The sequence below is a fragment of the Gracilinanus agilis genome, chromosome 4 (assembly GCF_016433145.1).
Source record: "Gracilinanus agilis isolate LMUSP501 chromosome 4, AgileGrace, whole genome shotgun sequence".
In the NCBI taxonomy this organism is placed as follows: domain Eukaryota; kingdom Metazoa; phylum Chordata; class Mammalia; order Didelphimorphia; family Didelphidae; genus Gracilinanus; species Gracilinanus agilis.
This window is the reverse complement of record NC_058133.1, coordinates 90436588-90508676: the sequence shown is the minus strand read 5'-3', so window position 1 is coordinate 90508676 and position 72089 is coordinate 90436588.

The following is a 72089-nucleotide window of genomic DNA, read 5'->3' as shown; positions in this document are numbered from 1 at the left end:
TAATTGTTAGAGAACATTTCAAAAAACCAAATGCAACAAAACATTTTCTTTCTACAACTATTAACCTGCATTTCATAGATATAACCTCTGGGATTAAGCAGTATGAGTCTAGGATCATAGATTTAGAACTTAATGTAAACTTTTGAATCATCTAGTCATTCTTTGTAGGAGGAAACTAAGACACAGGAGGAGGCAATACTTGACCTATATGACCTGATTACTAGGTGACATAGCTGAAAATCAAATCCAGATCCTTTAACTCAAATCTCAGGTCTCTTAATTAATAAAACATGCTATATGCTATCAACTCATCCTGCAAATAAGTCTTTCTTGCTTCATTTCTTTCATTAAATATTCATTTGATATCTTCATACATTTAAAGTACTTTACATTTTAATGTGTTGGGTGGCAGGGATCTTCAACATCTGCTGAAACCATTTTTGGTAAAAAGATTCTATTTTATATGAATTTATTGAGAACATTATAGTTTTTAAATTGCTTTTCAAATAAATGTTTCCTTACTCTTCCCTTCACTTTTTTTCATCTTATCTCATTTGCCCTCATTTAATTGCATGAAATTAGGAAGGAAATGTTCATAACTGTGTAGCATCATGATGACCAAACATTCTGTTCCAGTTATTTTCATCTTATCACTGAACACAGTGACTAGTCCTTCCTTCCCCTTCCTATTATTTTTTTCATGTTATATTCCTCCTTTAGAATGAAAAACTACTTTAACATTACATTGTTCTTTAGTTAAAGGTGATTCTGCCACCATCATTATGTAATAATCATTTTTGTTGTTACCAGAATTATTTTCAGCCTTCATAATAACTGAATTAGAAATCACAGCAATTACCAAATGCAAAGGGTACAAGTACAAGTACAAACTCTCTCATCTCTCTCTCTCTCTCTCTCTCTCTCTCTCTCTCTCTCTCTCTCTCTCTCTCTCTCTCTCCATATGGAATAGATGGCAAGAAATATCAAAGGAGAAGGCATGGGCAGAAATGTTGGGTGTTGAGACCAAAAAGACCTCTTCTAGAACATAGTATTTGAGATTTGATTTGAAGGAAACTAGGAGTACTAAAAGGCAGAGGTGAGGAGGAACAACATTCCAATGACAGGAGATAGCTAGTGAAAAATGCGACTAAAAATCAAGGAAGAAAGGAAAGAAACAAAGATGTTCCATATTTAAATGCATCGTGGTAGCTTACTAGCAAAGATTATATTTTTGTGTTTGGGCAGAAAAAAATCCAACACAAAAATTATCCCTTAAATTTGTATAATGACTTAAAATTATAAAATATTTTACACACATTATCTCTTTTTAGCTTCTTAGGAGCTCTACAGAGATGATATTATAAGTAGTAGTATTCAAATTTTATAGAAGAGAAAATGGAGGCCCACTGTGAATGATTTTTTCTGATGTTATATTGTTAGAACAATCAGAACCCCAGAATGCAGCAACTATCTTACTCCAAATTTGATAGTCCTTTCCCTGTGGCAGGCTGGCCCCTACTATACCTCCCTATGCTACCATTAAGTCAACAAATGTAAGTATTGCTGAAATGTGCACTACTCAATCACCGACATTTCCCAAGGAAACTGAGAAAGTTGTGAGTTGTTCCTTTTTGTCAGCAAGTAGCAGTGTGTATTTTAAATTGTGGTGAGCAATTTCTCTTCCTGTCATTTGATACTCCATTTCTTACAGGGCTTTAAAAAAATGAGCACTGTAAAGGAGGCCAATTTTGGCATTCAATTCTCATGACAAAATATTAAGTGTTTTATTGTTGACTGGGGGAAAAATACCGAACACACTTTGGATGTTTTTCAGGAAAACTTAAATTGACTAAGAGTGGCTCTTTTATGTGGGTATGAGTGTTTCAAGGTCGTATACTAAGATTTAAATTTGGGTAGGGAAAATGTTTGTTAATTGATGTCACAAATAGGCAATTAATCATATTTTACTGTCCTTTACTGTCAAGTATGGGGGGTTCTAATTAAATTTACCAAAATATAAACAGTCTGCTGGTAGAATTTATCATATATTATATTAAAATATTAAAGAATATAGTCAAGGTTATCAAAGCTACTCTTACTAAGAGGAAAGCTAGAACAGTCAATCATCAAGCATTTTTCTTTACTATTCTCAAAAAAAAGCATTCCCAATAAACTATTAAATTATCTAGCCATGAAGGACAAACACACCTCACTCTAAGAATCTATTTGTGAATAGAGTAACACAAGGGAAAAAAAACAACTAGTCAGGTAAAATTTATATTTGAACCACATGGCTACTTCTTTGTGGACCCCTTCTTCTTAATGTGGCTCCTTTAAGCCACAGCTGAAAACAAATCACTACCATCTATTAATAAGAAAACGATTGAAATATTTAACAGAAGGGTTTAAGGACTCAAGATTATATGAGATAAGAGAAGAAAGGACTTAGCCCAGTGTAATATAGAAGAATTCAAACATAGTATTGTCACTATTATATGTTTCTACTAAAAACTATTAGTACTATTATGTATCTCTACTAGATACTGTACTGTTATTACTGTTAATACTGAGCAACCAGGAGCTACCACCAAAAAGGGTTTTGTCCCAGAGGAAAATGTAGAGTGCCTATGTTTGTATTATGCAACTCTATATGTACCATCTGAGTATAATATATACACATATGAATATTTATACACATATAAATCAATTTATTAAAATTTTAGTTTAATGGAACTCATTTAGTTAAATTGGACTCATTGATTAAATTAATTAAACAAATTTAACTTAATTACTTAAAATTAACTTGCTAATTAAATGGAGATTTGATTTTTAAACATAATATTGACATAAAATGCTCCTTTTGGAAGATAAATTGAGCTATAGATTTGGGGATTTTTTTGTTAATATAATGAAATATATTAAGGCAGATGTGATTATGTGAAATTACAAAGGTTTGATATTCAAATAAAAGGGCTCATATTAGTGATTCTATCATATTCTGAAGATTGCTTCTTAAAAACACCTTTCTGAAATTACATGTATATATGGGTATATATGTATACTGATTTACATATATCCTGCGAGATTATTTCTATTTTTCAAAAGGGCATGATGATAATTAGAAGATAGAAAGACAGAGTTCCAATGTGGCCTCAGACACTTTCTAGCTATGTGGCCCTGGGCAAGATACCCAATTGCCTATGCTTACTTCTCTTCTGCCTTGAAAGCAACACTTACCATTGATTCTAAGTGAGAAGGTAAGGGATTTTTTTAAAGGACATGACATATTTGTATGTATTTTCATTATATATCTATCTTTATCTTTAGAGAGAGAGATGGACAGATATAGATGAAGAAAAAGCGACAGAGATAGCATGGAAGCTTTGAGCCATTCCATTTCTAATCTGAATGACTTTGCCCCACTTTATCCTGCTGACTTTGTGGTGGTAGTACCATATTTTTTCTAAACTCAGTGTGAACCATCCTGCTGCTCAGAACTCCAGAAATAAAGTCATCCATGATATTCAGTCTCCTCAATAACAGGAAGTATACTATATGTTGGGTAACTGCCACCCTTCCCAGCAACTAAGATACTTTAAGAAACAGTCACAAGAGCTGAGGAAATTCACCACAATTTTAAAAATATGTCCTTAATCATCAGTTTTCAGAATGTGATAGAACCCTCAATAGAAGTTCATATAACCTGGATATCAATTTTGTGATTTGAATATATTTCACTATAATAAAAGGATAAGTATAATATTACTACATTTACCTTCCAAAATGAGTATTTGATGCAAATATTTTATTTAAAAATCAAACATCTATTTAATTAATAAGTTAACTATATATTATTAGTTTCCAATAGATGTTCTCTTAAATACTAATGAATTTTCTAACATTTCTTTATAATTTGAAGTTTAATCCATCTTTAAAACCCTAATTATTCTTTAACTACTATTAGAGATTTAATTAATTACCAAACTTTCAGATTGATCTCCTGTGTTCCAATTATACTCTAATAAATATTTATACCATCATCAATTTTTAATGATAAAGGGAAATAATACTGTTAGACCTTGCGATGGTCAGTGAAAGTTACTTATTCTTTGACATTGATTTAATATGTAAACAAGAGCCAATTACTTTGTCTTTCGGCCATGCCCTTTGGAAAAAATTCAATAATGTCTCTTTATTATCTGACATGAAGTTCATTAATGCTTGCAAATTGTTAATACTTCTGGTTATCACTATTATGCTTTTTATTAATACATCAAATAAAATTATCATTAGTTAAAGCTATGCATTCAATTATTAATTAAATAAATTAAAATATTTTAATTGTGGCATAGAATCAGGAAAGACCTAGGTTCATGCTATTCCTCTGACAATTATTAATAATGTGACCCTGGTCAAGTCAGTGAACCTTTTAATTCTCCAGGGAGTTCTCTAAAATTATAAGTATTAGATGAGAAGAGAATAAATATTTACATGGTATCTACCAATTCTCCAGGTAGTGTGCTAAGCACATTTTTAATAGATAGTATCTCATTTGATCCTCACAACAATCCCTGAATGTAGGTACTATTGTTATCTCCATTTTTACAGATAAAGAGTGAATCTGAGCCTTAAGTGACTTAGCCAGGGCCACAAAGCTAAATATCTGAAATTACATTTGAACTCATCTTCCTGATTCTAGGCTCAGTATCTATACACAGTGCCTCCAGATGCCTCTTAATTTACAATTTAAGTGCATCACAAAATAGTGTCTACAGCAAGAGATCTTCAAATAGATGAACTTACATGAAAAGTGCAAAAACATAAAATAAAAAATATTCATTTTAATAATACTAAATGGAAATTAAAGACTAGACTAACAGTAACCTCAGAAAATATTATGTTTCCCTCTTTAAAGCCAGCTCTATATTTCTGCTAATAATAGTATACCTTCTAGTGACAGTCAGATTGATAGTTTTCTTTTACAAAGTGAGATCTCTGGCTTTGAAAATGCCAGGAACTTTTTGTGACTTGTAGTTCATATGACAATGATGGAGTACCTACTTAAGCTGGCAGTATTCATTGGCGAATAGGTGTGTTGATGAATTTCCTTGGGAAAAATAGCCAAATTAGTCTTCAGTGTTTAGCTTCCTCTTTGTATTGTCTTTATTAAAGCATTGATTAATAAATAGCACATATAAGCTTATAAATAGAGTTTAATATTAATATAGTCAGATGAAGATAGCAATAGGAAAGTTAGGAAGGAGTTTGGAAAACATTCATCTACCTTCCAAATAATTAATCTTCAGAGAAATATATTGTTATCCATCTCTTTAGCTAACATCCTAGGGGAAGTAGATGCTCTTATTATCCTAAATTCATTATAATAGCATTTTATTTTTTCATCTCCTGGCCCCCCAAAACAATAAGCACTAAAACAAAAGCAATTAAAATATAGTTCATGTTTCACAATTTCCTCTGCTAATTAGCTTAAATAGAGAATCACTCTTTCACATTGAAGTACTCAGGTGTAATTAATCTTAAAGGAACAGGAAAAGTGAACAAGTCTAGCAACTTTATTCAGAAAAAGCATCAATCATAAGTGATCTCATTAGCCTCAAGAGCAGCATTTTCCCTGGGCCCTGTTAAAAGAAGTGGAGGGTATTGGCTTCCTTTGTTTAAATATTAATTTTGTTATATTTTGTGTGAGATTACCAAGCAATCACTTTGTCCAACAGTAGCACTGAATAACATTTTTAAGAAGCGAAATCTGTAGCTAAGAGAAGGATATAATAATGGACACAATAATAATGGCTGAATTTTACTAAGCACTTTAAATACATTGTCTCACTTGATCTTTATGATACCCTTGGAGACAGTGCTATTTCCCATTTGACAAATGAAGAAACACAGGTTGAGACTTACCCATGTTTATGTAGTTGGAAACAGACTATGGCAAAGTTTAAAGGTATGTTTCCCTGACTCCAAATTCAGTACACTATAGTTTATTGTACACAGACACTATCCTGAAGCAAAGCCTTCATTATTGATTCATTTATTGAAAAATCTTATAAATGTTCTCTTTCCCTCTGGCTGTCTCTGTCTCTCTCTTTTTCTCCTCTCTTTCTCTCTCTCTTTCTCTCTCTCTCTCTCTCTATCTCTCTCTCTCTCTCTCTCTCTATCTCTCTCTCTCGTCTCTCCCTTTTTCTTTCTCTCCAATTCATCCTTCATATGCTTAGATGAAGGACTAGAGATACATGGAATCTTTTGTAGATATAGATCTATGATCCTATAACCATCTAATGTTCCTACTAAAGAAGTTCAGGGGGCTATAAAATGTATTATATGCCAATCGAAATCCTTTGCAATATGCTGCTAGCCTATTTTCTAGGATTTTTTTCATGTTATTTCCTTTTATCATTCTCTCTTTCCATCCGACCTGCCCTATTGATTTTTTCTTTAGTATCTCCAAGGTTTAGCAGAATACCTGGAGTAGAGTAGGTGCTTAAATGTTTGCTGAATGAAATAATACATTTAAAATCAATTTCCCCCAAAAAAGTGGCCTCAGACACTTACTAGCTGCATGACCCTTGGCAAGTTACTTAATCTCTCTCAGTTTCCTCAGCTGTAAAAGTGGGATAATCATATCATCGACCTACCTCCTGGCTTAGATGTGATGATCAAACAAGTTAATATGTAAAAATGATTAGCACTGTACCTATGCACATGATAGGTAAGTCCTCTACATAATTTAAATATGGCAACAGAATCACAAATTTTAAGACTTAGGATGGATCTTAGCAATCAACAAATTAATATATAGATCCTCACTATGATATATCTGACAAATGATTGTTGAACCTAATCTTAAATGCCTTCAAAAAGGGGAAAATCAGGCTTTTAAGGCAGCCCATTCCACTTAGGACAACTCTAGTTATTAGAAAAAATTAGTTATTTCCCCCTCCCCCCCAACATCTAGACTCAACTTTCCTTTGTGTATATTTTGCCTTTTTTTGTACAATTTAGGGTCAGCTAGTAGTATAGTGGATATGGGCCTGGAGTCAGTAAAACTCATCTTCATGAATTCAAATCTTGCATCAATTACTTAGTAGCTATGTGACCCCAAACAAGTCATTTAATCCTTTCTACCTCAGTTTATTCAGCTGTAAAATCATCTGGAGACAGAAATGGCAAACCCCAATATATTTGCCAAGAAAACCCTAGATGGGTTCATGGAGATTAGGACATGATTTCTCTTAGATTGATGGATTCTGTGTAAAAATGGCATAAATTGAAATAACTGAGTTGAAGATTGTTAAACTCTTGATTACTCTTTAGCTGTAGTTTGTGAGGACCAAAAACTTGTCATAGATAAATTTTAGTCAACATAATAATTTAAGAAGTAATAAATTTTGACAACCATAATAATACAACACGAGATTGACATTGATGTATCTATAGAGGATGAAGTCTCACCAAGATAACCATGTAGAGAAAAAAAACAATAGACAACCCCTAAAATATAATGAATCTTTTCATGGCTAAGGCAAGGAATTTTGATATTCCAGTGGCATTTTGAAATAACTAATGCCAACTGCCCAGAATATTTGATTATTGGAAACAAGATGCACAACATGATGCTGTTTTTACTAATTAAGTGAAATATTATTTTTAGACTAAAAACAAGTAATAAAAATAAGATTCTGTCTTTTGTAGACATGCCACTGGTGTTGAGGTCGCTCACAGAGAAGTGAGAAAATAAGACAGACACAATCTTAAATAGATGGTATTCAATTAGTTTCCATATGAAAAGTCAAGGAGCAAAAATGAGGAAACTTGAAGAGCATATTTATTTTCCTTCAGAAAGGAAACAGGTAGTTAAAATACAATGGCTTTTAAAAATGATTTTACTGTTTTATATATAACACACTAAATAGAACTAATATATTGGTTTACCAAGGTATTTGGCATCCTATCCATTAATCTCATTTATACCTATTTCTGATCATTAAATTTTTAAAATAATTTCTTCAGTCATGGTTTTCCCAAAAAATATGAAGAGGTATGTTTAAAAGTATATGTTAATGATTAAATACTTCTAGTCAGAATTTGTGAGATAAATATCAGTAATAAACAAAAATAGGAAAAGATTTGTTACCAAATATATTTGCTCTGGTTTGCTACTATTTATTTTTTCCACATTTATGAAACTACTACAGTTGAAAGTTGAAATGATTACAATTCTAAGCTGATTATTCATTAGATACTTCAATACTTATGGTACTTGGCTTTGTTTCTAGTATCTATGGCAGAATTTATACTGCCATTTAAACATTATGTTATACATTTCATAATTTTTACTTATCTCTAGTTTTTTATCTTATATTTTTTCTTTGATAGTCTTTTTTATCATGAGTCTCTTGGAGTTTTCTTGAATAATTTTATTGCTGATAACAGTTAAGTCATTCACAATTGATAATCATTGCCTATTCATGTCCCTTGCCCATTTATCAATTGGGGAATGGCTTGATTTTTTATACAATTGATTTAGCTCCTTGTATATTTGATTAATTAGACCTCTGTCAGAATTTTTTGTTATAAAGATTTTTCCCAGTTTGTTGTTTCCCTTCTGATTTATATTAATGCTGTTACTGGTACAATGTTTTTTTGTTTTTTTTTTAGTTCTGTTCACTTATTGTAAGTCTGTTGAGGTGTTTTTGTGATCATTCTCTGTTATTTCTTATAGCACAACAGTATCCTATTATATTCATATCCTCCAATTTTTTTTGTCATATTAGTCAGTCTGATAGGTGGAAGTAGAACATTGGAGTTGTTTTAATGTACAATTCCCTAAAAGTGATTTGGAGCATTTAAAAAAATATGACTAAAAATAATTTTAATTTCTTCACCTGAAAACTGCCTATTTTGAGATGCCAATCATTTATCAATTGGAGAATGATTGTGCCCTTAAAATTTTGACTCAATTCCCTATTTAAGAAATGAGACTTTGAACAAGGACATTTGCAAAAATTCTTATCTTTTTTTGGTTTTCCTTCTAATCTTGATTGTATCAGTTTTATGCAAAACCTTTTTTAATTTAATGTATTCCAAGGTATCTGTTTTATATTTCATAATGTTTTCTATTTCTTACTTGATCATAAATTCTATACATTTCATATTTACATATGAATTTCATATATAGTTTATTTCCTCCTCATTACTTTTTGCAACTTAGCAACTTCACTCTCTGTGCTTCCTGCCCTCTAAAAGAAAATCAAGTATTTTTTGTGTTGACTATGTGCCAGGCACTATGCTAAGCCCTGAAGTATTAAAAAAACAAACAAAAATAATCCCAATCCTGCCTTTAAGGAACTCATATTCTTAAGGAATAGACTATATAAAAATTCAAACAATAGGAGATTATCTCAGAGGGGAAAGATTTAGCATTTATGGAGCATCAAGTAGAGTCTCCTATAAAAAGCAGAATTAGAGGTGAAACTTGAAGGAAGTTGGACAAACTATTGAGGGTTGTGAGGAAGGGGAATATTCCTTGGTTGGGAATATTACATATGAAGGCAAAGAGCCAAGTAGGGAAATGTCCTTGTGAAGAACAGCAAGTAAGCTAGTGTTCAAGGCTAGTAACTTGATCAGTGTAAAATGTAAGAAGCCTAGAAAGGCAGGAAGGAACCATGCTATGAAGAACATTAAGAACACTTGCAACCAAAGAGAGGACTTATATTTGATACTAGAGCTAATAAGATACTGAAGTGTATTGAAAGAGAATGTGGAATGGAATGAGGATGATACAATTAGATATATGCTTTAGAAAAATACTTGAAAGCTAAATGGTGATTGGGAAGAGCATGGAGTAGACCTTTGCATCTTTACTATTTGTAATTTGACATGGTACTTTTAGAATAATTATATTCACAAATGCAATTTAAAATTTAAAATGGTATCTTAGCAATATTTCTAAAAGTTAGGTGGAGGAATCTAGAATTATCATAGATTACGTGTGAAGGAAATTGAGTCTGAGAGGAATTAAATTATTTGTCTAAAATCATACAAAAAAGAAAATGACAGGGAGGAGACTCAGGCTTAAGTCTCAGGACTTAATAGGCAAAAGACTGACCACTTTGTTTTGTGGAATCCACAAATTTACCTTTGTACCTTGGGAACTTGCCTTCAAGGAACTCTCAGACTGTCTCTTGTCCTTGAGTAAATAATAAGCCTTCACATACCAAATGATCTCAGTCTAGATAAAATTAAGAGAAATAATTAAATCTTAAGTACCCTTTCATCTTAGAAGTTTCTCATGTTGTATCTAGGCCCTGTCCAGGTAGCCCAGTCCTAGCTGAAATCCTCCTTTCCTAGTCTCCATGTAAGCCATTCAATTGTCCTTCATTTCCTTTATTCCCCAAAGTGTATATAAGATCCCAAATTCTTCAATTCATTGGAAATGTTTATGAGGAAATTCCCATAATGGACATTCCCATTCATGGTGGATTTTCTGGAAGACATTGTTCCTAGACTCCCAGAGCTTGACTCTTTGTGGTGTATTTATGACTCTGTATGGTGGCTGTATTAACTCTGTCTCCCTTGTCCTGATTAAAGACTTGTTTAGTGGTTCTGTGTTTTTCCAGGCTGATAAGACTTAGGCAAAGACTCTCCACTCAACTGAGTTGTCTGTGACTTGTCAAGCTATCCCTTGCATTTTCAGAATCATTTCAGGATCATCTCCTCCCCTTCAGATTAAGATATTCACACACGCACATATAAATACACATATGCATATTATAAACATATATAAAAATATAAATATATATGTATTTATACTACTTCATCCTTGATGGAGGAATTAGAACATATGTAATATTCACTGGAAATTGTTTTTAACAAGAACCACAATTTTGAAATTTGTTTCATCTATAAAGCATTTAAAATAAAATGCAATTCGAGACCTATTTGATTTAAACTATTTCCATTCAATTTGGCCTATGGGACATTAAAATAAGTTCATCTAGTCAGTAGCAAAAATCTCTTTGGAATGAAACCTGTCAGTTTCATTTCATTAAAGCAATGACCTGAGTAGAAAATTGACATTGAGCTGTGTGTTTCTTTCTCAACACAATAAACTGAAATTTAGACCAGATTGAAAACATATAAATCTCCTATATGAAAGTTTCCCCCACCTCTAGGAAACTTTCAAATGCTTAATAGGCAGATGGTGGATGTTTTATTCTTAACAGCATTTTCTTTGAAATTTCTTCCACTTTGGAGATAATTAAAGAAGAGTGTTTTAGCAGACAAGTCATTATTCTCTTTTTGAAATAGAAAATAAATAGAATATGCCCTAGGAAAAAAACACTTGACTAAAGGGAGTAAGATGTGTACGTGAGGGAGAGGTTATCAATTGTATCTCTTGCTCTAATGGTGTTTGGTTTAATGTAGAAAGTGTTGGATTTTGGTTCAAGACTTTTCCCTGCCAATTATGTACTACACAATCTTGTGCCAAACTCTAACCCTCCCTGAATCTCAATTGTGTCAGCTCTAAGGAAATATAATACTACCTCTCCGACTAGTTTACAGAATTATATTAGCTAACTAGGGTTAATAATGAACAAACATGTAAGAACTTTATAAAATATAAAATATTAGATATACTCCTGTAATTTAGTGGGTACATCAATGTGTACAAAAAGTGTATAAAAACCCAGCATGTTCTTGGAGGCTTTCTTTTAAGCATTTTGACAATTGTTTTCTGACTTTGTGCAAGTCAGGTTCTCTCTTTCTCCCCTCCTCTCCCTCCCTGAGGCAGTAAATAGTCTAATATAGGTTTTATCAGTGCTTTCATTTAATACATCTTTGCATATTCCCCATGTTAGCCCTCCCTTTGTCAATCCTCTCTTTTTTATTCTTCCTTCACTTCTTACTACCCTATTGGGTAAAATAAATTTCTAAAACTGAGTGTGGATATATTCCCACTTTGTGGCAATTACAATGAGGGTAAGGTTCAAACATTGCCAACCACCTCCTCATCTTCTCTACTACTATACTGATTCTTTCATACTTCCTTATTTGAGGTAATCTACCCTCTATTTTCTCTCCTTTTCTCTTTTCACAGTGCATTACTCTTTCTTATCCCTAGATTTTAAAAATTACTATCCTATTATATTCAATTTATTCCCGGCTCTGTCTATATATACTATTCATTGCCCTAATAATAATAAAGTTCTTAAATATTCTGAGACCTTTAAGAATCTCAAGTACTTTGGGTATTTTAGGCATTTCAAATATCATAACTATCTCAAGTATCTTAGTTATTACAAATAGTATAATCAGTTTAAACCCATTTTCCCCTTGATTACCTTATAGTATCTTAGGAATCTTAAATAACTCTTGTACCATAAGTATCTTAAATATTCTAGTTATCACTTCCCCCTGTAAGGAATGTAATTAATTTAATCCCATTGCTTCCCTTGACTGTTTTAAATATATTAATTGCTTTAGGTATTTCTTACACTATAGAAATTTTAAATATACTATTTAGCATACTTATATTTATATTTATATTATATTATATACTTATATTATTTTCTCCCTAATTTGGGATTTCTGAAATTTGGCTATAATAGTCCTAGGATTTTAAAATTCATATTTTCTTTCATAGAGAAGCCATCTACTCCCACTGCTTCATTTGAAAGATAAGGTAGTGCAGGCTCAGATAAATTATTTTTAATTATTTTTATTTTTTTCTTGATTACATGCAAAAACAATTTAAAAATCATTTTCTGACATTTTGCAATCCATGTTTTTTCCCTCCCTTTCACCCTTCTTTTCTCTTTGAGAAGTCAGGTAACATGATAAAGTTTGTACATATCATACAGAATAATTTTTAATGTTCATCATGTTGCAAAATGACGCATAATGTTTACACTAGAGAAAAAAAATCATGAAGGAAATAAAATGAAGAATGGTACACTTTAGACTGTATTCAGACTCTATTGGAGTCTTTGAGTCCTCTTTGACATTGAAATTCAGTATAAAAATTCACTTTATTATATTAATTTTTATCTCATGATTAATGCCCTATTCAACCTTAAAAAAAGATTCTGAGGTTCCTTGAAATTCAGAATATTTCCATGATTATTTGTTGACTACTTTGACTCTTTAAATCAGTCAGGAATGTCTGTGAAATTTGCTTTTATATTTCACACAAACTTAGTCTCATATGATTTAGTTTAAAACCCTCTTGGTTATGTTTCATTTATCATAGTTATTCTTTAAATCACAATCAAGCCAGTCATAGTTAGCAATTTAAACATTGTCACTGGGTTACTCTTATAAAAGATAACCTATAATTTTCTCCTTTAAATCCAGTTAAGTTTTTAGATGGAGATAATTCTTTGAGTAGAAAAAAAATGAAAGCCATAATGAATCTTTCAATAAAAATGTCTTCAAAATCCTGTAATGCTCATTTTCCTTATATTTTCCTCTGAACAATATGTACATTTTTAAAGCAAATAAAGGAGGAAGATTTGATCATATGATGAACTGATTGTTTCTATGTTTGTATCCAGATTTTGTTAGAACCATAAGTTCTGATTTGATCTGTTCTGTTTATGTTATTTTCCTGGTTGAATTCTGAGTTAGTTAAGAATCTTCAATGACTCACAACTGGTGAAAAACATAACTTGTGGTTTATTTATGGGCGTTTACCCTGTTTTATGACTATAGAAAGTATGAGCATATCTCTTTAGGCAATTTTATATGGATTCCTAGTGAAGAGCTGGACTTTACAAAGGAAAAAATGACTAGATGTTCCATCATATGAGTAGTTATTTCATCACTAAGTTGAATACTTACCTATATATGTTATCTTAGAAACTTAATCTGCAGAGCTACTTTTGTCAATATTTTAATTATATATATTAATTATGTGCTAATGGAAAATTTACTTAATCACTCATTTTTTATAGACAAACCTTGAAGATTATGAGTTATGGGTGAATTGCCTAGTTAACTACCTAGAAACAACTGAGTGATGTGGACATCATGTTTGATCTATAATCAGAAAGAGATGATTTTGAATCCAACATTAGACATTTAATATCTTTGTAACCATGGGAAAATCATTTAACCTCTGCCTCAATTTACTCATATTAAATAGCATGTAAGTAGCAGCAGAGGTAATAGAGAAAGAAGGTCTGGAGTTTATCAAGGGAAGATGACAGATAAAATAAACAAAGCATTTGAGAGTTGATAATAGCATAGAGTTGAGCTAGATCTACAAAGGGTCAGTTGGGAAGGATGAAAAATATAATTAGAGTGCGAGTGATGGCCTGAGAAAATGAGAGATAAGAAGACCAGAGGCTACAGTGATGATGACCATCTTTTTTTAGGAGCGTTGAGACATAGGGAGAAATGGAAAGATAGCTGATTATGATTAGATAAAGCAATTTCAAAATTCTTGACCAGGGAAGTAAAATATTTTTGAGCAAGAATAATGTTATGATTATCTCTATGTATAGTTGTGATGAGGTGGAGGATTAAGTCATGGAAAAATTAGCAATTAATCTTGATTGGATCATAAATTTAGATCAAGTGATCATGAATATCAGTGGTAAATTGAGTATCTGCACACAGAGGAGAGATGGAGCCCCCCTCCCCCAATCTAATGTGCCCCTTTTCAGCCTGGGCATAGGCCAACTTTGGGATCCCTGGACCCTGACTAAACCAACAACAGAGCACTCCATACTCTCTAAGTCCCAGGCCTTGGCACCAGCACTTGGACCTTTAAAGCCTTCCCAGTGGTGAACACCTAGCCTTAGAGCAAAATAGCTCATAGGAAGCCATCAGCAGAGGAGACAACATCAACAGCTGTCAGAATTCCTAGTTCACAGACAAAAAAGAATGCTGGGAAAATGAGCAAACAGCAAAAGAAACACTTAACTTTAGAAAATTTCTATGAAAACCAAGAACAAAGCAGAGACAATGAGGATGGTGAGATCCAACCAACCACATACAAAACTTCAAAGAAAAATTGAAATTGGTCTCAAGCACTGAAAGAACTCAAAAAGGAATTCAAAAATCAAATCAGACAGTTTGAAGAAAAATGGGGAAAAAAAGAAAGTAATTTAAAAAGAAAATAGCTAAAAAGGGAAATTAAGAAAGGTCTGATTGGCAGTGTCGTGTGAAGGAAGTGAAGTCTCAGTCAGTTCCAGAAAAGAGGTATCATGATACAGTAAATGATTTGTTGGATTTTGAGTCAGAATACCTGGTTTTAAAACCTGGCTTAGGCTCTTATAATCGTGGGACCATTGGGTCAATTATTTAATCTCTCTGACTCAGCTTCTTCATCTATAAAATGAAGGGCTCAATTAGGTGGCTTTTAAGTCCTTCTGAAGCTCTAAATCTGTGATCCTATGACTGAAGGAACAAAAAGGGAGGAAATATAAAATGAAAGGAAGTTTAATCTTGAATTTTGGAAGAATCATTGGAATGCGCTGTCAGATCTAGAGTGGGAAATAGGCAAGCAGGTAGGATTAAAGTGCACATAGGAATAGACAACTGTCATTAGAGAATATAATTTATTCTTCAGCAGGAGAATGCTTGATATCTCCAGGATGCAGAAAGGGGGTCAGATTGTGGTAATTACTAGAGAAATGAGTCCATGCAGAATATTAGTGGATGGAAATAGCTAATAGGGGCTAATGATTAAAATGTTCAAGGCCTCAGTGTGGTTCTGACTCTAGGAGTCTCAGTATAATCCTTAATTTTCTATCTTCAGATGCTACTATGTCTTGCAATGCTAACATCCAGAATCCTAGTATGCTTAAATTCATATCATCGTAAAATCGTGTCCTAAGTACCTCCTGCATCCTTGTCTGAAGGCAGGAGGTATAGATGTGTCCTGGAAGTGTAAGAAAGCTCCAGTATGAACAATGTTGATGACCTTTTCCTCCTGGATTATTTCTGCTATTTGGGTTTTCGTGACACTTCTTTCTCTCACTTCTCCTAACTATTTTTTTTCACTTCCCAGTATCTTTTACTGCATCATTATCTACAGTATAACACTTAGCTGTGGATATTTCAAAATGCTCTTTACTGTGCCCCCTTCTCAATATCTACTTTCTTTTTGACTTTATCAACTCATAGGAGTTTAATTAGCAACTCTATTCAAATGATTCACAGATCTGTTTCTAGACTCTCCTGAGTTCTATCAGTAACTCCCTACTGAACATCTTTAATTGGATGTTTTGTAAGCATCTTAAGATCAACAGGTTCAAACCTGATTTTATCTTTCCCTGTCCAATCTGCTCCTTATTTCTATTGAGACAATCAGTGCCCTTCTAATTAACCAGGTTCGTATAGTAGATATTATTTTGGATTTGTCATTCTAACGCCATATGGCCAATAACCTCTTACCTAGACTATTGAAATAGACTCCTAATTGCTCTATCATTCCCGACTGTCATTCTTCTTCCTGTCCTGTCCTGGAATCCAGTGAATATGAGATTCTTGTCTTTGAATCCTTTAATGATTTTCACTTGGTCATACCCCTCCTCTAATCCACATGTCTAAGACTAGGTAATATTCATTTCCTTAAACTTTCTCCCCATGTGTCTGTCCCTTCACCATGTGCCCACATCATTCCCTTTCCTCTTTGTGTCTAATTTAATTATTGGGCCTTCTATTGTGTGAGTTAAAATATGCCAAACATGGAATTATTGCTTCATGTATTACTGGCCTGTCTAGTCTTTGTGAAAGCCTTTTGTTTCTGAGGAAAATGAGTTGGGAGTAATTGACTGGGATTGATTACTTTCACAAACCCTACATATAAAATACCCAAAAACAGCAACCTAAAATCTCTAGCTTAGTGAGAAGCTGGCATGCTGGCTGCTGGTGAATAGTCCTTGATAGATGAGTACCAATGGTTTTGTGCAAGAGAACTATATAGTATTTGCATACAAACAGCCCCTGACTTCTCTAAAATCATGCTCAGACTCAACCCTGACTCTTATGTCTAGAATTTGGTATGATACATGTTTATATAGAACAACAAATCATGTTCTATTGGAAATACTCAAATATCAGTAAGTTTATTTTTAGCAGGTAAGGGAAAAAGTGAAACTCATTTTGCATATCTCTTTGAAAATTCAAAACCTTAGGGGTAAACTACTATTCGGTTTCCCAGGGCTGACCTTGCCATGGGTAAAGACTGCTGATTTTCAGAATGCTGAAAAGCTAAAATGTCTGTGGAAAAAAAAGGCATTTGTACCTTTTCTGCATGGGCACTTAGTTATTTCTAATTCATTAGAGAGTTTCTACTTTAGAAGGAGAGGAATAACCAGAAATCATCCATTCCCTGCAATAGTTTAGAGGCAATGGTTGTGATATAAGAACAGAGTAGTATCATCACACACACACACAAGAAATGGAGTCAGTCTCCTTTCATATGCTTTTGGTATTCTTAATTTATTTGTTGTGCTATGTTTCATCCATTTTTAAAAGCCTTTCCCTTCTCCCTACAAATTACTTATCATATATATATATATATATATATATATATATATATATATATAACTCCTATGGGACTGAGTATGATAATGACCATTGAATTTTAGAATTGGAAGGGTCATAACAGGTCATTAAGTAAAAAACTTTCATTTCATAAATTAAAGTGAGTCTCAGAGAATTGAAAAGTTATGGGAAGTCACACAAGTATTAAGAAAAAAAGTTTATTTATGATACATGGTCATAAGATATATGTATTTCTTGGATGAAGAAACCAAAGCTTGTGTAAATATATGAAAAATGCTCTAAATTAATATTGATTAGAAAAATGTAAATCCTAACAACTATAAGATGCCATCATCCATCTATCAGTTCGGCAAACACAATAAAAAAGAAAAATGGCATGCTGGAAGGAATATAGAAAAATGGAGACACTAATATACTATTGACAGACATGTGAACTGATCCAACCATTGTGGAAAGCAATCTGGAATTATGCCCCAAAAGTTATAAAACTTATATTTACTTTTTGACCCAGAAATACCACTATTAGGTTTATTTCCTAAGAGGATCAGAAAAAAAGGGGGAACAACTTTTATGTTCTAAAATATTTTTAGCAGCTCTATTTTTGGTGGCAAAGAACAGGAAGTTGAGGAGATGTCCATCAATTGGAGAAAGGTTAAATAAGTTGTGATGTATTATTATAATGGAATACTACCGAGTTCTAACAAATGATTAATTTTAAAAATCTGGAAAGAACTACATGGTATAATGAACAGCAAAATGAGTAGAACTAATAGATTATACATAACTATAGATTTAATACTTGAATAATAAATTATAAATGTTATCTCCAGAGAATGAACTCAAAATGGAAGAATGAAAGACGTAATATGTATGTTTTCATTATATATATATATATATATATATATATATATATATATATATATATATATATATATATATATATATCCTACATGATGCCTTCTATGATGTGGGGAGGAAAAGGAGAATCTTAGACACAAGCATAAATTACATTTATAAACATTTTTGAATTAAAAAAGAGTCATCATATCATATGGTACTGCTTTCAGTACTTGAGATTCAAATACAAGCAAATAATTTAGTCTCTGCCCTCAAAGAGCTTACAATACATAAAAGAGGTTTGTAATTAAAAGAAGATTGAACCATGAGAAGATTCCAACAATACCATGGAAGTAGTAGTGATCTGGATATTGATCATTTAAGGGGAAAACTAAGCTATCAGAGCAAATAGACCCACTAGCAGAGTCAAGACTACCTGTGAAGAGGAGGAGGCAGAGGTAATTGAGCAGAGGAGGGATCACTTTTAATGTGATAAGAAGGAAACCAAGGAAAAACAATGCCATGGAAACAGGGAGATGAAAACATACAGGAAAGTGTAGGGGGAAGTGATGGAGTATAGACAAATAAATTTAATCAATTAATTTTTATATTTATTTTTATGCATTTTGTATTTTTGATCATTATATATATATTGGAACCAGTGACATGTTGATAAATGTTTAACAATAAGTTTTCCAAAAAAGTATCCCAACACACACTTAAATATGATGTGCATTATTTTCTTCATTTTCTTAAGTCTAAAAAATCAACCACATTTTTTTGTCGTAAGGCAAGCCACAATTTGTGTCATTTGCCTATTTCCAAGGTTTAAAAGCTCACATTGAAATTTTAAGTTAGCACTCTGACCTGAATGGAGTTAAGTCCAGAACATCATTAGATATACCCTATCCAATCTACCTCCTCTATGCACGTATATACATATATTTTCATGTCAGTAGAATATAAATCCTTAACTTCTCTAGCCATTCTTGATAGCTGGACTATTTTCTTTTTTTTTTTTAATCTTATATCCCCAATGCTTAACGCAGTTAAGACATTTTTTAATGAAAATTTATTTGTGGTATGAATTTGTATTGGCTAAACCTAGACAAAATAATATATTCAGTCCTAAATTCATAAATGCCTTGGTTGTGAACAAGTAGAGCTGGACACAGATTGTGAGGTTACAAATATCAGTCATTATCCTTGAGGTGTGCCTTTTAATGACTGTGAAGGCAATAAGGCTCAATGAATTTGGGAAAATCGAAGTAGTTAATTAAATATGAATAGATTGTTTACAAAAAAGATAGGCTTTCCCACAAAATTAAAACAATGAAATTAAGGGTGCACTAAACAGCATTCACTTTTTTTCAAGAGGTAGGCAATTGTATTATAAGTAAATATCAAAGGACAGAATAATTTCTCATGGAATCAGAGAATGATAAAAAGAGAAAGATTTAAGGTGTGATGGTCTAAATGTATGTGCAAAAATTATATCACTTTGTTTCCTTTTCATACTAATTGAAAAATTCATTCAACCAAGAGTCATTAAAATATTGTATAGTTATATGTTTCCAAATACCTGGACATTTTGTCATTGAGCAAACAACATTCAGATGTTTAAATGATTTTTTTTTACCTCTCATACAGATAGTTGTTGCACAAGGTTAGTCCAGTGTCACTAGTGAGAATAATTTTAAAAGAAATTGTGATATAAACGCTACTGAAATAGCATATCTGTTGCCTAACTGATTTGCATCTGTTCCACAAAGCAAGGAATTGTAAATATGTATTGTAAGAAGTAAGCCTGCATTATTTCTAAATTAATGGGCATTTTAATATCTTTAATTTAACATTCATTAGAAAAACTGATTTTCCATTGTTTATTTTTAAATTTAAAATAATGAGATTATTGAGGGGAAAGTTATTGGCAAATATGAAAGAGAATTCACTCAATACCTGATCCCTTGCCCCTCAACATGTAAAGATAGTTTATTTTTCTTTTATTATTAGATAAAATTGTTTAATTACTTAGTTCTATTAATTGGATAAATGGTTAGTTACATAGTTTTATTTCTATATATTGCTTTAAATGTAAGTTGCTTAAAGAGTCTATTAAAATGGAAACTACACTGAATTTCTGCTCTGAATATGAGCAGAATATGGCTATCTTTATCTACTCATGAATTCTCTGGGCATCCACTTTTTCTGTTAATTTTGGATACACATGTGCAAAAAGGTTCCCTTGGTTTGTGGTAGAGAACTGTCATTAATATATTTTTATCTACTCCGTGAGTGCCTTTTAAGTGAGCTATTTGTGTTCCCTAGTTATCAGAAAGGAAATATGGGGGTGCAAGCTTACAAGTTCCATTTTAGGAAGTGTAGATACTAAAATACGTTGATCATGGAATAGTGATTCCACAGGAAGCATAAAGTATGGGTAGCATTTTTTGTAACACTAATCCATAAGAGCATTTAAATATGAAACTTTGCTTTTGCAGATAATCCTAAAATTGAAGACATGAGCTTTACAAAAAAAGTAAACAAAAAACTTATACTAGAGAGAAAGTATTGCAACTCAGAGATCAGACTCATAATGAAAGAATATTGTAAAATCTGTAGGTAACCAAGTTTAATGTAATAATATTAGTTATCTTTATATAGTACTTCAAAGTTTATAAAACACTTTACAAATATTATCTCATTTAATCCTCTCAATAATGCAGGTAGGCAGTTTACTTTTATTATCCCCATTTTACAGATGGGGAAAATGATACTGAAAAGTTTCAGTGACTTGCCAGAATCACAGAGGTAGTAAGTGTTTGAGACAGGATTTGAACTCGTGTCCCTCACTCTAGGTCCTGCACTGTATTCGATGCACTACCTAACTGCCCCTACTAAGTATTTCTCAATATAATAAGATTTCATGTGTTAATGGAAATCATAGCTACCTGTAATAAAATTCAGTGCCAGAGTACAGAGTACTTTTCTAGGCTTGATAAAGATAGACAATTTAGTTAAAATGTATTCTTCATCCTCATGATGCCTAAGTTGAATAACATCAAATGCTATAGCTGATATATATGTACATATATATTTATATGCTATAATATAATTATATATTAGATCATATTAAAATATGAGAGATTTACAGAGCTACAAAACAAAGTGTTATGTAAAACTTGAAACCAAAAGGAAGTTATAAAGAGATCTTATTAGCTATGGAAAATCTTTTTGGTCTTCAATACTTATTTATTTTTACTTTACATTTTTTAATTTACTTATTTATTTTTACTTTACATTTTTTAATTTACAATTTTAACATGATTGGTTTTCTAGTTTTCTAGTCTACAGACAATTTGAAGTAGTAAATTGGAAGGGAAAAAGAAGTATTTTTTTTCATTAGTCAGGCAGAATGACAGCCTGTCTGTGAAAAGTGTGATAGCTAAAAGTCTGGAAATGAGAAAAGGCAGAAAAATGGTTGAAAAAATGTATGTAAAAATACAAAAAGCAAAGTGGAATGGGATCAACTTTGTTTTATAGCCCAGTGCAAAAGTTGATACCCATCCTGTGCTTCTGATTTTTTTTTTATAAAAATGTCAAATAAAAGTTAGTGTTCTCTGTTTAAGAAGGCATTTGGGAAAGAGGATTTCTTGTTAAATAAAAGATTAAAAATTTGTTTCAGAAAATATCTCTCCAATATTAAAGTAAATAACAAAATTTTGTTGCTTATAACAATCGGTTGCAGATGCCTTAAATATCTGCTTGTATATACTACTTTATTCCCCAAAGATGCCAGGTGAGTAAGATGTCATTGTATAGTACATTTTGATTCAATTTGAATTGAATAAAATGAAACATAAGGTAGTTTTCCCTTTGGGTATGAAAATTAAACGTGAATCTTCATCTCTGCAGGAGAAACCATATATTAAATATTTTAAGGCATATGCCTTGGGATTTCTTGCCTCTACTTAAACAAAGATTAAAATAAAAGTTGGGAATTTTTACAGAGTATTAAAGTGTTGTGAAACAAAGGCTGTTCTTACACCTACACACACAGACCTATACCCCTCCCCCAAAACACCAACACAGCACACATATAAAATTTGGTGATTTGAGGATCTCCCGTACTTTTGTCCTACCATCCACTCTCTTTTTTCTTACAATAATCCAGATTGAAGCCCTCTTAAAATTCTTGGAAAATTTCTGTGACCCAAAATGGCAGTATCTTTGAGCCAACCCAATGATAAGATTCTCTCAAATAATGAATATATAGTTGGTCACTGAATCCATATTCACAGTCTTTTCAGTTTTTCAAGACCTGACAGATTTCATAGTGTACTATCAAAAGTTTCAAGAACCCAGGAAATTCCCTATATTCTACTCAGGAATAAGAAGAGGACTTTAATGGAGGACTCACAAAAAGTACTTCCTGAAATTCCCAACAGAGGTGAATATAGAACAAAAACAATCCAGGTAACCTAATTTGGCTTAGAAAAACAACTGTGTTGTAATTGGCTAAATCATACCTCCTTTCTTAATTCCCATATTTATTGTAAAGATTGATCTACAGAAAATTGGAATAATCTGTTAAGTCAGTAAAAGAATTAGCCTGTGAAAATTTCTAATTGTTCATTAAAATTTTTGTTTTCATTTTAAGATTATGATATCTTATAGGCAGAGAATTTATTCACTATTTTAATCTTTTGCTTTCTCCTTGTGACTCAAAATTACTAATCCACCTTTTTAAGCCACTTTTGAAAAGGGTTTTTTTAGAGCTAGCACTTCTTATTCAGGAAGGAAGTGAATGTAACCCAATTCTCTAATTTGAGAGTTTAGAAAGCTGAAGACTAGAGATATTAAGCAATTCACCCAGCAGAGTTACAGGACTGGTAAGTAACAGACCTAGGATTCAAACTCAAATCCTGTATTTTGGAAGCCTGCACTTCAATTTTTCACTGCTGCTTCCACATATATACACATCCACATAATACACAATACACATACATACACATAAGATGGAGATCTATCTATCTATTTATCTATCTATCTATCATTAAAGGCACATAGGATTGTCATGAGGAACTTGATCCTAGTAAATTAAGAACCAGGCTGAATTGATGTTTCATTGATTTCTTGTTTGACTTTGGAAGTTTGAATCTGAGCATGGGTTATTAGAGGGTGTGCATCTATCAGTACACTGAATTAGAAGGTAAAAAGTAATATTCACAGCTTAAAAACTGATGACTGATGATACTGACACCCCTTTTGATGGAATTTTAACATTTATGCTGCTATAAAATCACTAAAATATTAATGTTGAAGATAATTTCCCTATAAATATCTATGTCAGGAAAGAACTTTAAAAAATCAAACTGAAGTCAATGAGCATCTTCTCTCTTAACTATACAGAGATGTTTTTGGGGGTGGGATGTCAGAGAACTCTGAAAATCAGGACTGTTAGCTCACTTGTTCTAGCTATTGAACATCTTACTGAATTTATATTGTTCAAATTATAATTTGCCTGAGTTCAGAGTTCTCAGACCGTGGTTTGACTTTCTTTCATCTATGACTTGCACAAATAAAACAAGAACCCATCACTATTTCTGAGGGAAGTGGAAATACTTCTAAAATGAAGGGGGAGGGAAAGTATCCTTCTTTGGAAATCTGCCTGTAAATTTTGACATGTTTTATTCTTTTACCTGAATTCACTGTTATTTCTCACACATTTTAGGATGGCATTATTATATTTGAGATAAATAGGTTTAGAGTAAACTCAGCATGCTAGGCAATGCCACTTTTTTACAGACATTAATTAGTATATTCTTAACAAAGAAAAATATTTTATTTTGGAGATCCAGTTAATTCAGTAACAAAAAGTATTATAGTTAGAAATGGACAAACTTTTAATTAAATATCAAAACCATTTAGATATTCTCTATTTAGATAGAAATTATTTTGATGTAGAAAACATTTTTATTTGGTTTGAAAATAACAAAAGGAAGATGTTTCTAACTATTGGTATAACATTTCTTATTGGATAAAGTGCTGAACTTTCAAAGAGGAAAATTTGAGTTCAAATCCTCCTTCTGAGACTTTTAATTTACCTAAGCTCTCTGAGCTCTATAAAATGAAAAAAAAAGCTTCTACAATCTCTTCAAGTGCAATCATTTAATCCTAACAAGTATCTTTAGAGAGGAATATGTTAAAAGAATACTTGTTCTTTGTCTGAATTAAAACTTGCTTTTTATCTGATACAATTTTCTTCTCAAAAACAGGTTTAAAAAAGTACAATTTGATATCGACACATTTCACATTTCATACTCCAATATTAAAGAGGCAGAAGCAATTGAGACCAAATTACAGTTCTTTGGAGGTAACTTTTTTAAAAACTTTGTCATTTTTCTTCAGATGATAATTTTGGTGTATGAAAATACATGTTCAGAAAACAGGTTTAAATGTTATCTCCTTTCAAATGAATATAATCGAGTCTTAATTCATAACTGCTAAGTTAACAATTAAACAGATACTTTTTATGAAGCAGTTTTGCCAGATTTATTTGGTATTTTTAATTAGTATATTAATGGACTTTGCTTTTCAAATTACATTTGTGGATACCATTTTGACAGCTTAAGCATCAGTAGAGCCTTTTATAGAGAGGCAAATTTTTAGTAATTTTTCATCTGCAACAGGCAGGTTCAATGGTTTCAAGTTTCTATTAATAATCTTTATACTTGTTTATTTGTTAGCCCATTTTTGCCAAAGCTATTATACTCTACATGTGTTTGTCCTTTTAACAAGCCTAAATTTACTTCTCATCACCTACTTCTCTTTTTTCTCCTTGTCCTACCCTTTGGTATTTTCCCAAGAACAGATCTGACAAGTGCTGGTGATTAGGTCAATAATGGATTATGAAAAGTCCTTTCCTGAGAAAAGAAGAGGAGAGAAGAGGAAAGAGTTTGAAGTCACAATCAAGGGTGCATAAACTGAAAGATCAGGCCAGATCTTTGCCATGTATTAAATAGAATATCAGTATTTCACATGTGTTCAAGTTCAAGGACTTGAGTGGTAAGTAGGTGTAATATATCTCCCACAAATTTCCATCATAGAACTTGCCTTCGTCCCAAGGGTTTTATTTTGTCTTAGGATCGGATAATAATTAAATAAATTTGCATAATAATTAAATTATATCATTTCCTACTTTGTTCTGAACCTCCAAATATAATCAAGGCAATCCATATGGCAGTTTTAAGGCCTTATGATCTTTATCCTCAAACTACCTCTGATATCTCCGTCAGAGGGTCTACAGCTTATTTTCTATTTCTGGCCTCTACTAGTCTTTCAACTAAAAATGCCCCTTTCCCTGGCATTTCTAATCCAATGAGCAGAAGGATGCTAATTTATGCAGGATTCTGCATTAAGCACTGGAAATACAAAAAAAAAATAAAAAGGCACAGAGCAGCTGTTTATTTTTTTAAGGAGGTCAGAATCTAATTAGGGAGTCAAAATATTAATAAAAACAAAGCTAAAAATGGGGAAGTGAGGGTGGGAAATTGTTAGAGGATGTGGGAGTTTTAAAGTTCATTTCCTCTTGCACAATGTTTAGTTGAAGGGGAACCTTGTTGGTGCTATCCTTAAATGGTAGAGGATCAGGGAGGAGCTCTCAGATTTTAAACTAAGGCTTTCTCCAATCATTAGAAGGGAGTTATGCCAGGGGCAGGAACTACAGGGAGGAATAATTTCAGAGTTAATCCCATATTGCAAAACGATGAGTTTATGGAGAAAGATGAAATCCAGGAAAGTAGTTAAGTGGGAAATATTAAGGAAAAATTCCTCACATTCTCTACTTAAATGTTAGAGAATCAGGCAATCTAAGCAAGCTATATCCAAAGAATTCCGTAGACAAACCAATGTAATATCTCTATGAAAGAAATAAATGAGATTAATTTGGCATCACATATTTTCTCTACTTACTAAGGATATCAACCTACCATTTGATGTTTAATTCACAGTAAATAGGAGACTAAGTTGAATATCTCTATTTTATATTCTTTATCCATTTTCATTATTTCATCAATCCTGAGCAGCAATCTTGAACCTTCTTTTATCATTTTTTACATAATAAACTTGTGCTGATTGAATTAGTATGATTTTATTAATAGATTACTTCTCCTTGTGATACTAGAGATTCAGGAACAGCATGAGAACATTCGATATTGAGAGAGATATTTGCATGTATTGGCTAAGAGTATTGAAAAGACATAGAAAAGGTCCATATAGATGACTGAAGAAAAACTTTGTATTCTTTACCATTAAGGAGAAGGGGTGGAGGTCAGGCAAACCAGTTAGGAAATCTGTAGGGGTAAGCAGATTTCAACATTTTCCTTTAGTTCCTGAATTCTAATATTTGCTTTCCTTGCATATTGGCTACATTCAATCTCCTCTGTAGGAGCACACTTATTTTCCTTTAAGACATGCCTAACCCATTACCTACTACCTTATTTTGTGATTCTAGAATTGCTTTTAACATTTTATTGCTGGGTGAGCTGAACACAAATTCTCATAATACCAATGGAGCCCAGAATTGAGAAAGATTCTACCATTATAATCTATTTCTCTACTTTACAGAAAAAAATATACATTTGAGGCGGTATATGACCAATTTAAAATGTCATCCGCAAATGCCCATTATTTTATTGTAAATTTATATAAATAGTATTATCTCCAAGGATCAAATTGTATTTAATTAATCACATGACATCAAACAGTACATATCACACTAGGAAGATGCATTATCAAATGGTAAAGTAATTTATTACTGGGAAAACATGCAAAATGAAATGTTATTAACCCAAGGTCACTCAGTTTGAAAAAAGGGATTTTAGAAATCCCCCTTTCCATCAAAATGTGTACAAAACTCCCATTACATTTGAATGGCACTGAGTTTTGTAACTTGCTTTCAGTTTCATGTAAATGCTCACGCTGTAGAGTTTCATTTGAAATTGTGATAGGGTTGCAAATATCTCTTTAATGCAATGAAATATTTCAACTTTGTTCTATATGGAAAGTTGTCGCTATCTAGAGATTAAATCTTAGATGCATTTCAGGTTAGAAATGGGTTCATGGTGGGGAGGAAACAAAATGTTTCAAGATATAATTTATACTGTAGACATTTTTCTTCACTTCGGTTTAACTATTCTACATATCTGAAGATCCACTCATGCTGAAAATCATATTCCAGTGTTCAACAAGTGATGTGTTCAGATTTCCTAGACCTTCAAAGCATATATATATATATACATATACATATATGCATATGGTGTATTACATTAAAAAAGAAAAAAAGAAAACTAATTTTTGCAATTAGTAAAACCTGAAAATTTTCAGAATTGATATACACTGCCCCCAACCACCACCATCATTGTTGTCAGCCAAAGTAGTCTTAGTAGTTAGTTTGGACTTTCTGGAAATTGCTCTGAATCTTTCAGGGCATAAAGAACTATGCTATGCACTTGGGGAGTAATTAAATTGTTTCTTACTGTAGGAGTAGAAGCCAGTTTAAAAAATACGAAGATGTCAGGCTAGGAGAGTGATTAATTTAGAATCTGGAGCAGAAGTCAAGCCCTAAGCCAGAGGAAGGATATGATGGAATAGAAGATGGGGCCACTGAAAATCTCCATTCCCAAAGTCTCACCTTGTCCTTGTTAGACAAATAAGTAGATTGATAACTTCTTATCAAATGTCATTTGGGACTACTAAGATCAAAATGTCCCCACCATCATCCTGTTAGATTCCTTCAAAATTTTATTAATGCACATAATCTCAAGGACCTTCTAAAGACAAATATAATTTGCATGGGCCTGGAAGGAGTGATATAACAAGAATTAATACATTTAATAGTTCATTACCACCTATTGTTTCCTAACAGATTGCAGGTTTCTAAAGGAATAGGACATTAATTTTAACAAGCTTATGACCTTGGAAAAAACAATTGACCTCACTTGTATGATTTTATGAGAACATTTACATATAGGAAAAAAATTCATGCTTGAGACTATTCAAATTTAAATGAATTCAGGAACCTAGTCCCAATATTTCACATAAAGGAAAAATTCCAAAAATAATGGAAAAGATTTCCCTGGTTCTCATAGAATCATACAATATCACTTATTTCCTTAAGGAATATTTAACTTTATATTAAATAGACTGGTGAGAAAGTAATCAAAATGTGAACAAAGCAGTGTTAGGTAGTGAAAAAATGCTAGACTTGGAATAAAAAACTGGTTTTCAACAATTTGCTCTTATTTTAGTCATTATGTAAATATGGACAAGTGATTAAACCTCTGATCTTTGGTTTCACCATATATAAAATGAGAAAATGATACTTAAAATGTATACTTCACAATGGTGTGAGAAAATTACTTTATAAAACAACATACTATATAAAGATGATTGATTTTTATGTTATTGTCATAATTTGAAGATATATAGCATCAAGAGGAGAATTATTATTTTAGATGGGTCTTAGTACAATGAATTATTGAGAAACAACTTTAACAAAGAACTATGGGAAAACTGGGAAGTACTTTGAAAGGAATTAATTTTAGAACAACATTATCTAACATATATCAAACAATATATGTATGTATATTGCATGAAATATCCACATTATATCCACATAATATATATACAGTGTAGAATATATCAGTAATGCTAAATATGCATGATATAAAATACATTACAATATAATATAATATGCAAATATATATGCACAATACATATAAGTGGTTATATGATCTGAACACTAAAGACAGAAAGAAAGAGGGAGAGAGAGAGAGAAAGAAAGAAAGAAAGAGAGAGCATAAATTTAACAGATATTGTTAGGTTGTTAGTGGATAAATTATTTATTAATGGATTTTATTGCTATATTTCATTTTGCATAATTTTGATTTTAGAATGATGATTTTAATCAGAGAAAGAGGTTACTTCAAATTATAACAAAGTGATCCATGATAAACTATAAGGCTTTATATTAACAAATAGATTTAAATTTTTATTATAGTCGAGAAGTAAAAATAATATAGAGGTTCAGCAATTAAGGAATGGCTAAATGAGTTGTGGTACATAAATGCAATGTATAATTACTAGACTGTAAGAAATGATGAAATTGGTCTCTAAAAGGTTTGCAATCACTGGCATAGACCATCTATATCGGATTATCTTCCAGGTAGAAAACCTGTCACTTACCATCTCCAACAGGCTATCCCAATCCCACATCATATCTAGTCTTGGGCCTTGGCAATGGCTACTTCCTGGTTTTAGTGGCCTTTTGAGTCTTATCCAAGAGGGAAAAAATATTACTTTTTCCCTCCTATTCCCAGAACTTTTCCTGTTTCTAAAAGGTATCAGAATCTCTTAAATTGGCTTTCTTACCTCCTCTTGGAGAATGAATCACCATGTGCCATGAAGATGGATTTTAAACAAAGACATCAAACAGTATAATTACATGACTCTTTCACTGGATCTCTCTCCAATTACTGATACTCTGCATGCATTCACTCCTCAGCGGTTAACATATGCTTTCCTCCTTATAATCACCAAATCTTAATTATTCTAAACATTCTTCTAATTATAAACAAACCTTCTTTCCAATCCCTAGCTACTAATTCCTTTATTCCCATTTTCCTTAATCCTAACTTCATGTGCCTACAATTTCTATTCTGCCTAAGTAATAAGTTAAAAGTATTATAATCAACTAATATTATCTATGTTGAATAATGTATAAATAATTTTGATTCCATTTTTTAATTCCAGGAAACTCCACTTTCAGTGGTGTGTTAAGTATTTATTTTTATGATAAATCACAAATCTTGCAGTGGCAGCTCAAAACCTCTGGTGGTCAGAAAAACATAAACTCATAGAGTCTCTATTTTCAAGTCTTGCCCAGAGCACACAAATGACTTGTCACAAAACTGAGTACAGAAATCAACAGATATGAACCCAAGAAATTCACTGACAAGCTGTCAAACATTGTAAGCCTTACTATGCTACTATTCAATATGAATATCTATTTCAGATTTTTATAATAATTGCTTTAATGGAAAGATTCAATGTACAATTCATTTTGAAAAGTTTATACATTTAGAGAGTTAAAATTCTCTGTATATTTCTTTTGTAAAAGCAAAAAAATAAACTACTGATATAAAGGATATTGTAAAATAATTAGTTATATATTGATTTTTTAGGAGGAGAAGATAAGCTTTCTTTGTTTAGAATTATATGGCATCTTTGTTTACTTCTTGGCATGACCAGGAAAAGATACTATTATATTCAATATATAATATATATTTCTATTCCCTACCATTTTAGGCTAGATGCTCCTAAATCTGTCTCATAACATGTCTTCCACATGTGAATCCAGGAAGACATGGACCTGACAGAAATTATCAGGAAATCTTAACTGAATATCAATCAGGAATTAGTGAGAAGAAGGTGATCATTAATGCCCCAAATAATTGAATTGTTCAATGGCCCAATGTCTATGAATATTTCCTTTAGATTTTACTAAGTAACCTAGTGGAACTGGGAAAATTTTGAACAACTCACAAAATTTCCCAGTCTCTAAAATAGAAATAATAATGACTACTATTTATGTCATAGGGTTGTTGTAAAGAAAATTAATTGTAAAATTTAATGTACTATAAATCAATCAGATATAGATGATCAGAACTTCACTTAATACAAATTTAGATCTTGATTTTGTGATAGGTTTCCATTTCCTCTGACATGTACCTTTCTACCAGTTAAGATTGCAACTCATTTATACCTTTTCTTCTTATAATATTTTCACATGTATTTCCATAAATACACCATGGGGGATATGTCAAATGACTTGGAGGAATTACTATACTCTGAACTTTTTATTATCATTATCCTTGAGGAAGAGGAGGAGGAGGAATCAGTAGTAGTAGTAGTAGTAGTAGTAGTAGTAGTAGTAGTAGTAGTAGTAGTAGTAGTAGTAGTTGTAGTAGCAGTAGTAGTAGTAGTAGTAGTAGTAGTAGTAGTAGTAGTAGTAGTGGTAGTAGTGGTAGTAGTAGTAGGAGGAGGAGGAGGAGGAGGAGTAGGAGTAGGAGTAGTAGTAGTAGTAGTAGTAGTAGTAGTAGTGGTAGTAGTAGTAGTAGTAGTAGTAGTAGGAGGAGGAGGAGGAGGAGGAGGAGGAGGAGGAGTAGCAGCAGCAGCAGCAATAGTAGGAGTAGTAGGAGTAGTAGGAGTAGTAGTAGTAGTGCTGGTGGTGATGGTGGTTGTAGCCAGTTTGAATATCAGAGATACGTTAGGCTAGGCAGCTATTTTTCAATTTTCTTATGTGACTACTTCATTTCTAGCCACAAATAATTTTGAAGATCAAGTTTGACCACTTTTCATTTTCATTTTTTTTACCCTTCCATTTCCCCCCCTCAATTTTCCTTTGAGCCAACTACAATTATGATTCTTCTGATACTGTGATATTTATTCCATAATTTTTAGTTATATGGCATCATCAAGAAAAACAGTTATTTTTTAAATGGATTTTAGTGGGAGAAAGCAAACTGTAGATCATTAAAAGTTCTGAAAATCCAACCCATCCGTATGTCCTTTTGGCTAATTCTGTGGCTAACTCAATATAATTTTGCTCTCTAGTCATAGATATATGTGGAAATGGACTAAGTCAATGAACTGACAATGAAATCAAATGCTTAGTCATGTAAAGTTTGTGCTTCAGGCACATCATGACTTGTTTGGATCACCATTCTTTCTAGAGAGTCCATGTCTTTAAGGAGGCCTCATGGTATTCCAGATATCAGCAAAATAAGCATAATATCATCTGGACACTAGAACCACTCAAGAACATCATAAATTGAGAGAATTACTCTTTGATATGGATAATCTGCAGGACTTCTTTCATGACAATAATGAATACATTTGGTAAACAGATTTTATTTAATTCTTAATCTTATTTTTATGTTCAGGTCATTGAAATAAGTTGTTCCTGTAATTGCTTCTATCAAGGGACCTTCTATGATTTTAAGATAATGCAAGAGAAGGAATGACTATTGCACAAAAGAGGGGCTTTGCTTACTTCCTTTGACCCAATTACAGAACTCAAAAAACTGTGGAGTAGATGTAATAAAGAGAAAAAACTGAGACGATGAAAGAAAAAAAATAACAGTTATGGCTATCCCAAATTGGAATGGTTTCATCAAGAAGTAGTGCAACTGCTTGAACGCATGGGTCGGGGTGGACATGATTGGGGATGTGGACTCGAAACTACCACACCAATGCAACCACCAACAATTTGGAAATAGGACTTGATCAAGGACACATGACAAAACCAGTGGAAATGTGCGTCGGCCATGGGTGGGGGGAGAGCGGGGGGTGAAGGGGAAAGTAGGAGCATGAATCATGTAACCATGTTAAAAATGATTATTAATAAATGTTAAAAAAAAGAAGTAGTGGGTGTTCCTTCATCTAAAATTGTCAGGAAAAGACAGGAATTCACTTTTGAGGCATGATGTAAGGATTCTTATCTAGGTAGAGTGTAAAGTGGCTTGTTTCTTAGGTTCCTTCTGAAATGCTGTGATCCTGAGGCACTATCAATATCTTTTTTTTTTCCAATTTCACATTTTGTGAATGTTTTCCATGGCTATTTGCATTCACCTGACATTCTCTTCTTCTGGGGATTCCCTGAGAATTGACTGAAATACTTTCAAAGTTTCCATCATTGATTTTTTTCTGTATGCATTTCCACTGGCACAGATACTCTTACAGACTTAATCTCATACAAGAGTGTCAAAAAGACTTCATCAAGGTGTGTAGTGAGTCACACTTGGCTAATTGCTCTATTTCAGGCTCCTTGCCTTGTTATTGTTGAGAGAATCATCTTTGGTTAAGAACTTTTTGTCTCTAAAAACTCTCCTTGGAACCAGATTTATGGAATGCCTCCTGAGTTTTGTTCAGATTTGCCCTCTCTTCTTTCCACCTTTTTTTTCCTCATAATTTCTTCAGTTTTCCTAGCTACATAGATTGGTTTCAAAGAATTCGAACCTTTGATACAACATCAGTAGTCTAAGTGTGGGATAGCTCATGTTGTGAGGAAATGAGGCACTCATAAATCACTGAACACTTAACAAAAGGAGGATTGCTTTGCTCTAACCCAGCAAGGCTTTAATCATGCTTAGCTATTCTAGACTTGGTCTCTTGTCTTCACATAGAAAGATATAAGGTCATCAGGGTAGGAGAAGATGAAGAACATAGTGATCAGTGTGATCTTCAAAAATCTACCAAGTCAGAGGAGCCAACATTGCATTTAATTTGGACTTTTCCTGCTTTTAGGTGACAAGAAACTGCATCAATCAGGGAAAAGGGAGCCAATCTGGTCCCAAAACTGATTTATTCCCATTTAGAGAAAACTTCCCTAAGGGGGAGGAAAAGGGATAGGCTTCAAGCATCTCTTAGAGAAAAGCTAAATGGATATTAATCCTATCACACTTCCAGTCCTCCTTTCCTGTTTCCTCATATCTAAGTAAAGTCCTGGATCTGGATTCAGGAAAAGTGACAAATACTGGCTCTACCTCTTACTAACTGTGTATCAAGCAAGTTGCTCATTTAAAAAAAAATTAAAAGTAGATAACCTTGATAATCCTTTCTTTTTTAAAATCTATAATCCTATGCATGCTGTCATATTTATCAGCCTGCAAGGTGGTTACAGGGAAGGAAAGTTTGCTAAAATGCTATCCTCTAAACCTTGGAGGAAAAGGATGATAGTAAATTATTATTCATTAGCCCCAAATCTCATGGGTAAGTAGTCTCATTTTACTTTGATTATTCTAATTTTTTATCCTTGGTTGAATTTAATTTTGTTTAACCTGGTTAAACATGATTTTTATTGATTTCTTTCCATCTTCTTTACTCTTCTAAATCATTACAAATTTTGAGGTGAATTCAGAAAGAATAAATCTTTCTTGTTTAGGAACTGGGGCTATAATAATTCCTCTCAAACCTGTTTTAGACACAATACTTTTACTGACTTCTTAGTGCTTGAGCTTAATCTGCCCCTGTGGCATTTCTATACCTTTTATTTTTTTATTGCTATGAATATTAATCTCTCCTAGGCTTTAGCCCATAGGGATACCTAGGCAAGAGGGGAAAACATAATCAAATGTAGTTAGAAATATTTTGATAATATAAATGGCTACCATAGATTTATTTTGGAAATATACATTACTTTAGAAATACATGATCTTACTTTCCTCACTTAAAGAAACTGAGGCATAGAAAAGTCTTGTTCTTTGTTCCTCAACTAGATAGTGAAAAAGAAAGGATTACAATCTCTATGCCAGCACTTTCCTGTGATATTTTTCAATTCTAGCAAGAAGGTATTACAGCCCAGAAAGCCAGTGCTTAAAATCTTGTATATTTTGGAAAACAGCCTTTTCTATAAATGTATAATTATAAAAATTATTGACTCATTTTAATGTAACACTTTGAAGTTTGGAAGTTTACATACCTATTTAAAGTGAATTTACATATTTTTTCCACTTATCCTTACAACCACCCTGTGAAATAGCTACTACAGTTTTTTGAAGCAACTGGTAGAAAGTAGATAAGGTATTGGACATGGGGTCAGGAAGACTTGAATTCAAATCCGGCTCGAGACATACTAATTGTTGTGATCCTAAGCAAGCCACTTAACTTTGATTTGCTTCAGTTTCCTCCACTAGAAAATGAGGATAATATTAGCATCTATCCTCACCCCACTGTCTCAAGGATAAAATGAAATCATATTTGCAAAATGCACTTACCATAGCGACTGGCACATATTAGGTGCTATGTAAATGCTTTAAATTTCCTTTCCATTTTGCCTTTTTGTTGTCAGTCTCATTTAATAATCATAATAGTAATCATAAGAGACAATGTTAAAATTCAGACATTCCTAACTGCAAATATCACATTCACATCCACTCCATCAGAACTTGATATCTTATACCTTTTGAAATTATAGCTTTTGATCCATTTATATCATATACCTTTTCATTTTATAATTTAAAAACTATCACTAGGAATAAAAAATTTACATTTTGTAAAAATTAGAAACTTTTTGTGTAATGTTTCATTACATTTTCTATCTGTCACAATTTGTCTAGAAATTTTTAATATAGATTCAGGAATTCTGTAGCAAAAAGATTTACTTGGAAGTTGAGTTTTGGGAGATATTCAAAACTTCATGAGGCTGATGTTAGTTACTTAAACTTGTTGCCTTTCCAGTTGCAGAGTACTTCTATAATTTGCACTCTATTGACCTGGATTCTGTCATTCCTGGGTGAACTTCACCCTGGATGATGCTTGAATTATGAGTTTTCCTGGAAGAAAATGTCAACTGTTTTGATTATAAAAGCAAGTGTAACAATGGAAATTGAGTATTAAAAATTCAGTTTATATGGTAGATTATGTGAAAGCTACTCATTAAAATCAGACCTTAATAATAAAAGATATAGTAAAGATCTACCTTATGATGATTTTATTGTTTTAGAAGCCAAGTGTACCATTTAATTACTAAGAAGTACTAGGTAGGTGATAAAATGAATAGAAATTGGACCTGTAGTTGGGAAGACCTGAATTCAAATCTGACCTCAGACACTTACTCTCTTTGTGACATTGGATATGCCACAACCTTTTTTGCCCCTGTTTTTACTTTGTAAAATGAACTAGAAAAGGAAAAGGCAAACTACTTCAGTATGTTTGCCAAGAAAATCTCAAATGTAATTGGACATAACTAAAATAATTAACAGTAACAAGTGATTGAATTAGACCATATAACATTAAAGTCTTCTTTTCAGTGCCTTCCCTCCCCCACCAATCAACTCATTTACCCTATGTAAATATATGTTCATATATATGTGTGTGTTTATATATGTACATTTTATATGTCTTATTTGTACACAATTTTTTTGTATGTTATCTCTCCCTTAAATGGTAAACCTTTTGAGACTAGGCATTTTCTTTTACCTTTCTTTGCATTCCTCAAAAGACAGGGGGTACAATGGGATGAGAGGTTTGACTAGAGAAGACAAAGTTTGGAATAATTACTCTGATGAGTAGATAGGGAAATGAATTAAAGGGGAGGAATGAAATTGCCTTGATATAGCAAAGGACTAATTGAGATTACTTAACTGAAATTTATCCTGGACTCAATTAACAAAGTTTTGTGATTTCCTCAAGTTTTCTTTATCAAGTATAAACAAATTAAACAGATAGTAGGAATTAGGTGAGGCTGGAATTTTCAAAGATGTTATCACCAGTGTAATAAGGGAACCAGGGATTAAATATTGTTGAAATGACTTAAAAAGATGTTAAGGATTAGAGAGAAAAATTTAGTGAGAGCATGAGAGATTTGGGGAATAGTACTGAGCAGCAAAGGAATTGTAGGAAACAGAGAGAACTGAACGTGGGTTTAGGAGGAGGTAGGTAGAAGATAAGATGGAAAAAATGAATATAGTCAGATGATGTAATATATTGACCCTTTATGGACTATTTGATATAGAAATAGAGGAAAGGGAAAGGGGAAAAAAGCATGCCAGTCAAAATGAGTGGCATGACAGTTCTATTTTGGTTGTATAATACAGCATTCTGTTAAGTGAAGAGCTGCTTCAATTGGTCTTTATAAGCAAAAAATAGCAAGACTAATTAGTTTTGCTGCTCTATGGTTTAAAGAGAATTTCTAATTAAATGAGGAAGTAACACTACCTAAATGTCTTTTTAAGAATGATTATACTGGGCGGCATTAAGATGATGGCTTAGAAGCAGCAAAGATAAATTCCTCTGTGAAAACTCTTTAGCAACAATCAAAAATTAAATTCTTCAAGGGGACAGAAAACCAAATCCAACAACAAGATAGAGCTGCAGGACCCTCCTGCTCGATTCAATGTAAAAGGTACACAAATAAGGTTGAATTATTGGGTTTAATAAAAGAAATGTACGCAGATAGAGTTGCATCCTTTCATAAAAGGGGAAAGATCCAATTCCCCTTTTATAGGGTTTAAGTTATAATGAATCATGAAGGTATTAAAGATATATTCAAAAGCTGACTCTAATGAGCAAAGTGTTCATGAACCAGACTTATGGATATTTTTCTAATATTTCACATGATTGATTTCTGAATCCTTAAATTGGATGGGGCTCAAATTTTATGGAACTCAAACCTCTATCTTTGTCTATAGTCTGGAAGGCTGGAATACAATTTCAATAGTTTCTTTGTTGTGTCAAAGACATATACTCAACATCTGAATGAGATGGTTCCAGTGCTCTAGAGGAAGAAGGACTTTCAAATGAACTTCTTATCTGTGTACTGACTATACCATTGCATTGATATCTGTTCCTTAATCTTGTAATTGATTGCCAATATTATGCTAATATTTCTGTCATGCCACCTGTTTGATTGACAATCCTGCAGCTCCTATTCCTTGAAACGTCAATAAAAATCAGCTCAACTGACTGACTCTTTCTTTCACCATCTGAGGAGAAGCTGACAGGCTTACCTGATGACACCATTCTAATGTCTTATCTCTCTATTTCTTGTATCTCTAATCCTTCTATGTCTCATTCTCTCTAGCCTAGAGTCCTAGACCATTGCTTTCCAGCCCCCAGCCTCCCTCCACAGGTGATTCAAACCACATGAGAATTATATGCAGAGCTGGATCTCTACACCTTTCCCCACCTACTACACTGAGACGTGCAATAAGAATCTGACTGATTGGGATCCTACGGTGAAGGTTGCAACTGTGACAGAGTACTTTGATACCACAATGGAAAGCTCAAGGTTCTGACCAGCCAGCTGTCAGGAAGGAGGCTGGCAGAAAGGAGTAGAGAAGAGAATGAGGGTAACTTCAATCTCTGCTGGCAATTGCTGAAGATCTGGCCTCAGGGCATATTAATACAACAGGTCAGGTCCATCAGCCTAATTCAGTTGATCATCTGAGCAGAGAAGAACCTGTTCATGGAAGAAAAACCCAAAGTCACAGATCTAGCAAATATAAAGAAAGGAAAAAAAGCAAAAGAGAGGAGACTGACTAAAAGCAAAAAGTTAGAGGGGAAGGTAAGAGGGATAAGAGAAAAGGAAGAATCAAAGGAGGAAGTCAAAATTGAAGGGAATATAGACAGTAATCATAACTGTGAATGTAAATGGGATGAACTCACCCATAAAAAAGAAGTAGATAGCATAATGAATTAAAAACCAAAATCCTACCATACGTTGTCTATAAGAAACACACTTGAGGCAGGTAGACATTCACAAGGTAAAGATGAGAGGGTAATGGCTAAGAGACAAAAGGGTGATTCAATGGAATAGACTTGGAGTAAATGACCTCAGCAAGATAGTATACAATAAACTCAAAAATCCTAGCTTTGGGGACAAGGACCTAGTATTTGACAAAAACTGCTGGAAAATTAGAAAAGAGTATGTGAGTGAATAGGTTTAGATCAACATCTCTCACCCTATATCAAGATAAATTTAGAATTGGTAAATATAAATATAAATACATATATATATAAAGAGTGAAATTATAAGTAAATTAGGTGAACATAGAATAGTATACATCTCAGATCTATGGGAAAAAAGAATTGAAGACCAAGCAAGAAATAGAGAATATTACAACATGTAAAATGAATAATTTTGATTACATTAAATTAAAATGATTTTGTACAGACAAAACCAATGTAAACAAAATTATAAGTGAAGCAACATATTGGGAAAATATTTATAACAAAAGCCTCTGATAAAGGTCTAATTTCTCAAATTTATAAGGAACTAAATCAATTGTACAAAAAATCAAGGCATTCCCCAATTGATAAATGGGCAAGAGACATGAATAGACAGTTTTCAGATAAAAAAATCAGTTATCAATAAACACATAAAAAAAGTGTTCTGAATCGCTCATAATTAGAGAGGTACGAATCAAAACAACTCTGAAGTACCACTTCATACCTAGAAGATTGGCCAATATGACATTAAAGGAAAATAAAAAATGTTGGAGGGAATGTAGCAAAATTTGGACACTAATGCATCGTTGGTGTAGTTATGAATTGATCCAACCAACCATTCTGGAGGGCAATTTGGCTCTATTCTTAGAGGGCTTTAAATGACTAACTGCCCTTTGATCCAGCCATACCACTTCTGGGTTTCTACCCCCAAAGAGATAATAGGGAACAATATGTGTACAAAAATATGTATGGCCACCCTCTTTGTAGTGGCAAAAAATTAGAAAATGAGAAGGTGTCCATTGATTGGGGAATGGCTAAAGAAATTGTAGTATCTGATGCTGATGGAATACTATTGTGCTGAAAGGAATGATGAACTGGAGGATTTCTATGTGAAATGGAAAGACCACTAGGAACAGATGCAAGCAAAAAGAACAGAACCAGGATAACATTGTACATATTGACTAATAAATTGTGGCACAATCAAATGTAACAGACTTTTCTACTAGCAGCAATGCAATAATCCCAGACAATCCAGATGAATTTATGAGAACGAACGCTATCCACATGCAGAGAAACAACTGTGGGAGCGTAAACACACAAGAAAAACATAAGATCAATCATGTTCTTTGATGGTGATATGATTGAGGCTTTGATGTTAAAAGATCACTCTACTGCAAATATGAATAACGTTGAAATTGGTTTTGAACAATGACACATTTATAACACAGTGGAATTGCTTGTCAACTCTGAGAGGGGAGAGGGAAGAGAGAGGGAAAAACATGAATAATGTATCCATGGGAAAATATTCTAAATTAATTATTTAATTAATTTAAAAATAATGATTAAAAGTTGAAAGAACTTATAAATATTATGTGAGGTAAGGAAGAGAAGATTTGTTAAGCTGGAGTACATTATGGGTCAATAGACAAGCAGTTTTATATTTTAATTATAATGTACTTCATTAATGTATTTGCTTAATAACATATATTTCAATGGCTTTTGATATTTCTTTTGTATTGTTATGAAGTAAATGGTTACATGTAAAATCTAAATATTTCATTATTCTTATTGGCTTGTGGTATAGATAGTTGCATCATTCTGAATTCAAGAACTAGTGTGCTAAATAAAGGTAGCATATTTCTCTTCAATAGATTTAACCCCAGAATCCTGAGACAGTTTGAATATAACTTTGAGGTGTTGGTTTATCTCTAAGAAACCAGACCTGCCAAACTAAGGACCAATGGAAATGATCAAGTCAACCTAGGGTGGAAGTAAATGTCTATACACTCATGTGAGAGGTCTGGGGCACATAAAAGTGAGGGTGGGTACTTCATACTCACTTGTGTCACAATCAGTTTAGGATTTGTGAGGCACAGAGATTTCAAAACTTTAATTTTTAAAAATATTACAATATATTTCTTTTGAATTGCTGAATCTTTGGGTGCTAAATAGAATTTGTGAAAACGTAAGATAGATTGGTGCTGGTGTGTTTCATTGGAATTCCTCCCCCCCCCTCCGCCCCCAGAAAAAAATGTAATTTGCCTAAATTTGGTGGGAAACAATGTTAAAGGATATATCACATAGTCCTTTCAATATTTGTAACAGGAGTTTCACTTAGTTCCTTTTGAACTGAAGTCATATGTAATTTCTAAAAGTATTAGTATGAACAAAGCTTTGTCCTTCTCAACCCACTAACCTTGTGCCTGGTTTTGAATCACTTTTAAGGTGAATTTTGCACACCACTACCTTAGATATAAATGACAAAGCAAAGGTCTATACCCAGTCAGGAGAGTGGTATATAACAAAAGACTCCATCTTCCTATTGCTTCCTTTTCTATATAAATTGCCATTAATGCAGTCTGATGGACTAAACTTCTCATTTTACTAATATAGCCTGAAAATAAAGCTTTCATGGTGTGTAATTAGAATCTTTTACCCTAAAAACTACAAACCCCAGCAAAATTACGATTCCCAGAACCCCACTCATTTCCTGTCATTAGTGCCGATGTAGACAGGATATAAATTGGGTGGAGGTCTGTCTCTTTCCATTTTTCCTTCCTGTTGAGGCTTTGGTAGAGCGGGGATTTTTGAGCAGGTAGAAAAACTTAGTCACACGATTATTTTGTCAGATAATAAACTTTATAAAAATAATATTTAATGTATTGACATTAATTTAAATCTTACATTGGAAACGTTTGCTCAATAGTTAACTGATTTTTTCCCTTATAGGGTCTTAGAATTTCGAACCTGGATATTATAAGAGAAAAAAAAAACAACAAAACCTGAACCCTTCTATATATATAAACTTTGGGGGCTATATTCACTACTCATCTGCTTCCTGTGGCAGCCTCCTACCTTTAATTCTTAAGGAGTTGGTTTTTAGTTGTTTCAAAGCAAATGTATTACTTATACAAATATAGAGATGTTCGCTGATAGATATCTGAGAGAAAGATATTCTGACTCTTTTATAAAAGTGGCATTCATTGAAACCAATCTGTTGTGTAACTAGAGCAATTGTTGCTATGAATTCCCTGAAGGACAGGATTATCTCTTTTTGTCTTTGTAATACCAAAGTATTTTTTAATATCCAGCACATAGTAGGTCTTTGCTGATTGATTTCTTGATTCTGCTGATGGATAAACTTGAAAAATGACTAAATACTTTTAAAATATCAATTATTTTAAAACCATTCTGCTGCCACTAGGTATGTATATTATCAATGAATGATATTTTCTTCACTAAATTCCCACTTTGAAGACTCTTTGAAGTAAAAAAGTTATAATCTGGGTTCCAAGGCTATTAGCCATGCCTATAACTAGCTCTGGTGCTTAAGGGTAATCAATGCAAAACATGCCCCAGGATATGCAGTATATCTCTCTTTAAAAAAATACATTCAGTTCCAAATTCTCAACATATATGACACATAAGAAAAGCAATATCCATTATATTTTTTTAACCCTTGTACTTCGGTGTATTGTCTCATAGGTGGAAGAGTGGTAAGGGTGGGCAATGGGGGTCAGGTGACTTGCCCAGGGTCACACAGCTGGGAAGTGGCTGAGGCCGGGTTTGAACCTAGGACCTCCTGTCTCTAGGCCTGACTCTCACTCCACTGAGCTACCTAGCTGCCCCTATCCATTATATTTTAAAGTAAAGAAGAATTATTTCTCACAGATTCCTATCAATTTATTTTTACTTTACAATTTTACTTTACATTTTATTTTAACTAGATGCTGAGCTCTTTTCAGTGTTTCTACCTGCCTGACTTTAAAATCTGTTAGTATCTCTTCTTGACAAAAAGCTCCAGTTACTCAACCCTAGTTACAGCTTTTATCCTATTTGGTGTTACTCTTGGAAGTCAAGTACTAAACACATAGAAATGTTTCAAATACCAACTGGAGACAGATTATATATAGCCCAAGTTATATGTGTTTTAAGGATATTTCAAGATCCCATTCTATACCAAAGGCCAAAAAGTAGCATAGATTAACTATAGATATGAGTCATTTGAAAACTTTGCCCAAGTTCTTACATAGAGGAATTGAATAACCATTTGAGTGCTTTATTTTGTTCTGGACATTTTGAGCATATTCTCTTGAGTAGAGGACAATCCATCTTGCATGTCAAAAGAGAAAAGGACATTAAAACTTTTGGTTATTATATATGAACCTGGAGTTTAAACCTGTATCCAGTGAAGAGAGTGGAACTTGGACTCATGAGACTGAAATTCAAAAGAAAACATTTTTTATGGGATTAAGTCTCAGTAAACGAAGAAAAGAAGAAACTTTAACTGAAGAAAATTTATCTTATCTGGTACTGTATCATTAGAGTTGTGACCTAACACAAGAACTATAATCCTTAAATGAGAGAGAGAGAGAGAGAGAGAGAGAGAGAGAGAGAGAGAGAGAGAGAGAGAGAGAGAGAGAGAGTATTTCTTCTACTTTAAACTAGTAAGTAATTATCCTGAGTTGGTCCTGGCAGGTCCTCTAGTAGTTTAGGTTCTATATTGGTTCAAAAATGAGACAGCTGAGTAGGACAGTGGATAGAGCACTTAAATGGTATGAGCTCATTCAACTGGGGAAAGGTCCATTGTTTACATATCCATTATGATCCATCAGCCAAGCCTTAGAACCCATTGGCACTTGAGTCCTTAGTCCCTTAAGCACCTAAGTCTTAAGGACATTTCAATAATTTTTATGGGAAAACTAGTCTGACCTGCATTTTGGGAGTTGTTAGACTATTGTTCCTAGCACACCAACTACATATACTATACATGCAAGCTTTTCAAGAAAAAAAAAGGAGAGAATTTGGGGAAGCAGCTTTCCATTTTATTGCTTATTAGAGTATATGAAGGGATTCTGAATAAAATGAAAGAAGAATAAATCTTCTTTTTCAAAATCAGGAAGGGTAGATATATAGCACAGTGGACAGAGCCCCAAGCCTGGATTTGGGAAGACTTGGGATCATATCTGGTCTCAGACACTTTCTAGCTTTGTGACCCTGGGCAAGTCACTTAGCCTTGATTTCCTAGCCCTCATTGCTCTTATGTCTTAGAATTGATACTAAGACAGAAAGTAAGGATAACAAAAAAGAACATCAGGAAAACATTTGAATTTGTTCATATTATGACATTTCTCTTCAGGTGAAGATAAACTCCATGAGACCAGATCTATTTTTTTATTCGTTTTGTCCAAATCGCTCAATATTTAGCATAATACTAAACCCATAATTAGAATATAATCCCTTTTGAATTTAATTGAATTCTGTATGTGTCTTTTTTCAAGGATTCAGGGGGGAAAAACTGCCCAGTTCTACCCACCTGTGTTTGCATTACCCTAGGATTTAACTTCACTCTTATCTGATGACTTCAACTAATTAAAGATGCTTGCTTAACATTTCCTCAGTTATTTCGAGGTTTCAGTTCTCTTTTGATCATTTCATTCCAAATATATTCAGGCAGAAGATCATTTTCCTTGGTATCAAAGAGGAAGAAATTTTTTTTTAGAGAATTGAGTAATGTCGCATTTTTCCAATGACTTGTTCTCATCACTAAACAGCACTCCTATCCTTTCTTTGATCTTCCTTTTCCTCTCAACATAACTTTAAAAGCTCTTTTTAGTCCTTAACATCCTTCACTAGTGTTAATAGTATGATATAGTGTATTAAAGTAGCAGAGTTCATAAGGGAGAACTGGGCTTGGCTCCACTTTAGCCTCTTAATAGCTAGTTGACCTTGAGCAAGTCACTTAAACTTTCTGAGCCTCAGTCTCCATTTCTATAAAATAAGAATAATTATACTTTTACCCTACCTCACAGGATTGCTTTGCAAAACAAATAAAGTAATCAAAAATAAAGCTTGTGGTAAACCCTAGAGTGCTATGTAAAAAAGCAGTGTTATAACTTCTTCAGACATAATACTCCTGTCATTCTTTGTGCTTTGTTTTCATCTTTAGTCATTTGCCCTTTTTCCCATTTCTGTACATTCCTTAAAAAAAACTGAGTGGATGAATTCCTTTTGTAACCATATTGTTCTCTTTAGAAACCTATTAATTGTCCAGTCAGTACAGAAGCATTTATTAAATGCTTACTTATATGGTAGGTGCAAAGAATATAATTCCTACGTCTTATATAATGACCTTCCTGACTTCCTTAAGTCCCAATTTAAATCTCACCTTGAACAGGGAACCTTCACCAATCACACAAATTCCAGTGCTTTTCCTCTGTTAATTGTCTCCTATTTTCATAGTATCGTCTCCTGTTTTTTAACTTGTTTTGAATATATTTGTTTGCAAGGTATCTTCCCTAATAGATTGTTAACTACTTGAGGAAAGAGATTTTCTTTTGCCTCTTTTTATATCCCTAACACATAGAAAATGCCTATTTGTTGGTGGTTAATGAGTAATTATTGATTGAATGGTGAATCCTATTTCTACTCTTCAATGGAGATCTTTGAATTCATATGAGTAGAAACCTATTCTTAAGTTTGGCTCATCCCACTTGAGCTAATTGTCGCCACAAAATCTTTGGGCAAGAATTCTATTTATCTTTTCTCTGAAAGCTGTGAAGCTTGCATTTCCAAAATCTAGAATATGTGATAACTTAATTTATGATTTATTCACTGTGTACTGGTGACGACATCTAAGGACATGGGAATTATTATTGCTCTTCTTTCTAGATATTATCCCTATGAATTCCTTGACATTTGTACTGTTGTTCTTTTTATTATTCTTGCTACACTTCATAATAACTGAGTAAGACTTTGTAGGGGAGTTTGTTGTGACAAGTTGAATTGCATACTGGAAGCTAAGATGGCAGAGTAAAGAATGCTCCATTCTCCTGATCCCTCTACATACACCAAAAAAGGAAGAAAGAAAGAAAATCACTTTAAAACAAAAGAACAATGGAGGAACATGTCTCATTGGGGTGGGAGGAGTGAGCAGCCCAGACAGCATAGTATCTGTAAGAACCAGCAGATCTTGGAGCAGCCCATGACCATGACAGAGCCAACAAAGCTCCAGAACAGGAATGAACCCAGCTGGAGCCACTACACACAAATTGAGAAAGCAGTAAACCTACAAACTACAAAGGCATCAGGGTTCTGGGGCTACAAGGGAGCAGAGAAGGGGACCTGAAAATATAGTGGACCACTTCCATGTGGAAGCAGAGCTCTGGGGCTATAAGGAAGCAGAGAGGGAGAACTGGGACCCCAGTTATCTATCCACTTCCAATTGGCAACAGAGTGTTGGGTACCGGAGAACTAAAACTTCAATGAATTAACCTGCTTACTGGGGTGGTGCAGTCCAAGGTGGGGAGCTTGCCCACCCAGGCCTCTTGGTAGAGGCAGTAAAGCTGCAGAGTGGGGACTAGATGAGCCCACAAAACACTGGAAAAAGTGGTACCACAGGCAATTGAATAAAACTGGACAAAACAGCTGCAAACTTCCCCAGAATAAGCCAGCAGGGGCATATTTGACAGACACATTGTAAGAAACAAGAGAAACCAATTGTAGCCCAAATATCAGAGAAAAATACTTTGCAAAATTGGAACAGTGTACCCTTTACCCCAGGATCAGAGAAGAGCCTCAAAAAATAGATTAGGTAACAGGAGGTGGGAGGGCACCTAGAAAAATTAGCAAAAGGGACAGAGAAAACCAAAAAATAAACTTAGAAAGGAATAACAATACCAAAAAAGAAATATGTGAAGCCTCAAAGGAAAGTGTGAAAGGATGTCAGATCTCAAAAGAATCCGTGGGAAAACTTGCAAAGAAGTTAAAAAAAACCAACAACAAATAAAGGAAAAGAAAAATTCAACAACTGGGGAAAAACATTCACTTAAGAAAACTACTTAAGGAAAAGAATAAACCAAATGGAAATGGAGGCCAAAAATTAAACAAAGAAAGAAATACTGAAGGAAATGATTATTTCAAGAGTAAAATTAGTCAAATGGAAAAGAAAAAAACAAAAACTCAAGTAAGAAAATAACTCCCCAAAATTAGATGGACAAATAGAAGCTAATAAAAACATAAGATTGTAGAAAAAATAATAAAACAATAAAAAAGTGAAAAATAGAAAAAAATCTAAAATAATTCACTGGAAAAATGAGCAACTTGGAAAATAAAATCAGAAGACATAATCTAAGTCATTATAAAAAATCCTAATACCAGATTATAAGAAACCATATTTACAAAATTATAAATTGCCTAGATTAACAGCAAAAGAAATAGAATACTTCAGTAATCCAATATCAGAAAAAGAAATTGAACAAGCCATCAAAGAACTCCCTAAGAAAAAATCGCCAGGGCCTGATGGATTCACAAGTGAATTCTATGAGACATTCAAAGAGTAACTAATCCCAATACTATACAAATTATTTGATATAATAAGCAAAGAAGGAACCCTACCAAATTCCTTTTATGACACAAATATGGTACTGATTCCAAAGCCAGGTAGATCAAAAACAGAGAAGGAAAACTATAGACCAATCTCCCTAATGAACATTGATGCAAAAATTTTAAATAGACTACTAGCAAAGAGAATCCAGCAAGTAATTAAGAAGATCATCCACCATGATCAGATGGGATTTATACCAGGAATGCAAGGATGGTTCAACATTAGGAAAACCATCCACATAACTGACTATATCAACAAGCTAACAAACAAAAATCACATGATTATCTCAATAGATGCCTTTGACAAAATACAACATCCATTTCTACTGAAAACACGAGAAAGTATAGGAATAAAAGGACCTTTCCTAAAATTTATAAACAGCATATATCTAAAACCATCAACAAACATCATATGCAATGGGGATAAATTAGAGGCCTTCCCAATAAGATCAGGTGTGAAAAAAGGATGCCCATTATCACCTCTATTAATTAACATTGTACTAGAAACACTAGCAGTAGCAATTAGAGAAGAAAAAGAAATTGAAGTGATTAAAATAGGCAATGAGAGACCAAGCTATCACTCTTTGCAAATGATATGATCGTCTACTTAAAAAAATCCTAGAAAATCAACTAAAAAACTAGTAGAAATAATCAACAACTTTACCAAAGTTGCAGGATACAAAATAAGTGCACATAAATCATCAGCATTTCTACATGTTTCCAACACATCACAGCAGCAAGAGGAAGAAAGAGAAACACCATTTAAAATCACCCTAGACAATATAAAATACTTAGAAATCGATCTACCAAAACAAACACAGGAATTATATGAACACAACTACAAAACACTTTCCAAACAATTAAAACTAGATGTAAACAACTGGAAAAACATTGATTATTCATGGGTAGGACAAGCTCACATAATAAAAATGACCGTTCTACCCAAATTAATTTACCTATTTAGGGCCATACCTATCAAACTACCAAAAAAACCTTTTTTACTGAATTAGAAAAAAACTATAACAATGTTAATTGGGAAGAACAAAAGATCAAGATTATCAAGGGAAATAATGAAAAAAAATGTGAAGGAAGGTGGCCTAGCAGTACCAGATATTAAACTATACTCTAAAGCAGCAGTAATCAAAACAATATGGTACTGGCTAAAAGACAGAAGGGAGGAGGAGGATCAGTGGAATAGACTTGGGGTAAGTGACATCAGCAAAACAGTGTATGATAAACCTAAAGAGCCCAACTTTTGTGACAAAAATCCACTATTTGACAAAAACTGCTGGGAAAACTGGAAAACAATATGGGAGAGATTAGGTTTAGATCAACATCTCATACCCTACACCAAGATAAATTCATAATGGGTGAATGACTTGAAGATAAAGAAGGAAACTATAAGTAAATTAAGTGAACACAGAATAGTATACTTGTCAGATCTCTGGGAAAGGAAAAATTTTAAAACCAAACAAGAGTTAGAAAAAATTACAAAATGGAAAATAATAATTTTGATTATATTAAATTAAAAAGGTTTTGTACAAACAAAAATAATGCAATCAAAATCAGAATGGAAACAACAAACTGGGCAAAATCCTTATAACCAAAAACTCTGACAGAGGTCGATAATTACTCAAATATACAAGGAGCTAAATCAATTGTATAAAAAAATCAAGCCATTCCCCAATTGAAAAATGGGCAAGGGGGGCAGCTGGGTAGCTCAGTGGAGTGAGAACCAGGCCTAGAGACAGGAGGTCCTAGGTTCAAACCCAGCCTCAGCCACTTCCCAGCTGTGTGACCCTGGGCAAGTCACTTGACCCCCATTGCCCACCCTTACCAATCTTCCACCTATGAGACAATACACCGAAGTACAAGGGTTTAAAAAAAAATGGGCAAGGGACATGAATAGGCAGTTTTCAGATAAAGAAATCAAAAGTATCAATAAGCACATGAGAAAGTGTTCTGAATCTCTAATAATTAGAGAAATGCAAATCAAAACAACTCTGAGGTACCACCTCACACCTAGTAGATTGGCTAAAATGATAGCAGGGGAGAGTAATGAATGTTGGAGGGGATGTGGCAAAATTGGGACATTAATGCATTGCTGGTGGAGTTGTGAACTGATCCAACCATTCTGGATGGCAAATTGGAACTATGCCCAAAGAGCTCAAAAAGACTGCCTGCCCTTTGATCCAGCCATAGCATTGTTGGGTTTGTACCCCAAAGAGATCATAGATCAACAAACTTGTACAAAAATATTTATAGCTGCACTTTTTGTGGTAGGAAAAACCTGGAAAACGAAGGGATACCTTTCAACTGGAGAATGGCTAAAAAAATTGTGGTATATGTTGGTGATGAGATACTATTGTGCTCAAAGGAATAATAAACTGGAGGAATTCCATGTAAACTGGAAAGACCTCTAGGAATTGATGCAGAGTGAAAGGAGCAGAGCCAGAAGAACATTGTACACAGAGACTGATACACTGTGATAAAATCGAATGTAATGGACTTCTGTACTAGCAGCAATGCAATGACCCAAGACAATTCTGAAGGATTTATGGAAAACAAAGCTACCCACATTCAGAGGAAGAACTACAGGAGAGGAAACACAGAAGAAAACAACTGCTTGAATACATGGGTTGATGTGGACGTGATTGGGGATGTAGACTCTAAATGACTACCTTAGTACCACTATCAATAATATAGAAACAGGTCTTGATAGATGACACATATTAAAACCAGTGGAGATGCGTGGCGACTATGGGGAGGTTGGGTGGGAAGGGAAGTAAGAACATGAATCATGTAACCATGGAAACGTTTTCTAAAAAATAAAACTAAAAATTAAAAAGAAAAACAAACAAACAAACAAACAAACAAACAAGCAAATAAATAAATAAATAAAGGAAACCATCAGGGAAGAGTTCCCTGATATCCTCAAACAAAAGGAAAAACAGAAATAAAGAGAATCCACTGATCACCTCCTGAAAGGGATCCCAAACTAAAATACACTAGGACTATTGTTTCCAAATTCCAGAATTCAAAGGCAAGGGGGAAAATACTGGAAGCTGCCAGAAGGAAACAATCCAAATATAAAGGAGTCATAGTCAGAATTACAAAGGACCTAGTAGTTTCTACCAAACCTTTTGGGAAAAGGTTCTATTTGAAAAAAATGCTGGGAAAACTGGAAAACAACAGAACAAATATTAGGCAGGGACCAAGATCTCACACCATATACCAAGAAAAAGTTAAAATGACTAATTGATCTATAAATGAAGGATTACATCATAAATGAATTAGAAGAACACAGAAAAGTTCATCTGTCATATTTATGGATTAAGAAGAATTTAGGTCCAAATGTGATATAGAGAACATTATGAAAGATGAAATAGTTAATTTGACTATATTGAATATAAAGGGTTTTACACAAATAAAACCAATGCAACTAAGAGTAGGAGGGAAACAACAAATTTTGCATGGGGGGAATTCTTAGCAAGTATCTCTGAAAAAATCCTTGTTTCTCTAATATATAGAGAGAACTAAGTCAAATTAATAAGAATACAAAACATTCCCTAATTGAGAAATGGTCAAAGAATATGAGAAGGTAGTTGTCAGAGGAAGATATTAAAATTATCTATAGTCATACAAAAAACTGCTCCAAAGCACTATTGATTAGAAAAATACAAATTAAGATAATCCTGAGATACTATATCATACCTACCAGATTGGCTAAAATGATAAAAAAAAGAAACTTATAAATATTAGAAGTGATGTGGAAAAATATGGAAACTAAGAAACTGTTGGGGGAATTGTGAACTGATACAACCATTCTGGAAAGCAGTATAGAATGAGGCTCAAGGGGCATAAAGCTATGAATATCCTTTGACCCAGCAATACCATTACTAGGTCTACATCCCAAAGAGAACAGAGACCAAAGAAAGGACCTATCTGTACCAAAATATTTTAGCAGCTCTTTTTTTCTAGATTTATATAACCATTTATTTGATGCAGCTCTTTTTTAGTGGCAAAGAATGATAAACTAAAGCGCAGTGCATCACCAAGAAATTGGATGAACAAGTTGTGGTATAATCTTGTAATGGAATTCTATTGTGTCCTAAGGAAGAATGAATAGGACGAGTTCAAAAAAACTTGTAAAGAATTATATGAACTGATATAGTGAAGTGGGTAGAACTAGGAGAACAATATAACAGAAATATAATACAATGATCAACTGTGAAGGACTGAAGTTATTATTAAAGCAGGTCTCCAAGAGAACCACTATGAGGTGATGAAGAAATGCTATACATGGTTAAAGAAGAAACTATTAGAATCTGAATGCAGATCACAACATGCCATCTTCCACTTTATATCCTTCATAAGTTTTCAAATATATGTGTGATATGTGTCTTTTATCATGACATGAGTAAAATGGAAATTTATATTACAGAAAAGTATGGGTATAAGCTATATCAGATTATACCCTACTTCAAGGAAGGTTGGGGGATTGTAGGAAGAGATAAAATCTGAATTTTAAAATGTTAAAAACAATTATTAAAATTGTTTCCACATAAAACTAAAAAGTACATTTTTTAAAAATTTCCTGTCTTTGTTCCTCTTCATTTTATTTTTAAGATATTTTGACCAGATCTACAATTGTCTCAGCATTTTTCCTTTCCCAGGCCCCAAGTGAGTCCCTCAATTCTAGTCAAATAGTCCATTATTCCTGTCTTTGAAATTCAGATGGAGTTCTATGATATCACTTTTTTAGTCTGCAATTCCTTTATAACTTACATGCCTTCAGCTGTCCATACTAATGAAAATGCCATTTTTACCCTTAAAATATTCAATTTCCTTCCTAGAATTTTAGAACTCTGTGAGTGGAGTATTTTAATCTGAACTTGATAAACATTTTTCTTTAAAAGGAATTGACAACTGCATTTTAATATCATTAGTTTTATGTATTCCTATTTTATGAATTTTATAACATTATTTGATAAGAAATCCATAAATTTCAAAAGATTTTTTAAAGTTTTGGGACAAAAAAGGAGTTAAGACCTTTTTTCCTAGAAATATCTTGTTTTCCTCTTGGAATAAATGCTTAAATTTGTCTCAGCAGTGTCAGATTTTAAGACACCTAAGATCTTACAGGCTAATATAGCCAATAAAACAAGTAGAGACTGTTTATTGCTCTTTTGAATAACTTTATTTAATATTAACATAGTAACATCAGTGAGCATATTCTTGTAAGAATTATTGTAAGCAGGTGTTCCTCAGGTGCAGAAGGCTCCTCATAATGTCAGGTCTTTTTGATGTATTGACTAGTTATGCTGATTATTTTTTTCTACTTTTTAAAATTTTGTTATAAGCAATGAATCACTGGATAGGGAAAGGAGGAGGAATACATGAGTAAATTTAAGCATTTAAAAAATAAATAAAATGTTATAACTATTGTTGTGTTTAAGAATATTATCCTAAACTCCGTCTTCATGTAAGTTAGGTTAATTTTTCTTAAATGGTTTTGAAACCATCCTTAATACTTGATTAGCCTAAGGAACTTAAGGCTTAGATTATTGACATAATTTCTTGGTCAACTACTTACAAAGCAGCCACATACATCTCTAGGCATTCCCTGATGCCTGATTGGTGGAAATGATGGGCAACTTAGACAAAGAAGTTTCTCTCAGTTGAATCAAAGTATACTCAAAACCTATCCTTATATCCTTGGTTACTATTGAATGACCTATAATTGTCTAATTCTATTCAAATTTTGAACAGGAGCTTTGCCTGAATCAGACCCAGACTGGAATACTAAAGCAAATGGTGGGAGAAACAATCTCAGAAGCACAGGAAATATAATAAGAAATTGTTGGAGACTTGAGAAAAATAAGTAATACTATGAATCTTGATGTTAGGTTCATTAAAGGTAAGCATTAGTATAACATATGTATCCAAAAGTGCAAGCTAATTTATATAGCAAATTAAATGCAGCCAGGATCTAGAGGATGAAGATTCCTGACCCAGTATTTAATTTTGTCCAAACTTAGGGTTCAGTATTCTGGTCATTCTCTATCTGAAGAAGGGAAATCCATCCTTTTAATTGCTGAATGAGACTGAAAATCAAAATAACTCAAGAGAGTGAATTCAAACTTTAGATAATCAATGTATTCTATATTTATTTAGATAATCAAACAAAAGATGCATGGAAAATTCTAACTAATATCAAAATTATTTGATGAAGATAACTGGTCTAAAAGATACATTATTGAGAAGTCGAATGTTAGTTATTTTATTTTATCAAAACATTACAAAGAATAGATCTTAATATGTCTGATAGGTTCCTATCTCCTATTTAGTATAACCTGAAGGATAAAAGGTGCAGCCTCAAAAGATTATATATGTTTCTGTGTTTTTTCTGACCCCAAGGCAAAAAATGATAAGAGAATATTTCTGTGGTGGTGTTACAAGAATTTAAATATTGAATGAGCTTTTCAATGGAGTAACAGACATGCAAAAAAATAATTTAGCAAGACACACAATCTTTTGTCTGCATTACTGAGGTGGACAGTCTATTAATTAGCAGGATACACTAACAGATATAGGGAGAAGAAGTTAGTGAGCATTAATTAAGTGCTTTATGCAGTTCTAGAATGTCATTAAGCAGTTTGCAAATATTGTATTTGATTCTCACAACCACCTTGGGAGGTAGTTATTATTATCCCCATTTTATAGTTAAGGAAACTGAGCTACATAGAGATTAAATAGCTTGTTTAGAGTCACACAGCTGGTAAGTATCTGAGACTATATATGAACTTGGGTCTTTCTGACTTTCATCCCACTGCTCTCTCCATCACACCATCCAGCTTTCTTGGAGATGTGAAACTTCTTCAGTGATAGATAATTTCAGTGAATGGTCCTAGCTTTCTCCTTCCTTTAATATATGGTCTCATCTATTCTACATTCCCAGAATTTTGAAGGCATTTGAAGGGGAAACATCAAAAATATATTGTTTTTCCTCATTATATAAGCTGAGTCAATTGTACACTTCCCATGATTTCATATATCTGTTCCCTTCTGTAATCCAGATAGGGCATCCATATTGTTTTATCTGTTGTGCTAACAGTTAGGTTTTACCTCTTCAATCCGGGAGTATGTGACAGCGTGATAGAAGCAATCTAGAAATCTAAAACATTCTAAAACAATCTAAAATCTAAAAAAAAATCTAAATTTAATCCTGGATCATGTCATCTCCAAAGATGGATCCAGGACCATAGGAGTTGAGATAAGGGACCCAAGACAAATCACAAAGTGGGGTATTTCCAAAAAATTTTACATAAATTAAATCAAATTCAAATAAATATCAATTATATTGTACATATTAATCACTTATTATCAGGCACTGTGATAAACACTGATAATATAAATATCATAAGAGCCTTGGCTATTTATTCATTTACTTACTTTTAAGCCCTTACCATTGGCACCAAGACAGAAGAGTGGTAGGCAGTGGAGGTTAAATGACTTGCCCAGGGTCACAGAACTGGAAAGTGTCTGAGGCCAGATTTGAACTTAGGATCTCCGTCTCTAGGCCTGGCTCTCAATCCACTGAGCCACCCAGCTGCTATTTTAAAAAAGTCACATTCTAATGAGGCGGACAACATGTATGTTAACTATATATATATATATACATGCATATGTACATATACAAGTTGCCTACAACTTGTAGATGGAAGTTGATTGCAGAGAGGAAGATAAAAGAGAATGGAAATCCAAGAAAAATTTTTTTTCAGAAAGTAGCATTTGAACTGAATTTTAAATGAAACTAGGAATTATAAGAGTTTATATAAGGAGATGATATTCCAGGCTTTGGGAGCAATTAAGGAAAGTCACAGAGATGTGTTGTTAGAATGTAGTGTATATAGAGAGGACTAACAAGAAAAAAGATTTGAAAGGTAGGGAGATAGCAACTTCTGAAAAGATTTAAATGACAAGAGGACTTTATTTTGAGCTTGGGTAGGAAAATTAATTTCAGGAAGATCATTTAGAAAATTGCATGAAGGATGAAGAAGATAAGGGAGATTCTGTAGGGAGATATAACGGATGGAAATTTAATAATATGGTTCAAATAAGAAACAATGAGGAATGTATTTAGAACTTGGATATTGAATTTCTATAGTCATAGTAATTTCCCCTTACATTGATCTATATTTTCCTTAGTTCTTTCTTTCCATTACCCATATTTGGTTGTATAGATTAGATTTAATTACCTTTAAAATGCAAATTTTCCAGTTTCTGTAAAATATTTTTTCAGGAAAAAAATGTGTTTAGGTTGATAGTTATAATACAATTTCCACAATACAATATAATACTAACACAATAAGTAATAAATAACTAATTTATTTGTCACTAAATATATGTTTAAAAGAAAAGATCTATTAAATCAAAGATAAACCTTTATCTTGGTTATTACTTTCTTCAATATTTAAATTCTGGAAAAAATAGAGCTGAGACACATCAATTTTTTTCTTCAACAGTAATAGGATTGTAATGCCACTTATTAGCATTAGAAATTTCTAGATATGGGATTTTCTGAAAGAAACTGAGAAAGAGTATTACAAAAGTAGGAGAAAAATGCCCATTGAGCTCTTTCCTGAATACTTAAAACAATCTAGGTCAATGGCTCAGGTTACAATTTCCTATGCTTTATTTAAAGATCTTTTTGAGTATCTGTGGCCAAAAGAGGTTTCTTATAGCTAACCTTATTTTGAGGAGATAAACAAAGATCAGCAAATAATTTTACTGAACAATGTAATTTTAAAAATGAAATCTTTTTTTATTTATTGAATGAAGGTTCAATTCATATTGAAGGAACAAAATAAAGTATTTGACTTGACATAATTTTACAACAAATAATATACATATTTGCCATTAGAGTCATTAGAAAACACATAAACACTAAATGATTGTTCACACTGACAATGGAGACAATTAATTTCTTCAGAGATGTTCCAGCTTAAACAGAGTAGATGACTTTGCAGTTAAATTTTCCTATCTCTAGTAATAACATCCAAGAGGGGAGAAAAGAAAAAAATTAACAAGTATGTAGTCAAATTCAATTTTTCAGACCCAAAAGAAGGGCCTTCTTTTTTCTCTTGTGATGAGAATGGGGCAAATAATGACTGCTGGAGGAATTAATTAACCACTGACCCTTATCCTAGCAATTAGTTTCATAAAATCTATAGTGTGTATGAGGTGTTCAGGGAGGACTACCACCTTTGTCAGGACCACTTTGCTGTCTACCTATTGCCCCACTTTCACCTTTGGCTCCAAGAATCTATAGCATGCACAGTAATGGTCACCCCCTGGTAAACTGTCTCAGCAGGTAGGGTAAACTGTGTTGAGGGTAACTGATGGTCATCAAACCCTTTGGTGAGTCAGGTAGGTATCCACCACAGGCATGTGAAAGATTCCCAGAGGAAGGGATGGATTGGAACAATTTGTTCCAATGGCCATGAAGATGAAGGAGGCAGGCACTGTGTAGAACTTGCTTAGACATGGAAGAAACCAGGATCATTTAGTGTATCCCAAGCCATTGCAGGCATCTTGACTTTAGTCTTGTTCTTAGACCTCAATGACTCTGGAAGAGGGAGTGAGGCTAAAAACTTTGTGCATTTCTGTCTCATTAAATTCACTTTATACATAAGTCTGGTTTTGAATCTCTTCACAAACAAAAGACAACAATCACAGAATAAAAGACAAAAGAACTAAGAATTTATATTATCTAAAATCATTCTTATCAACAAATTAGTGTAGTAACTAATGAAATTATAATAGCTCTCATTTCCCTTTTATTTTAACAATTCTTTGAGGCAGGTATTTTTAACCTCATAGATAAAAAAATGGAAGCTTAGCAAGTTATAGATACAGTTTGTAATATGAAGTTGAGAGTTAAACCCAAACTTTCTTGCTCTTTCCACCACTGAGGACTGATTTAATCATTTCTCTCCAAGCCTACTGCCTCTGATGTTGAAGTGGAACATCATGTTCCATGGTAGGGGGCTAGAAATCTAACTTGGTCTCTTCCTTTGTCATAAATAGTGAATTTATAGATTTCAATAATATCAACTATATCTCATGCAGCAACCACAGAGAAAGCTACTACAACTTCTCTATTTACAGTAGTGGTTTATTATTCAGATAGTTGGAGAGGGTACAAATCAACTCGCTAACAAAACAAAACAAAAACTTTTGTTTTGATTCAATTATTCAAGAACCTCAGATGAAAGTTTTCAGCCTAAGTTATTTGCATATCTTCCTTACTTTTCGATATCATTATATTCTTTGCCCTCTGCTCTGCCTCCAGTCTCTTCTATTAAAGGGCAAAATTTAAGCTGAAATCTTTTTAAAGTTTCTGTTGAAACAAGATGAAAATGAGTATTTTTATAGAATTTTTGAGCTCATAGCATTGTGCGTAAAAAGGGCTGCACCGTTTCCTTTAATTGGATAACTCAAAGGCAATAAACCCTCCAGTAAAAGGAGACCTCTGCGCACTTTTGCTCATCACATTTTCCTTTCAAATAGTGAAAATGTGACTTGTTAATCCAGTCATGCACAATATTTGCCAATGGTGGTTAATGCATATATGTTCAAAGGCAGCAAACAAATATAAACTGTATATTTTGAAGTCTTTTTAATCAATTTTCCCTTCTTGGTTTTAGATGCACATTTCTAATCATTATTCCGACTTCTAAGGCAGTACTGTATATCTCAGGTAAAGCTAGTCTAACACTTGGTGAGAGAAATGATTTAAATATAGGATGATTCTTGAACCCATGAACAGTACTCATTAGTGGCTTCTAAGCAATTGGATTAGATTAACAGACAAACACTTAATTATAGCCTACTTTTCTAACAGGCCAAGCAATTCTAATGCAAAGTGACAAGGGATTTATTGAGGAAATTACTTACTTGAAATGGTCACTGACAATTTCTGAGGTGCATTTTAAAAGTGGACTAGAATTGAAAAACATACTATAAATTTGACTGAGCTTTTATATCAAACACTGGTTTCTCTTGCTAGTTATATCAAAGGGAACTTTTAAGTTCAATTTAATCCTGACAATTTGTTGATTCCATTTAGAATGTGGTGACAGAGTTATTAAAATATTACCTATTCAGATCACATTTAGGACAAAATCAAAAGAGATAAAATATCAGAGAACCATTAGAAACTAATAACATAACACCACAAATCTATAAGCAAGAATACTTTTTAATGTCTTTCCCTTTTTGTAAGAATTATCCTTTTAATCTTACCAAGAACTCCATTTTCTTCATTTACCTTACTCAATACCCTAAAGAGCACAAAGAAAAGTCATAAGTTTCTGAAAATAAAAAGGGCCAGACTATGTTGTGTGATTTGCACAGTAATATATTCCAAATGCACAACAAAACTATGAAAATTTGCCAAACAACTCCTTTTATTACCTACTATGTGCAAAGTTAAAAGCACTAAAGATGATGATAACTGGTGTTACCTTGTCACAGATTAAATTTTATATCAGATTTCATTTAATAGCCAGATAACATAATCAAGCAAAGAATCAGAAGTAATTTCAAAGCACTTATGGTTTACCAGGTACTGTGATAAACATAAGAAATATATAGGGGGGCAGCTGGGTAGCTCAGTGGAGTGAGAGTCAGGCCTAGAGACGGGAGGTCCTAGGTTCAAATCCGGCCTCAGCCACTTCCCAGCTGTGTGACCCTGGGCAAGTCACTTGACCCCCATTGCCCACCCTTACCACTCTTCTGCCCTGGAGCCAATACACCAAAGTACAAGGGTTAAAAATAAAAAAAAGAAAAAAAAGAAATATATAGTCAAGACTGATATAGCATGTGACTCAAGGAACTTGCATTCTATGAGGGGGTTTGGACACATCAACAAGTAAACCAAAACAAAACAAAAACAGTTTATCCAGAGCTGGGCACATCCATCCTGGGGCATTTATTTCAGGGCTCAAAAAAAAAATGAGCCTAATGACAGTCAGTATCCCAGCCTCCTTCATAAATGCCTGATGGTTGAAGTTACTGTGAGCATTTATTGATGATCTACTATATCCTAGATATAGGATATCTATCTATCTATCTATCTATCTATCTATCTATCTATATATATATATATATGTATATATATATATATGTTGATGATCTACTACATCCTAGATATAGGATTTCACTGCTGAGGAGCTGGAGGCATAAGTACAAAGAATGAAACAATCTCTAGTAACAGATTTTACATTCTGAAGGGTAAAGGAATGAATTCATTTAAATACCTTGTTGTTCAGTCATTTCAGTTATATTTGACTCTGCATGGCGCCATTTGGGATTTTTTTGCAAAGATAATAGTGTTTTGGCATTTCCTCATCCAGCTGATTTTACAAGAATAAAGAAATAGAGGCAAACAGGTTTCTTTGATTTTCCCAGGGTCACATCGTATCTGAGGCCAGATTTGAATTTTGATCTTCCTGATTCCAGGCTCAGTACTCTATCCATTTTACCCACCTTCCTGCCGCTGCATATTAATATAAACAATACAAATATAGAGTGAATATACACACATATACCATGTAGTTAAACACAAGGTAGTTTGGGAGGAAGGAAAATATCAATATTGTTTGAAAAGAATCAGGAAAAATTTTATGTAGAAGGTGATGAAATCTTTAAAAAAGCAAGGAAGTCTAAGGACCAGAGATTAAGAAATTGATAGTGCTTTCCAGGCATATGGGAAGGCCACTACAAAGACAGGAAAACAGGAGAAATATATGAGAAAAATGTGTTTGATTAGGTGGTAGAGTGTAGAAGAGGGACTAATTCCCAGTGAGGTTGGTAAGATGAATTAGATCCACATTGGGTAGGAGTTTGAAAGCTAAACACAGGGGTTTATATCTTATTCTAGAAGCAATAGAATCACTGGAGTTATTTGCATTGATTTAATTCCTTTATTATCTCCAGAAGTAGATGCAAAACTGTTCAGATGGTTGTGGGACAGTTTTGAACAATCTTCATAAGATGGCTCTTTTACACATAAAAGTCAGTTACAAGGGGCTGCTGGGTAGTTCAGTGGAGTGAGTCAGGCCAGGAGGTCCTATGTTCAAACCTGGCCTCAGCCACTTCCCAGCTGTGTGACCCTGGGCAAGTCACTTGACCCCCATTGCCCACCCTTACCACTCTCCCACCTATGAGACAATACACCGAAGTACAAGGATTTAAAAAAAAAAAAAAGGTCAGTTACAAGGATTCCTTGGAAGGCACTAGCACTAGCATCTATGTGGAGACCAGAGAAGGCTTAATGTAGAAACTGGCCTTTGAGATGGGTCTTAGAAGAAAGAGATAATTGCAAGTGGTGAGGATGATGAAGGGAGGCCATTCCAGCTACAAGAAATGTATAGGTCAGAGATGGGAGTTGGAGTGCCATGTATAAAGAATAATAAGTTGACAATCATGACACAGGTAGAAACATAAATATATAGGACATTAGAGGAGAAGTAGCATTAGAAATCTTAATTCATTTCATCAATGAGAAAACGGGATTAGAAATGACAAAGCGGCTTGCCTCAAATAAGAAGTAATTAATTAGTACATGTATTCTCTTATCAAGGTGGGTTTGCAAATTGTAAATATCCTTTATATAACATTATTTACTTGCCTACACTTTACTTCATTTCCAAAGCCCAACTGATTATGTAAATATGCAGAAAACTAGCAAGCTGTTCTGAAGTAATGGAATTAATTACTGTGGGAGAATTGTCTGAATAAACAATTAAAAAAATCTTTCTTCTTCCTTCTCCATATAGGCTTCATGGATCATGTAAACACCATTGTCCCCACTTCTGCCTCTGCTCCCAGTTCAGTTAATTCACTTTAGGCAATCTTTTCCCTATAGGCACATTTCCTTTTTAAACCCATTCTCTCTTCTCCTTTTTGCCCATTCTTATTGATCTTAGCAAAGACCCTTAATCTGTCTATTTCTCTTTGTCCTGTGAATCAATATGGCCCTTATGTTCGTTGACAAGGGATATAATGGTTTTATAAAACATATCATTTTTAGTGATATGAACATATATATCAAGAAAAATAAAAGCTATGTTTTAAAGTAAATTTTGGAGAATGTGGAGTAGTTAGAAAATAATCTTGGAATTAGGAAGACAGACTTAGATTGCTCCTCTGACCTGTACTAGCTGTGTGACACTGAACACATCACTCTCAGTGTTTCCAGGCAACTGTCAAAGTCTATATTAAAAACTACAAATAATTCAGGAATCTGCATCATATGGGAAGTTTCAACCTCAAGCATATGACATTACCTAGGGGATGCAACAGCTGAGCTACCCAGTGCTGTCATTCCCCAAAGTCCTTGAAACTACTCAGAAACCCTCTTCAGAATTTTCAGTTTTCATCTGCTGTTCCATAGTTAATTTATTATTATAAAAAACCCAAAAAATATTTCCTACTCCATTTTGTTGCTTCTATATTTTACTCATTTGATGTAATGTAGGAACATTTTGGCTATTTTTATTGCAAATGTATAATATTTCAGGTACTTTGAGGGTTAAATAAGCTCTCATTTGACCAGGAAACCCAATCTCTATTCAGAGAATTATTTCACGGGGGTATGGGGCAGGTTCCAAATTTAAAATAAGTGGTTCAAAAAATATAAATAACTTTTCATTAAATTGGCAATTGCATATAGTCCTATTAACAATGTGGTCTTCCATTTATTAAGAAGTATACATAATATATGGTAAATGTGCTAAAAGTTACACATTTTCCATAAGAGCTATGGTTTTTCTCAATTTTTCTATCAAAATCTAGCCAAAGCTTAGAAAAAAAATGAGTTCTTTTTTTTTTTTTTTTTTTTTTAGTTTTTGTCATTCATCACTGGCATTTATAGACATTCTTAACTAGTGCAGAGGGCACTAAGGAGGTACAATGGATAGAATGCCAGATCAGGAGTCAGAGGGATACATCTTTCTGAGCTCAAATCTTTTCTTAGACATCTTCTAGTTGTGTCACCCTGGATAAGTCACTTAATCCTGTTTGAATCAGTTTTCACAAATGTAAAAGTGAATTTAATATAAAATGTATATCCCCTCATCTATTTGTTAGCCTCACCCTTTGATTGGCTGCACACGTGTACTATGGCTTGGTGGAAGAGGTTGTCTCAAGTGCACGTGTGACTACGTGACATCTTGATGAGCTAGTGGAAGTCCCTGTATAATGGGTGGTATGTCCAAAAGTCAGGACTCAGGACTCAGGTCGCAGGCTGTCCAATCAGAGAGCCTCAATAGAAGTGGTGAAAACGGCTATATAAGGGGATGGAGAGAAAGCACTGTTTTTTTCTCTTCCTGGACATGAAGGCAAACATAATCTCTCTCCCTACTCTGGAGTGTTTTATCTTACTGGGTCATCTTGAATCCAGAGTCCTGAGCCTTGTCTGGGAGTTGGAGCTGGGGAACCATGGCACAGGTCAGCTGGGGAATCATGAAAGATGTTTTTAGTTAGGGTTGTCTCAATCTCTCTCTTCCTCTCTCTCTCTCTCTCTCTCTCTCTCTCTATCTCTCTCTCTCTCTCTCTCTCTCTCTTTCTATCTTCCCCCCTCTCTCTTCCTCCCTCCCTCTCTCTATCTCTCTGTCTTTCTGTCTCTCTCTCTCTCCCTCTCTCTCATAACTTTTACTAATAAATAATTACAAACACACACATATATGTATATACAAATACATATATAAATCTCTAGGGAATTTTATCATTACAGAAGGAAATAGCAAACTACTTCAGTATCTTTGCCAAGAAAATCCTACATGGGTTCAGAATATTGGCTATGACTCATCCAAATGAACAATAACAACAACAACAACAATAAAAAAACAACCTGGCTCAAAAGAGTCTTGATATTAAAAAGCAAAAACCCTGTTCTATAGTTCCTTTTAAACACATATTCTTTCTTATAAATAATAGAAATACAAATAACAGCAAATTGCAGAGTATTTGTTTTGCTAGTTCCATGCTCACTGAACTGACATTTAATGAGATTTAAATGTCACTGGTCATTTATTCTATAACAAGCATTCCAACCTTTTGATATTTTAAAATGAAAATAATTATAAATTACTCACTTTGGTGACTCAAAAATATTCAATACTGGAAATCAAATATATATTGCAATACTCAAATTCAGAAAAGATATTTATCCTAGCTTACCTAGCATTTTCCATGTATATCATACTGACATTCATAACTAGGCTCATTTCCGGTGCCTTTTATTTGGAATATAACTGCTATGTGGGTATGCACTGAGATTGTATTGTGACAACTTTTAAAGAATTTAAAGGTTATTATGCTCATTCATCCAAAAAGTACCATGGTTAATGGTGTATTAGATTCAGAATTCAAAAAAAACAAAAATAAGCAATAATCTCACCTCTGATACTTGCCTTCACTTGACTATGATTTTTAAATTAAATTAAAATGTTAAATTTATTTTTATTTAAAAATATATTTCCATGGTTTCATGACTCATGTTCTCTCCCTTCCCCTTCCTTGCCCTCTCCCAGAGCTGACAAGCAATTCCACTGGGTTATACATGTGTATAATTCAATAACCTATTTCAATATTATTCATTTTTGTAATAGAATGATCTTTTAAAACCAAAACCCAAATCATATACCCATATAAACAAGTGATAAAGTGTATATTTTTCTTCTAAATTTCTACTCTCACGGTTCTTTCTCTTGATGTGGATAGCATTCTTTTTCCTAAGTCCCTCAGGATTGTCCTGGATCATTGAATTGAAAATCCTAAAAAATCAAAGGATAAATTAATAAAATTGAAACTGAAAATTATTAAACTAATAATATAAATTTCTCATGATGCATTATAGGCAATGCTTAATCTAGTTTATAGGAGATTTATTAGGTAGGGGACTCAGAGATTACTTCTGCAAGGTGTAGAAGACATAAGTTGTTATTTTCCAAATGTAAAATTACATAAAATAGAGTTCTAAGTGATTCTCTAGATTTTCTTTCTTTTTTTGAAAGACAGCTTTAAAAAGTTCTTGAAACCAAAAAGTGCAGTGGGTAAGTTCCTGTGCTTCTCAGAGCCCCAGTCAACCATCAGAGACTATAAATTATCAAACAATAGTTGTTTTTTATCAAACTAGGTAGTTCACAAGCTCAAAATTCAACATTGGCTTGAATAAATGTATGGAAGTGAGAATAAAATAAGTCAATGTATATAGAAAAAAGTTTTGCAAACATTAAAGCTCTCTCTGTATAAATGTGAGTTACCACTATTATTATAGGAAAGGTAATATGAAGTTTTTAGGTGGAGCCAAAATGGTGGAGTAGAAGCACAGAAAGGTGAAACAACTCTGAGAATCTTCACAAACAACCTTAAAATAATGCCTCAAGACAATTATTTGAGTGACAAAATCAAGAAGGGGATGGAGTGAAGCAAATCTCCTACACAAGTTGGAAGGTAGGTAGAGAGAGGGTCTGGTTCATTGGGGAAAGAGGAGAGTACAGAAGACATAAGAAGCTCCAAGAAGCAGAAGTTACCCATAGACTACTTACTGCCCCATGTCCTGAATCTAGACCAAAGCCAACTTTGAGACCCCATGACCCTAAACTGAATCAAAAGCAGAGCAGCCCACAGACGTCCCTTGAAGTTCTAAGGCAGGGGTCGGCAACCTTTTTGGCTGTGAGAGTCATAAACGCCACATTTTTAAACTGTAATTTCGTGAGAGCCTTCCAGTGCTCACAGTGTATGTTCCTGTAACAGTGCACGCTCCTATAACAGAGCCTGAAAAAAATTGACTTTATGGCTCCTGCAGAAAGAGCCATATCTGGCCCTCAAAAGAGTCAGATATGATTCGATAGCCATATGTTGCCGACCCCTGGTCTAAGGTCTAGTACAAACCTCCAGTGAGGCCCCAAGTCCTAGTGGAAGGCAGTCTGTGAAGTCTGGCCCATTCAAGACTAAAGGGAGACCCAACATCCCTGGCCAGGTCTGTGGTGGGACTCCAAATTCCATCACAGAGCAGACCACAATGAATTAGACTAGTGTAGGCCAGGAGTGTGTTAGACATGTGTCAGCCAAAGCCTGATAGTAGAGACCTGAACCCCAGAACAACCTCAACAAAAGGCAGTATATAGTGCTCTAGAAACCAGCCTAAGGCTGCAGTGAGACCTGAATCCAGAGGGTAAGGCATTCTGAAGTGTACCTGCACTATGTAAGCACATGGTGAGGAAAAGAGTCACTATTCAGACTTGAGATGAGACACAGAGCTCCAGTACAAGGTAGCTCACAGTGCTCTGAACCCTGTAAACCATCAGAAATCCTTAAGGAGACTGAATCAACAGTGGAAGGTGGCTTCCTGAGCTTCTAGACCATAGGCCATAGACCACATTTGGAAGAATTGAAGCTTTCAGAAGCCCAGAACTAGAACTGAGGAAATACTGAAGTTTAAGAGAATGTTCTTTCTACCCTAAGAACAGAGCCCATGTTTAAGAAAAAAATAAAAGTTTTTTTTAAAAGGCTGAGGAAATGGGCAAAAAAACACAAAACAACACCCCGCCCAACCACTAAAAATTATCATAGAGGCAGAAAGGAGCAAGGTACAGATTCAGACAGGGACAGTGAGATCAAAGTGACCAATGCAAAACTTCAAAAAAATTGGAAATTTATCTCAGGCTCTTGAAGAGCTTAAAAAATAATTAAAAAATGAATTAGTAGGGGCAGAAGAAAAATGGGAATGAGAAATGAAAGTAATACAAAAAGAGCTTAAAAATCAAAACTGGACAAATGGAAAAAGGAAGAAAAATTACATGAAGAAAATATTTTTTAAAAGTAAATTTGACCAAATGGAACAGGAAGTTCAAAAGAGAATAATTTCTTAAAAATTAAAATCAGGCAAATAGAAACTAGTCACTTAATTAGCCATCAAGAAACAACAAAACAAAATCAAAAGAATGAAAAATAGAAGAAAATATGAAATATCTCATTGTAAGAACAACTGACCTGGAAAATAGATCTGGGAGAAACAGTCTAAGAATCAGAGCACTTGAAATTCATGATTAAAAATGGGAGGAGGGTGTTAGAAATCCTATTACAAGAAATTATCAAAGAAAACTGTTCTGATATTCTTGAAGCAGAGTGCAAAATAGAAATTGAAAGAATCCACTTATCACTTCCTGTAATAAATCCTCAAATGACAATTCTCAGAAATATTATAGCCAAATCCAAGAGCTCCCTGGTCAAGGAGAAAATGCCAAAAGCAGCCAGAAGAAACAAGTCAGATATCATGGAGCTTCTGCATTTTAAAGGATAGGAAGGTTTGGAATATGATATTGCAGAAGGCAAAGAACTAAGTTTACAACCAAGAATCACTGACCCAGCAAAATTAAGTATATTCTTTCAATGGAAAAAATAGTCATTCAATAGAATAGAGAAACATTCCTGTTTAAAAGATTTAGACAGAAATTTTGATGTCCAAATATAAGACTTAAGAAAAACACAAAAAGGTAAATAACACAGAGAACATTAAAGGAGTTTAATAAAGTCAAACTGTTTATATTCCCACATGAAAAGATATTTGTAACTCAAAATTTTTATCATTATCAGAGTAGTTAGAAGAAGTATACACAGGCAGAAGGCACAGGAATAAGCTATTTAGGGTAATATGATATGCAAAAGAATCAGAAAGATCAAGATAAAAAGTAGAAAATAAGATGAAGTGAGAATATGAATACACAGATGTATTCATAACTGTGATGGTGAATAGGATTAACTCACATAAAAATAGAAGTGGATCACATAATGGATTAGAAACTAGAATCCTATGATATATTGCTCACAAGAAACACATTTGAGTCAGGGATGTATACAAAGTAAAGGCAAGAGGATGAAGCAGAATCTATTGAGCTTCAGCTAAAGTAAAAAAAGTAGGAGTAACAATCATGATTTCCGAAAAAGCTAAAGCAAAAATAGATCTAATAAAAAGAGATAAGGAAGAAAATTATATCATAATAAAGGGTACCATAAAAATGAAAAAAAATTTCAATATTTAATATATATACACCAAAAGGTATAGCTTCCATATTTTTAAAAGAAATATATAATGAGCTTCAGAAGAAAAAAAACAGTATATATTAGAGGGAGAGGTCAGTTTTACCCTCTTAGAACTAAAATCAAACCCAAAAGTAAATAAGAAAAAAGTAATGGAAGTAAATGAAATTTTAGAAAAGTAAGATTTAATAGATCTTTGGAGAAAATTGACTGGGGATAAAAAAGAAATGACAACTTTATTTCACAAGAACATGGTAAGTACACAAAACTTTACCATATACCAGTGTATAAAAACTTTACAACCAAGTACAGAAAAAAAGAAATAAAAATGCATCCTTTTCTAATTAACACAATAAAATTAAAATCAATAAATGTCTATGGAAAAACAAATTAAAAATTAATAGGGAGTTCCGGGTTAAGATGGCGGCATCTCCTGACCGAAACATATAAGACTCCTCAAGGAGACATAAAAACAAACCCAGTCGAATGGAGGGACCCCCACAGTATAGAAGGTACATGGAATTGGGACATTTCCATGCTATAAAGGGGTGAAACAGCTCTCACCAAATTGCGAGCTGAGAAACCAACCCTCCCCTCCCTCCACACACCACCTATAGTGCCGAAGCCAGCTAAAAAGAAATAGAACAAGTTTGGGGCACCCATTGAGTCATTGGCAGCTCCAGGGCCTGTTGCTGAGAGCACCAAGATTAAGGACCCCAAAAAGCTAAAGAATGCGCACAGACTCTGAGTGCGGGCACACAGCACGGGCCCAGAGCAGGGGCGGAGGCAGACACATGAGTGTGAGCAAAGGCTCTGAAACCCTGAGTGGGGAACCAGCTCAGATGGGTATACGACTGTGGAAGTAGCTCCCTGAGACTTGTAAAGGAGACTCCAGCAGAGGACCAAGCAACAGGGTCTACCAGGGGGCTTGACCTTGACAAAGAGCAGATCTCAGACCTCAGGACACAAAAGACTACACACAGACCCTGAGCACGAGGATAAAGCTGAGAAGCTGCTGGGATAACAATGGCTACCCAGAATCAGGAAGCTCAGACGAGAAAGATTAACAAGAAAAAGAAATCTTTAACACTCAACAACTTTTACACAGAGAAAATCCAGACAACCGAGCAAATAGAGGGGGAGAACAAACAAGCATCCAGACCCTCCCAAAATAATAATGAAAACTGGTCACAAGCTCTTGAAAAGTTCAAAACTGAGATGACGAGGAAGATAGAAAAGATTTGGTTAGAGAAATGGGAAATAGCTCAAAAGGAAATCAGGCAAGAAAATAACAGTTTAAAAAGCAGAATTTTGCAATTGGAAAGGGAAGCTCAGAAATCAAATGAACTGATAAGCAAAGTGAACACCAGAAATGACCAGATTGAAAAGGAAAACCAAAAGATCATAGCCGAAAACCAAAAGATCATAGCCAAAAACCAAAAGATTATAACTGAAAACCAGTCCCTAAAGGCTAGAATTGAGCAATTAGAAGCTAATGATCTCTCAAGACAACAAGAACAAATACAACATGTCAAAAGACTGAAAAAATAGAAGGAAACATGAAATATCTCAATGAGAAAGTGACAGACCAAGAAAACCGGTCTAGAAGGGACAATTTAAGAATCATTGGTCTTCCAAAAAAACCAGAAATCAATAGAAACCTGGACTCCATACTAAAAGAAATTATTCAGCAAAATTGCCCTGAAGTCCTACAACAAGAGGGCAATATAGACATTGAAAGGATCCATAGATCACCCTCAACACTTGACCAAGAAAAGACAACGCCCAAAAATATAATTGCCAAATTTAAGAGCTTCCAAGTGAAAGAAAAAATCTTACAAGAAGCCAGAAAGAGACAATTCAAATATCAAGGAGCACCAATCAGGATCACACAGGATCTGGCAGCCTCCACGCTAAAAGACCACAAGGCTTGGAATATGATATACAGAAAGTCAAGAAAGCTGGGCCTGCAATTACAGATCAACTACCCATCAAAATTGACTATATACTTCCAGGGGAAAGTATGGGCATTCAACAAAATTGAAGATTTCCAAGTATTTGCCCAGAAAAGACCAGGGCTAAATGGAAAGTTTGATATCCAACCACAAAAATCGAAAGAAACATGAAAAGGTAAATAAGAAACAGAGGGGAAAGAAAGAAAACTCATAACTTTTAAATTTGCCTTTTTAAGGGCCTCAGTAAGATCTAATTATGTGTATTCCTATGTGGAGAAATGCTATGTATAATTCTCTGTAGTGAACTATATTCACTATTATAGTATTCAATATTATAGTAATCAGAAGAATAATTCACAGGGAGAGGGTGGAATACTAAATGGTCTAAGATGATATGGGGGGTGGGAAAGAGGGGGGTGAATAGTAGGGGACACCAAGAGAAACTTGAGTGATTAAGAAAAATAGGATATTATATTATACACAAAGAGGGCATGGGAAGGAGAGGGGACAAATACTATTATAAGAAGGAGAGGAAGAGAGCACTAAGAGGTAATATTTAAACCTTACTCTCAGTGTAATCAACCCTAAGAGGGAAGAGTAGCTCTACTATCCATTGGGATATAAAACTCTTATCTAACCGTACTGAGAAAGTCAGAAGGGATAAACCAAGGGGAGCAGGGGAGTGGGAAGGTCAAAAAAAGGGAGGGGAGAAGAAGGGGGAGGGAATTCATTAGGTCTTTAAAAACAAAAAGAGGTGAATAATAAGGGAGGGGGTAGAAAGGGAAGTTAGTCAAGGGAGGGGATAAGGGATAGGGTCTTAATAGCAAACCACTGGTTTAAAAGGAAATAGCTTAAGGAGAAGGGGTAGGAAAAGGGGAGGATACAAAAATGTCAGCAAATGCACAACTTATAACTCTGAATGTGAATGGGATGAACTCTCTCATAAAACGGAAGCAAATAGCAGAGTGGATTAGAAACCAAAATCCTACCATATGTTGTCTACAAGAAACACATATGAGACGGGTGGACATACACAAGTTTAAGGTTCAGGGTTTGAGCAAAATCTTTTGGGCGTCAAATGAGAAAAAGAAGGCAGGAGTGGCTATTATGATTTCCGACAAAGCCAAAGTAAAAATAGATATGATTAAAAAAGACAGGGAAGGTCATTACATCCTGATTAAAGGCAGTATAAACAATGAGGAAATAACACTGCTCAATATATGTGCACCAAGTGGCATAGCATCCAAATTCATAAAGGAGAAACTGGCAGAGCTCAAGAAGGAAATAGATAGTAAAACCATAAAAGTGGGAGATCTAAATATTCCTCTTTCAGATCTAGATAAATCAAACCAAAAAATAAATAAGAAAGAGGTAAGAGAGGTGAATGAAGTACTAGAAAAATTAGATCTAATTGATATGTGGAGAAAAATAAATAGGGAGAAAAAGGAATACACCTCCTTTTCAGCTGCACATGGTACATTCACAAAGATTGACCATGTAATAGGGCATAGAATCATTGCAAACAAATGCAAAAGAGCAGATATAATAAATGTAACCTCAGATCATAATGCAATAAAAATAATAATTAGTAAGGGCACCTGGATAGGCAAATCAAAAACCAATTGGAAATTAAACAATATGATTCTCCAAAATCAATTTGTCAAAGAACAAATCATAGAAACAATCAACAATTTCATTGAAGAGAATGACAATGATGAGACATCCTACCAAACTCTGTGGGATGCAGCCAAGGCAGTTCACAGGGGGAAATTTATATCCTTGAGTGCAAATATTAACAAATTAAGGAGGGCAGAGATTAATGAATTAGGTATGCAACTCAAAAAATTAGAAAGTGAGCAAATTAAAAACCCCCAGATGAAAACTAAACTAGAAATACTAAAAATTAAGGGAGAAATTAATAAAATCAAAAGTAAAAGAACTATTGAATTAATAAATAAGACTAGAAGCTGGTATTTTGAAAAAACAGATAAAATTGACAAAGTACTGGTCAAGCTAATAAGAAAAAGGAAAGAAGAAAACCAAATTGACAGTATTAAAGATGAAAAGGGAGACCTCACCTCTAATGAAAGGGAAATCAAGGCAATCATTAAGAACTATATTGCCCAATTATATGACAACAAATATAACAATTTAGGAGATATGGATGAATATTTACAAAAATATAAATTGCCTAAATTAACAGCAAAAGAAATAGAATACCTAAACAATCCCATATCAGAAATAGAAATTGAACAAGCCATCAAAGAACTCCCTAAGAAAAAATCACCAGGACCTGATGGATTCACAAGTGAATTCTATCAGACATTCAAAGAGCAACTAATCCCAATACTATACAAATTATCTGATATGATAAGCAAAGAAGGAGTCCTAGCAAATTCCTTCTATGACACAAATGTGGTACTGATCACAAAGCCAGGTAGATCAAAAACACAGAAAAAATCTATAGACCAATCTCCCTAATGAACATAGATGCAAAAATCTTAAATAGAATATTAGCAAAGAGACTCCAGCAAGTAATTAAGAAGATCATCCACCATGATCAGGTGGGATTTATACCAGGAATGCAAGGATGGTTCAACATTAGGAAAACCATCCACATAATTGACCATATCAACAGTCTAACCAACAAAAATCGCATGATTATCTCAATAGATGCTGAGAAAGCCTTTGACAAAATGCAACATCCATTCCTATTGAAAATGCTGAAAAGCATAGGAATAGAAG